This window comes from Bidens hawaiensis, unplaced genomic scaffold, assembly GCF_021521415.1.
Source record: "Bidens hawaiensis isolate Kalapana, Puna unplaced genomic scaffold, B.hawaiensis_p1.1 tig00041287_1, whole genome shotgun sequence".
Classification (NCBI taxonomy): domain Eukaryota; kingdom Viridiplantae; phylum Streptophyta; class Magnoliopsida; order Asterales; family Asteraceae; genus Bidens; species Bidens hawaiensis.
In genome coordinates this window covers 19,337-91,425 of record NW_027497316.1, presented here as the reverse complement: position 1 = coordinate 91,425, position 72,089 = coordinate 19,337, and the positions used below count along the sequence as shown (strand labels likewise).

Sequence of the window (72,089 nt, the reverse complement as noted above, 5' to 3'; positions counted from 1 at the left end):
ATGGCACTCAGATTTATATGGCTAGAGGATGACAAGAAGATCCAAGAATGGTTAGGAGCTCCAACAAAACAAGAGTCATCTAACCAGAAACAAGGATCCTCATTCAGGAACAACGACTCAAAGCCGTACTCCAAATTCAACAATCAAAATATCCGGGTAGTTGAAGAAGGAGAAGATGATGAGGACTACCCAAGTATTTCTGAGTATTGCTTCTCTGTTGATACTCATGGTTTGATTTGTGCCATAAAGGATCTTAGAGAGAAAGCAAGGTGGCCTTGAAAAAATGAGAAAACAACATCCTTCAAAGAAAAGTCCAAGTGGTGTGCATTCCATGAAGACTTTGGCGATTAGACAGAAAGTTGCATTGGTTTAAGGAGGGAAATTGGATACTTCCTAAGCAAGGGTCATTTCAAAGAGCTCTTGGGAAGAAAAAAGTCTAGGATCCAGGATCCAGAAAATGTACCACTGAAAGCAACTCCGCCCCCACCAGACTCACAAGTAATCAACTTCATCTCCAGTGGCTCAGATATATGCAGTACTTCTTTCTCATCGGTAAAAAGACACGCCAAAGAAACCAAGTTGGATACGGAGAATGACCAGTCATATCCACTACTTTGACGACAGACAAAAGAATCTTCTTTGATGAAGAAGATAAGACAAGCATCCAGGATCCTCACCACGACAGTTTGATTGTAACTTTATTTATTGCTAACCATTATGTGCGCATGATCCTAGTCGATGGTGGAATCTCGGTCAACATCATCCAACATGACGTGCTGCAGAATATGAACATCCCGGACTCGGAAAGCATCCCGAGAACATCGGTGCTAGTGGGTTTAAGTGGTGAAACCAAGAAAACATTGGGGGACATCAAACTCCCAATATACATCGAAGGGTTAAACTCTTACCAAAAGTTTTGTGTTATTGACAATCTTTATTAGTTGCAACGTTATTCTTGGCAGGCCTTGGATACATGGAATAAAGACTGTAGCCTCTACTTACCATCAGTGCATCAAACTACCAAATCCTTGGGGAGTAGTAAGGATAGATGGTAACCAAGTGGAAGCCAATAATTATTATTCTTCATCCATGAAGCCGACAGCTAAACAAACGATAGCATAGCAATTACAGCAACATCCTAGGGACGTGCCGGAAGCTCGGGAACAAGACATAAAAGAAGTATCTTTAGATCCTAAAGATCCAAACATGAAGGTGTTCCTAGGATCCTGTATCCCTGATGAGATCGAGGAGGATATAATATCCTTCCTAAAGCGAAGAAAATCCACGTTTGTCTTCAGACATGACAGGTATTTCTAAGGAGGTAATTACTCATAAGTTGGGCCTTGATAATTCTATTAAACCTGTCCATCAAAATCGAAGGAAATTCGCTCCTGAGAGGAACGCGATCATACAAGAAGAAGTTGAAAAACTTCTTAAGGTAGGTATGATCAGAGAGGTTAAGTATCCTCGATGGTTGACTAATGTGGTTGTTGTTTCAACAACGAATGGAAAGTGGAGGGTGTGTGTCGATTTCACCGATTTAAACAAGGCATGCACCAAGGATCCTTTCCCTTTACCGCATATAGACTCCATGGTGGATGCAACGACAGGACATGAGATGCTTACCTTTATGGATGCTTCCTCTGGATTTCAACAAATTCAGATGGAACCATCTGATCAAGAGGATACAACATTCATGACTCCTACCAGCATATATTGTTATATTGCTATGCCGTTCGGACTAAGAAATGCAGGGGCAACATATCAAAGATTGGTCAATATGATGTTCAAGGATCAGTTAGGCAAAACCATGGAAGTCTACATAGATGACATGGTAGTGAAGTCGAAGAGGGCTGAGGATCACCTTAGAGATATTGAAGAAGCATTCAATATACTGGATCAGTACAATATGAAGCTGAACCCGTCAAAATGCCATTTTGGTGTTAAAGCTGGGAAGTTTCTAGGATACGTGGTGACCAAAAGGGGAATAGAAGCGAGCCCCGAGCAGATAGAAGCCATCATTAATTTAAAGTCTCCTGTGAATGCTATAGATGTCCAAAGACTGACGGGAAGAATAGCTGCTCTCAACAGATTCATTTTCAGATCCTCAGAGAAGTGCAAATACTTCTATGATATCTCGAGGAAAAATAAAAAGTTTGAATGGACTCAAAGGCATGAAGATGCAATAAAGAGTCTTAAGGATTATCTATCCTCAGCGCCTGTTAGGCCATGATTTTTATACTGAGGATCCTTTATCCTTAACTATCTTATGGATAGTTTATCCTTGAAATATATATCAGGATATAAAGGATCGACGATCCTCGGTATTACTTGTTTACTAATGATTGCGTTTAGTATGGTGATGTGCTAGATAGGTGTAGCAACTTTAAGACGAACTTGCATCAATTATCCTCACAGAACTTCCTCTAGCTGGAACATGGATCCAGAATCCTACTTCAATGTAGCTGTTATTGGACGAATTCATGTGAAGATGAACGTTCAAATATCAACAACGGCTATGAGACTCATTCTTCCGCTTATCTCGCTACTGGATGGCTATTGGCACGTGGTCAAAGGTCGTGGAGCGGCTAGGTGGAAGACTTCCGGATAGATAGGAGATATAGTTAGTGATATTATCTTATTTCAACGAGTGATGATCGAATAGGTAAACACATGTACTTATACACACACTAGAGCAGAAGCAAGCATTCTCTCTACACACTAGCTAACTTTGTAATCTCGATCATATACTCCGCCGCACTTGTAACCACCTTTTATTTATCAATATAATTGACGGTGATAGTTTTCACCGTCTGGGGGTTTTTTGTGTTGGAGACCACGATAATCACATACTCATCGACCAAAGGTTACCTTGTTGATCATTGACTAAAGTAATTCGACCAAAGATTATCTTATTAATCCTTGACTGAGGTTATTTTACCAAAGATTACCTTGATAAGTTTTGACCTAAGTAAGACTATCTTGGTTAAGGGCTTTTTCCCTCGTGATCAAACCTTTGTGTTCACCAATATTACACTTATACACTTGTTGTTATCGAGTTAGCACCTTACCTCACATAACAGATTTGGATACTTGATCCTTAGCAGATTTTTGTCCAAAACAATTTGGCGTCCACCGTGGGGCAATTGGTGCTATAATCCGTATTATTCTCATCAATTCTCATTTTTTTCATACCCTATACCCTTGAAATGGCCTCTCAATCCACCTCTGCATCGTCAACTATGCCGTCTTCGGTTTCTCTCTCCTCAAGGGCCTTGCCGCCGATGTCTTCGCCAATCACGGGAGCACCAAAGGCTGCTACTTCTGGGAGCAAGACACAAATACCAGTCTTCCAGAGCTCGAGAACAACCACTGCTACTTCGGTGGTAAACTCTAACAATGACGTTTCTCTGTGTTTTTGCAGGTGAAAGCATATATGGAACAACAGAACAAGACCAACCAAAGGATCATGCGTGAGATCGAAGACATCCGAAAATCCAAGAGGCCAACAGAGGATCTCACCCCCCTGATGCCTAGGATGCTGGATTTCACCAGTCTAGGATCCCTGGCTCAACTTCCGCAAGGATCATCCATCCTTCAACAAGGATCCATGGGTCCTCAGACTCAAGGATCCTCTACCTTTCAGCAAGGATCATCCATCCTTCAACAAGGATCCATGGGTCCTCAGACTCAAGGATCCTCAGCCTTTCAGCAAGGATCATCCATCCTTCAACAAGGATCCATCGGTCATCAGATCCAAGGATACTCGGATTTTCAGCAAGGACCATCTAGCTTCAGCCATGTGTTGATGGGTCAACCAATTCAAAGTTCCTCGATGTTCCAAAGGGGATCAGGGATGTTTCCGCCAGGATCCTCCGGGATCCCTTATCAAGGATCCTTCTTTCAGGATCAAGGATCCTTTGGATCCCATCATCAACTGTCTTCTGAACTCCATGATGGGGACATAATCCCCATGCAGACCATAGCATCTGGAGGACCCACTCCGATTGCTGACTCCTCTTATCCCAGACACTCTTCTAGAATACCAAACTCCACCCAGCAGAGAGGTAACTGGTACGATCCTATATCCTTAGATAGTAACCATGTTCCCATGCAGGATTCAGGTATCAACCAGGCCATGGCCAAGGAGTTACAGAAGCTAAAGGATATGATATCCAGTGTCCTGGGAGTGATACGTCCAATTCCTGAGATACCGGAGGGGAGTCACAAGTTATCCAGATTCGCTCCACTAATCTGTGATGCAGAAATCCCGAAGCGGTTCCAAACTCCCAACATGAAGACTTATGACGGGAGCACTGATCCTGAGGAATACGTTGCCCAATATAGGGAAAGGATGGAAATTAATCATGTTCCTGAAAGACTCAAGGAGGCTTGCCTTTGCAAAGGATTTGGAGCCACACTAACGGGAGCTGCACTGAAATGGCTGCTAAGTCTCCCCCTTTTCCGGTTACATCTTTCTCTTATTTAGTTAATTTGTTTAACACTCAATTTTCCTATAGTCGTAAATTTGAGAGGTTAACCAGTGATTTATATCGTGTTATACAACCTAGTGATGAATCCCTTAGGGATTTCGTTACCAGGTTCGGTAAGGAAGCTCTAGAAATCTCAAACCTTGATATGACTACCGCTGCTGAAGCATTCAAGATGGGAATTCAAAAGAGCTCCCCTTTTATGATGATTTAGCGATGACTCCGTGCAGGACATAAGATGAAGTCAGAAACAGGGCATTAAGATACATCCGCTTAGAAGAAGATAAAAAGATCCAGGATCGTCTTGGGAGACAAATGAAACAAGAAACTCCCGAAAAGAATAAAGGATCCTGGAATAGGAACAACAATTCGAAGCCGTACGCCAAGTTCAACAATCAGAACGTACGGGCAGTTGAAGAAGGAGATGACGATGAAGACTATCATTGCATCTCCGACTATTGTTTCTCTGTAGATACTCATGGCTTGATTTGTGCCATGAAGGATCTGGGAGAAAAAGCAAGGTCGCCCCGAAAGAATGAGAAGGTTGTCGGCTTCAAAGACAAGTCTAAGTGGTGCGCCTTCCATGAAGATTTTGGCCACGCGACAGATGAGTGCATCGGCTTAAGGAAAGAAATTGGATACCTCTTGAGCAAGGGTCACTTTAAAGAACTCTTGGGAAGGAAGAAATCCAAGATCCAGGATCCTGAAGATCTTCCACAGAAAGCAACACCACCGCCGCCGGATGCCCATGTGATCAACTTTGTCTCCAGAGACTACGAATTGTTTAGAGATTCTTGTGCCATAGAAGAAAGTCCCGTAGAAGAATTCGAGCTGGATAATGAGAGAAAACCACTCATCCCCACTACTCGAGTGACTGATCAGAGAATCTTTTTCAATTCAAGGATCCAGGACCCTCAACAGGACAAGCTGGATGTGCGGGCAGTCAGTTTCATCTCTGGAGGTTCAGACATATGTGGAACTTCTTTCTCTGCAGCAAAAATATTCGCCAAGGAAATCAAGATGGATAATGGGGATCATCCAATAGTGTCAACCACATTAACAACAGACAAGAGAATCTTCTTCGATAAGGAAGACAAGCTGAACATTCAGGATCCTCATCATGACGGTTTGATTATTACTTTATTTATCTCTAACCATTATGTACGCAGGATCCTAGTGGACGGTGGCAGCTCAGTCAACATTATCCAACATGATGTATTCATGAAGATGAACATCCCGGATTCAGAAATCATTCCTAGAACATCGGTGCTAGTCGGTTCCAGTGGTGAAACCAAGAAGACATTGGGGGACATCAACCTCCCAATTTACATCGAAGGGTTAAATTCAACCAAAAATTTTATGTTATAGATAACCTTTCCTGTTGCAATGTTATTTTAGATAGGCCTTGGCTCCATGGAATGAAGGTGTAGCTTCAACTTATCACCAATGCATGAAGCTACCTACTCCTTGGGGAGTTGTGAAGATAGTGGGTGACCAAGCGGAGGCTAGGAACTACTACTCTTTATCAATGAAGCCAACAGCCAAGCAAACTATAGCATAGCAACTACAATAACATCCTAGGGACGTGCTGGAAGCTCAGGAGAAAGACCTCAAAGAAGTATCATTGGACCCCGAAGATCCGGAAGTAAAAGTGTTCCTAGGATCCAGTATCCCCAGTAAGATTGAGGAGGATATAATATCCTTCTTAGGGAGAAGAAGATCTACCTTTGCCTTCAAGCACTCGGACATGACAGGTATTTCAAAAGAGGTAATCACCCATAAACTCGGCCTGGACTTAACTGTTAAACCCATCCATCAGAAGCGAAGAAAATTCGCTCATGAGAGGAACAAGATCATACAAGAAGAAGTTGAAAAACTTCTTAAGGCTGGTATGATCAGAGAGGTTCAATATCCTCGATGGCTAGCTAATGTGGTCATTGTTTCAAAAAAGAATGGAAAGTGGAGGGTGTGTGTCGATTTCATGGATTTAAACAAGGCATGACCCAAGGATCCTTTCCCATTACCACATATAGATGCCATGGTGGACGCGACGGCTGGACATGAAATGCTTACCTTTATGGATGCTTCCACTGGATTCCAACAAATTCAGATGGAACCATCTGATCAAGAGGATACAACATTCATGACTCCAACCGGCATATATTGTTATACTACTATGCCGTTTGGACTAAGAAATGCAGGAGCAACATACCAAAAACTAGTCAACATGATGTTCAAGGACCAGTTGGGCAAGACTATGGAGGTATACATAGATGATATAATGGTAAAGTCGAAGAAAGCATAGAATCACCTCAAGGACCTTGAGGAAGCATTCAATATCCTGGACCATTATAACATGAAACTGAATCCATCCAAATGCCATTTTGGTGTTAAGTCTGGAAAGTTTCAGGGATATATGGTCACAAAGAGAGGAATTGAAGCAAGCCCGGAACAGATCGAAGCCATTATCAATCTCAAGTCTCCTACAAATGCCGAAGATGTCCAGAGACTCACCCGGAGAATAGCGGCTTTGAATAGATTCATTTCAAGATCCTCCGAGAAGTGCAAAGACTTCTATGATATCCTTAGAAAGAACAAGAAATTTGAGTGGACTGAGAAGCATGAAGCTGCGCTTACAGCCTTAAAGGATTACTTATCCTCAGCTCCAGCTCTGATGAAGCCTATAGATGGAGAATCCTTGTATTTATATCTTTCCGTCTCAGGAAATGCAGTGAGTGCCGACTTAGTAAAGGATCATGAAGGTGAACAACATCCTGTCTACTATGTAAGTAAAAGTCTTCTAGATGCGGAGTCCAGGTATTCTCATTTAGAAAAGCTGATTCTTGCACTTATTATGGCATCTACTAAACTGAGACATTATTTTGAAACTCATCCTATTATTTTAAGAACTAACTATCCTGTAAAGAATGTTCTTATAAAACCAGAGTTATCAGGTGGAATGGCTAAGTGGGCCGTAAAGTTAAGTGCATATGATATCCAATATGAACCGAGAACAGCAATCAAGTCTCAAGCACTAGCGGACTTTGTGGCTGATTTCACTAGTGATCTACAAAAAGAAGCTGACTTGGAAGTCCAACAACTGGAATAGACCAAGGACCCTTGGATACTCTTCACAGATGGAGCATCCAACGTGAGAGGAACAGGATTAGGGATCCTACTGAAATCGCCACAGAGGGACATATTACCCCAGTCCATAGCTTGTGATTTCCAAGCAACAAATAATGAAGCAGAGTACGAGGCTTTAATCACAGTTTGCAATTAGCCATAAGTATGAGGATCAGGTATCTTCAAGTTTATGTAGATTCTTTATTGATAACTAACCACTTTAATGGCTCGTATGCTGTTAAAGGTGAGAAACTAATGAAATATTTAGATGTTGTGAAGGAGTTATCGAAATCCTTCGAAATATTTAGTATTACACAGGTACCGAGGGAAGAAAACGCTGGGGCAGACGCCTTAGCAAACTTAGCCTCATCTCTGAAGATTCCTGAGGATTTGAAAATCCCAATAATCCACATTCTCTCGCTAGCAATAGAAGATCAGGAAGTTAGAGAGATAACAAATGACAAAGAAATCATGCTCTGGGATCTTTTATCCTCATAAAACATAGGATCATGGATCCATCCTATCAAGAACTATATTCAGACTGGAGAAATTCCAACCACAGAAAATCCCAAGTCCTTCAAACTCAAGGTATCCCAATATATCTTGTTAAATGATATGGTATATAGAAAATCTCTTGCAGGACCATATTTGAGATGCATTGAGGATCCCTAGATCCAAGAAGTACTCAAGGTTTTCATGAAGGAGATTGCGGCAATCACACAGGCGGAAGAGCGTTATTTTCCAGGATACTCAGAACTGGATACTTCTGGCCAACAATGAAGAAGGATGCAGTAGAGTATTCAAGGAAATGTGATGCTTGCCAAAGACACGCGAACATCTTTCACCAGCCAGCAGAGCCTCTGTATCCTATATCCTCTTCATGGCCCTTCATGAAATGGGGTATGGATATTGTGGGCAAGCTACCAAAAGAACCTGGTGGAAAGGTCTTTATGCTTGCTATGACTGACTACTTCTCCAAATGGATTGAGGCAGAAGCATTTGTACAAGTCCGAGAAAGGGAAGTAATATCTTTCATTAAACGAAATATTATAACTAGATTTGGTATTCCTGCTGAAATTGTAAGTGATAATGGTTCCCAGTTTGTCGGGAATAGAACCACTAACTTTTGTGACAGTTGGGGCATCAAAATGATTACTTCCACTCCGGTTCATCCTCAAGCTAATGGTCAAGCAGAGTCCAGCAACAAGATCATCATCAACAATCTAAAGAAGAAGCTAGGATCCAAGAAGGGAAAATGGGCTGAAGAACTTTCTTATGTTCTCTGGGCAGACAGGACTACACCCAAAAATGCAACAGGCCAGACACCCTTCTCTTTGGTGTTTGGATCAGAAGCTGTGATCCCTACAGAAATGGTGGTTCCTACTGTGAGAACGAGCATCCGTGATCCTGAAGCCAATGAAGAAATCCTTCTTGAAGACTTGGATACTATAGAAGAACTCAGAGACCTAGCAAAGATCAGAATGGCAGCTTATCAACAAAGGGTAGCTGGGGCATACAACAAAAATATCATAATCAGAAGATTTCGAGAAGGAGATCTAGTGTTGAGAAAAGCCTTCCAAAACACAACAAATCCGGTTGATGGGAAGCTAGCGCCCAAATGGGAAGGACCTTATCAAATTGAGTCGGAAGCAGGAAAGGGGGTATATCATTTGCTCACAATGGAAGGCAACAGGTTACCTAGAGCATGGAATGCCATCCACCTCAAGAAATATTTTTTCTGATCAGGATCCAATATCCTGAGAGGATATATTATTCAATAAATGATCTAGGATCCTTAAATCGGTAACATCTTTCTGATCAATTATTCCATTTGAATTGTTGTTAATTTAAGGATAATATATTCTTAACATTTTATTTTTTCCAAGTTTTTAAGTAACAATGCAGATTTCGAAAAGAGGTTCAATGTTCAAGAGGTTGGCCACCTCTCCTTTACATTCGAGGTAATATCCTATTTCTCTTGGCCTAGCCCACGTTTGGATATGACCCCTGATGGTCATATCCCCTACGGTTTAAAGGTTTTCACCTTTCTCACGATCGCCAGTTGCGCACGCTATCCGACGTATAGTTCATGGCAGTGGGACCAGTACACGCTTAGTGGCTGACAATTTCGTTGTCTCCGGCTATATGGAGGATCCTACGATTTATGGTAGACATACCATACCACCGGTTTATAATGTTTTCACGTTATCTCACGTTTGGGCTAAATCCCGGTTCGGGCGAGTCCCCAGTTAACATCCGTATTTTTGGGCCAGTCCCCAGTTTGGGCTTGTCCCAAGTTTATTGGGCTTGTCCCCAGATTATTTTATGGGCTTCTCCCTAGTTTGCTGGGCTTGTCCCCAGTTGCACGGGCTTATCCCCAGATTACACGGGCTTGTCCCCAGAATATTTGTTGGGCTTATCCCTAGTTTAATGGGTTTGATCCCAGTTAATAATATGAATTATTTGCAGCGTAAATTCTAAGTTTTTCCTAAAGATCAAGAAACTAAGGATCCCGGGTCCTAAAGCTACTCTTGTAAGGAACTTTAAGAGTTCAATACTTCTAGTAACTTAGGTCTATCTAGACCTTCTGGTATGATCTTTATTGATTAACTTATGTATGATATTTGTTGCAATAAATTTGGATATTCCAGTTGGAGAGGCTATTCGCTTAAAGTTATTTGATTACTAAAATCTTTAGCTATTTTCGGGATACTTTATCCTAAAATTTACCCTTTGTGGGAAATTTCTTATATAAATTTTATCAACTGATTAAGATATTTTAGCGTAATATTTATCATTTAAGGATACCTTATCCTGAATTATTTTCTTAAGGATCTTCTATCCTAAAAAATCTTTTACTCAAAATTATTTGTCAAACTATTAACAATGCTAAAGTTATATCTAACAAGTTTTTGAAAATAAATAACAAATCAATAGTCAAAAGATTAATATATTAATTAAAATAAGCCCCAAGGACTTATCCAAAATTCTTAACCCGGACTTCACCATACGAAAAGATGGACCATCCATCCGGGTTAAGTAAGAGTTACTAATAGTTCATAAGTGCAAAGAAATTAAAAACATGGGCAACAAAGGCTTCATCCCCACAAACAGAGGATCCCTCTACCTTTGTCACCCCCGCCAATTGTCTTAAGGATCATGGATCCTTTATCCTAAATACTATTGTTTATTACAGACCATAGAAATTGTTCATAAAAACATCAACACTAAACAAAAAAATGGGCTCAGGCATTGTCTTTGATATCATTCATTGCCTACTTAAGCTGCATCTTCAACCGCATCATCACCTTCCCCTTTCCCAGCTTCAACCGCCTCTTTAACGCCACTGGTCCCAGCCTCGGTGTTCTCAACCATCTCCTCATCATCCTCACCACCAAGGTTGTCAAGAGCAGCGTTCCATTTCTCCACGTCCCAGGCCGACTTATCAAAAGAAGGATCACCGGCCTCCATCGCCATCTTGATCCGCGCCTGGAATATCGACCTGGCAACCCACACCTTGGCTTCATCAGTCGCCTGCTCCACTGCCTCTTGACGTTGGGCTTTGGCTGAGGATAGTTGATCCTCTAATTGTTTCTTGAGTTGGATCATAGCTTTGTCCTTAGCAACCACAGCTTTCCCCAAACCTGACATTTTCTCGCTCATCTGGAGGATAGTCTTTCCGTAGTGATCCCTCATAGCGATCACAGCCTATCAATAAATTTCGTATCAGAACTGGGACAGTATTGGATCCTAAAATACTAAAGGACAGAATACGGTATATTTACAGAGTTGATAATGTCATAGTGGGTCTCGGGATCAGAGGATCTTTTCCTCTTGGAAGCTGCGGACTTGGCCCTGGTCGTGGCAGTCTTAGGCTCGGAGCTAGTACCTGCCTTTGAAGCCTCCTTCTTGATAGTAGGAGAAGTCACCATACAGTCGATGTCGTCTAGGGAGGACTTGAGGGCGGACTTTCCATATTTCTTGGTGCCTGTATAAGAGAAATCGACATATAGGTATTCTATTTTATTTTATTTACCTTAAAATTGTTAACTTACTTGACATGTTTGAACTTGAGGAGATATCGCAAAAACCTTCAACAAACCGAGCTTGAAAGGTCCTAACTTCAGTATCCAGTGCTAGGAACCGTTTTGCTTTCTCTTCTGTTCCAGGTAGCTTACTCAATGAATCGAAGTTCTCAACTGCAGACAATAAAAAAGAATAAGGATTGAAATTGAAGAATAAAGGATCCTGCTATTCCTTAAGGATCCAGGATCCTACCCTTAGTGACCCACATTGAAGGAAGATCAGTCCCCCCTGGTATTGAGTCGCGTTTTACGAAGAAAAACTGATTCCTCCACACAGAATCATTTAGCGTGGCTTTTGAGATCGGGTGGGGCTGTCGGGGCTTGGATTTGAAGATGAAACGAGCAGGACCATGGGTAGTAAGGGTATACAAGTATGACAGCTCGGGAAGACCGAAATCGATTTTTTCTTCTTCAATGATTTTCTCGATAGTGCTGAGAACCCTCCAAATCATCGGCATGGACTGTATGTAAGAGATGCCGGTGGAATCGAAAAAACTTTGGGTAAAGGATGGAAAATGGTACTTGTAGCCGATAAAAAAGGGAGTCGCCAGAAAACAGATCCACACCTTGGAGTACACATCACACCTGACACTGGATTCATAGGGTCGAAATAGGGTTCTCGGAGGAAATAACGAGTGGAAACTATTAACCTCGGGATATGTAAACTTGCAAATCTCGGTCGACGGATTGGCAATGAGACATTGAGGTTCCATTTCCGACAACTCACAGTCATCGGAAATCTGTTCGGAAGGGTTAGAAAGAGCAGGAGAAGAAGAAGACGAAGCATCAGACATAATGTAAAAAAATAAGAGAGAAAGGTAGAAAGGATACCTGATGAGATGGAAGAAAGCGCGTATATGATCAAAGATATAGGGCGGCATATATAGACGGTTATAATTAACCTCGGGGGTTAAAAGGTAAATACTCTGTCAAAACCGTCCCATCTATCAGTTTTGCAGCAACTTTGAATTTCAAAATGACAGCTGTATTCCACTGTCACCCGCCATTTTTGGGGCAATTGTTAGGCCATGATATTTATACTGAGGATCCTTTATCCTTAACTATCTTATGGATAGTTTATCCTTGAAATATATATCAGGATATAAAGGATCGACGATCCTCGGTATTACTTGTTTACTAATGATTGCGTTTAGTATGGTAATGTGCTAGACAGGTGTAGCAACTTTAAGACGAACTTGCATCAATTATCCTCACAGAACGTCCTCTAGCTGGTACGTGGATCCAGGATCCTACTTCAATGTAGCTGTTAATGGACGAATTCATGTGAAGATGAACGTGCAAATATCAACAACGACTATGAGACTCATTCTTCCGCTTATCTCGCTACTGGATGGCTATTGGCACGTGGTCAAAGGTCGTGGAGCGGCTAGGTGGAAGACTTCCGGATAGATAGGAGATATAGTTAGTGATATTATCTTATTTAAACGAGTGATGATCGAATAGGTAAACACATGTACTTATACACACACTAGAGCAGAAGCAAGCATTCTCTCTACACACTAGCTAACTTTGTAATCTCGATCATATACTCCGCCGCACTTGTAACCACCTTTTATTTATCAATATAATTGACGGTGATAGTTTTCACCGTCCAGGGATTTTTTGTGCCGGAGACCACGATAATTACATACTCATCGACCAAAGGTTACCTTGTTGATCATTGACTAAAGTAATTCGACCAAAGATTATCTTGTTAATCCTTGACTGAGGTTATTTTACCAAAGATTACCTTGATAAGTTTTGACCGAAGTAAGACTATGTTGGTTAAGGGCTTTTTCCCTCGTGATCAAACCTTTGTGTTCACCAATATTACACTTATACACTTTTCGTTATCGAGTTAGCACCTGACCTCACATAACAGATTTAGATACTTGATCCTTAGTAGATTTTTGTCCAAAACAGCGCCTGCTTTGATGAAGCCAGTAGATGGTGAAACGTTGTCCCTGTACTTAGTTGTGTCAGGTAATGCAATCAGTGCTGTTTTGGCCAAGGATCATGAAGGACAACAACACCCGGTATATTATGTTAGTAAAAGCATGTTAGATGCAGAGGTCAGATATTCTCAATTTGAAAAATTAATTCTTGCTTTGATTATGGCCTCAACCAAGTTGAGACACTATTTTGAAACGCATACTATTATTTTAAGAACTAATTATCCTGTTAAGAATGTGATTAGAAAACCAATTTTTGTCAGGAAGGATGGCCAAATGGGCTGTGAAATTGGGTGCATATGATATTCAGTTAGAGCCCAGAACAGCCATTAAATCACAAGCGCTTGCAGACTTTGTGGCTGATTTCAGTAGTGACATGCAAGAGGAAGCTGATTTGGAGGTTCAACAACTGGAAGAAACCAAGGATCCTTGGATCCTATTTACTGATGGAGCATCCAACGAAAGAGGAATAGGATTGGGTGTCCTACTTAAATCGCCACAGGGGGACATAATACCCCAGTCCATTGCGTGTGCATTCCAAGCCACCAATAATGAAGCGGAATACGAAGCTCTGATCGCAGGTTTGCAATTAGCTAAATATATGAGGATCGGGTATCTTCAAGTATATGTAGATTCGTTATTGATAGCTAACCACTTTAATGGCTCATATGCTGTTAAAGGTGAAAAACTAATCAAATATCTAGATGTTGTGAAAGAACTATCAAAGTTCTTCGATTCTTTTAGTATTATACAAGTACCAAGAGAAGAGAATGCTGGGGCAGATGCCTTAGAAAATTTAGCTTCATCATTGAAGATTCCAGAAGATACGAAGATCTCAATCATCCATATACTCTCACCAGCAATAGGAGAACAAGAAGTTGGGGAGGTAACAACTGACAAAGAGATTGTGCCTTGGGATTCATTATCCTCAAGTAATAAAGGATCTTGGATCCTCCCGATCAAGAAGTTCATTCAAAATGGAGAGATTCCAGCCACAGAGAATCTTAAGTTCTTCAAACTTAAGGTATCACAATACATTTTATAAAATAATATTCTGTATAGGAAATCTCTTGCAGGTCTATACTTGAGATGTATCGAAGATCCTGAAATTCAAGAGGTGCTCAAAGACTTTCACGAAGAAGATTGCGGTAATCACACTGGAGTTCGAGCCCTATTCTCTAGGATTCTGAGAACAAGATACTTATGGCCTACCATGAAGAGAGACGCCATGGAGTACTCAAAGAAGTGTGACTCATGTCAAAGACATGGCAATATTCTGCATCAGCCAGCAGAGCCTATGTATCCTATATCCTCATCATGGCCTTTCATGAAGTGGGGCATGGATATCGTGGGTAAGCTACCTAAAGAGACATGAGGAAAAGTGTTCATGCTTGCAACGACTGATTACTTTTCAAAGTGGATGGAAGCAGAAGCTTTTGTTCAAGTCCGCGAAAAAGAAGTGATATCCTTCATTAAAATATTATTACTAGAGTTGGTATCCCTTCAAAAATTATTTGTGACAATGGTTCCCAGTTTATCGGGAAAAGAACCACTAACTTTTGTGACAGTTGGGGCATTCAGATGATTACATCCACACCAATTCATCCTCAAGCTAATGGTCAAGCAGAATCAAGTAACAAGATTATCATCAACAACTTGAAGAAGAAACTAGGATCCAAGAAAGGCAAGTGGGCCGAAGAGCTACCATATGTTCTTTGGGCTGACAGGACAACACCAAAGAATGCAACAGGTCAAACACCTTTCTCATTGGTGTTTGGCTCAGAAGCTGTAATCCCTACGGGGATGGTGGTTCCTACTGCTAGAACAATCATCCGTGATCCTCAAGCCAACAATGAAATCCTTCTCCAAGATCTGGATATTGTTGATGAGCTCAGAGACCTAGATAAGATCAGAATGGCAGCATATCAACAAAAGGTAGCTGGGGCATACAACAAGAATATCAGGATTCGAAGATTTCAAGAAGGAGATCTAGTTTTGTGAAAAGCCTTCCAAAACACAACTAATCCAGCAGATGGAAAGCTAGCACCTAAGTGGGAAGGCCCCTACTTGATCGAGTCAGAAGCTGGAAAGGGGGCATATCACCTGCTGACTATGGAAGGCAACAGGTTACCAAGAGCATGGAATTCTATTCATCTCAAGAAATACTTTTTCTAATCAGGATCAAGTATCCTCATAAAGATCAAAGATCCTGAAATTGGTAATATCTATCCTATCACTTATTCATTTCAGATTCTTATTAATTTAAGGATAATATATTTTTAACTTTTGTCTTTTTCCAAGTTTTAATTAACAATGCAGATTTCAATAAGAGGTTCAATGTCTAAGAGGTTGGCCACATCTCCCTCACACTTAAGGTACTTTACTATTTCTCTTGGCCTAGCCCATGATTAATGACCCCCAATGGTCATATCTTCCAAGGTTTAAAGGTTTTAGCATTTCTTACAAATTAGAGTTTCTACACTCTCACCTGGAGCACACGCTATCCAACATATAGTTCGGGCCAGCGGGACCGGTACACACTTAGTGGCTGACAATTTCGTTGTCTTCGGCTATATGGAGGATCCTACGATTTATGGTAGACGTACCATACCTAAGGTTTTGTCGTTTTCACGTCACTCACGTTTGGGCTAAATCCCGATTTGGGCGAGTCCCCAGTTAACATCTGTATCTTTGGGCCAATCCCCAGTTTGGGCTTGTCCCCAGTTTGGGCTTGTCCCCAGTTCACGGGCTTGTCCCCAGTTTATTTTATGGGCTTGTCCCCAGTTTGTTGGGTTTAATCTCAGTTAATATCATAAGTTATTTGCATCAGGTATCCTAAGTTCAATTACAATGATCACAGAAGGATCAACACTTATGGTAACTTAGGTCTAATTATATCTTGTGGGAGAATAAGAGATGTTGGATATACAGTCGGAAGGGAAGTTCCCAATGAAACTCCATAGATATATGACAATTATATCCAGCTTGTCAAATCTCATATGTTTTTGCAGGAAGTTTGAATTCAAAGGCAAAATGGCAGCCGTGATCTTATCACAACCGCCATTTTGGGGGAAATTTTTAGTGCACGGAAATTTGACATTGTGGATATGTTATCCTGGCATATAATCTGGATCAATTATCCTTAGAATATGTTGCAGATCCTGTCAGGATCAATGATCCTCAGTACTTATTATGTATTAACGATTTTCCTTTGTTATGTTGATATTTTTGGTAGGTAAAACGACTAATGACCAAGTCCAACCTATAAACTCTCAGTCAAATCAATAAACCGCGTGATTAATGAAGGAAACAACTACAATGAAGGAAATGTTTGATTAAAGGCTAAAAATTAGGAGAATTAGTTATTCTATTTCATGTATATATAGAAGGTGGATCAGCTAGGTTTAGACACAAGATAACACAGCAGCATACACGACTTTTCTTTGTTATTCTAGCAACACACACACTTAGATTCATTGTATTCGCTGATCATAGCTTCCAATCCTTGTAACACCATTTTTTTTATTAATAAATCGGTGATAGATGATTTATCATCACCCGAGGTTTTTATGCCGGCGATCCTCTAAAGATCAAGGGCTTTTCCTCGTATAAATCTCTGTGTTCATCAATACATTACATATACAATCACAAGCACCAAGTCCCATAATTACTAATTTGGTTACATTATCCTTTGTCGATTTTTGACCAAAACAAGCACCATATTGCTATAAAAATGGTAGTAGTTTTTATGCATTATGTTATTGGTTGATCATTGTGTTTTTATATTGAGTTTCTTATACATTATGTTATAAGGTTTTGGTCATTGTGTTTTTCAATTGATATCCATATTAAATATAAAATTTAAAATAAAAACTACATCATTGTGTCTTTTGTTCGTTTAATACGTCTTTATGCCCATCATTTTGTCACTTATCTGGCATTGTGTCTTTTTATTCATTATTGTGTTTTAGTCATTGTGTATTACTTTCCTTATGTATTATGTTTACTTCTTTGTGTATTATGTATTTACCATACCATTTTACGTTTCAAGTCATTGTGTAATATGCATTCACCCTTGTGTTTTATGTTTCAGATTGTTGTGTAGTTTATATTCATCATTGTATTTTATGCATTAGTTAAATTTTTGTTAATTTATCATTATATTTACAAATTATGATTACACAACGATGTTACAATTACCGTTTTCATATTCATCAGTTTTGAAAGAAGAACAATACACATATAATGTAAGCATAAAAACACAATAATAAATATAGACATAATGACAAACAAAACCCTACACGATGATGGTTTTTTTTAACTATAAAACAAAGTCTTACCCATATAAAAGATAAAGAATATACTTGTTATTATGGTGATTTTTTTTAATGTCGTATAAAAAAGCTGTAGACGTTTTAAAAAAATGGAGGAGTTAACATGTGTCTTGCATGTTAAGAGAGAAAATGTGTGTTTTTCTCTTTATGCCCTTCCCCATTTGGTCTCCACTTAACACAAGAGAAATTATGGCTTCTCATATTTCTTATTTTGTAACCGTTTGTAGAATAACTTAACTTATATTCTAATACTAACATTTAGAATTAGGTTAATAATATTTTTTTATTGAAGGTTCATGTTAGACTTTTTTTTTTAATTTTTAAATTTTTTTGTTATTTTATTATTATAATAATTAATTGTGAATTTATTTATTTTTCTCTAACTTTTAAAACAAAACTTTTATAAAACCTTGATTAGGTGTGTTCTTCGGGTTAGTTTTTCAGGTTTCGGGTTTTTCGGGTCGGGTTCTTCGGGTTTCAAAGTTTTGAATCCATACCCGAAACCCAACCCAAATCTCTCACGGTTACTTCGGGTTCGAATTTTTACGGGTTGATTTAATCGAGTTTCGAGTATCCTAGGAAGAAAAAAACTACATTGCTAAAATTAAAAGTAAGTGTTAGTGCTTGATGCTAGTAGTTCATTTATCTCATGTCTATTGTGTCTGTAACCGTTACATTGATCTTATGTTTTGTTGAATGTGTTGGTTTGGTTTATGGCTTTGGTGAACTTGTCTAGTAGCGAAGTTAGGGACAACTTCGCCTAGGGTGTTAGGCGAAGTTGTCGCTTAATATAAACCTAACTTCGGCCATGTTATAACTAGACTTGACAGTTTTGTTTTGTAACGTGTCGTGATACTTGTTTGGTGTGTTTGGTTCTCTACGTCGTAATATAACAAGTGTTTATTTGTGTTTACGTGTTCTTGTGTTATTTAAGTATTACTCGTGTAAACCTCGTATCGTATACATAGGGGATTCCGCACCCTCGTGTTAAGAGATACTCCTGTGTAGATCCGGCTGGGAACCTACAATTGGTAACAGAGCATTTGCTCGTAATTGTGTGGTTCGAGATTATCACACGAGTGTTATAGTTATTCCGTTAGACGCTTCGCGGAATCGTTTCACGTAAAAGTACCGTTCTTTTGTTCGTTTCTCAACAATACACTCTAAATAGCATATCCATGTTACTCTCACAACCTTCGAAATCAAAGAAACAGACTTACAAATCATAGCCGATCACCCAGCGAAGTTGCCGTCTTTTGGAACTAGGGTTTCGGCGAAGATATAACATCAGGCGAAGTTAATAACTAGCGAAGTTGTTCTAGAAGTGATTAAGTCAGCGAAGTTAGCAAAGTCAGCGAACTTATCCTAACTTCGCCTTCTACTGTTCACAGAACACATTTTGGTTAATTTTAGACCTCGTTTTAGTTAAGTATGTCTTCAATAAACATCACAGAACTGGTAAAGATGGAAGTTGAAGCTGGATCAGCGACTAAAGCTCCAAAGCTACTTAAAGGAACTGATTTTGTTGCATGGAAGGATAGGTTTGAGTAGTACGTGAAGTATCAAGATGCAAAAATGTGGGTCTGCATTCAAGATGGGTACATTTCACCAACAACTGAGTTCGAAGGTCGTGAAAAACTTAAGAAGTATAATAAGATGGATGATAATGAGAAGAAAATGTACGAAGCAGAAAGTAAAGCACTAGCTGCCATAACCATGGCACTACCTCAAGAGATTCTACATACTTTCAGAAAGTACAAGCCTCCTAGAGAATTATGGGAAGCATTAGAGAACCGCTATGAAGGTAATGTCGGGATTCGTAACTCCAAGACAAAGCTGCTGAAAACTCAATTCTCTGTATTCAAGTATCTTAAAAATGAATCGCTTGATGACATCATCACACGATATTACCACTTAATGACTGAGTTGGATAATTACTCCATAGAGTACACGGAGAATGAGATTGTGGAAAAACTTCTTGATGCTCTCCCACCAAAATGGGAGATGTACACAGTTCTGATGAGAGAAGATAAAGATTTGATAGTTTTGACTTGGAGAAGGTGGTTAACAAGTTACTTAATTATGAGCTTAATATGATACGAAAGGAGACGCCTACTGATCAGGTTCAGGATCCGGGAATGTATGGTGCTAAAGGCTCTCCGAACTCAAGTCATAAAACAGAATCAACTGCCTATTACTCTGGCAGGGAATCAAATTCTACTCAAGCTAGTCATGTGGTAATAAATATGGATGGAGACATATGTTTTGTAGCGGGTGGAAGTAGCTCTTCAAAACCTCAGTTCACAGTTAATAACTTCTCCACCACTTCTTCCAGTATGAATTACTCAAAGATGCCTATGAGCGTGAAATCTGCTGAACAACAATTTATTCTTTATGCCTCTTTCATTGCTTCTTATGAGAATTACATCAAAGGAAAGATAGTCGACCCTGCAACCTTGGATGAGGACTATGATCATATAGATGTTGATGACATGGAAGAAATGGATCTGCAGTGGCAAATGGCAATGATAGTAAGAAGGGTGAAGAGGTTTATGAATAAGACCGGAAGAAAGTTCGTTGGAGAGAGACCGGGATTTGATAAGTCTAAGGTTCGTGGCTATAACTATCAACAAAATGGGAACTTTGCAAGAGAGTGTACAAATGAAAGAGTTGAACATAGTCAGAACAGGCCTACTCAACAGAATGGAAGTGGTAATGAAATAAAGGCCATGGTGTCTCAGCAGAACGGTGGGTATAATTGGAATATACAAGTTGAGGAGGTGATTGAACAAGTGAATCTAGTAAATATCGAGACTGTAAGATGTGATAAAGAACCAGTGCTGGATCAAGCGTACATGGCAGAAGTGAATAATCAGCTCTCAGAGGTATGTTCTGAACCTCATTGTGAACAATGTGAAAAACTGTCTGATCAATTAAAAGCATTAACCGAACAGTATATTAGTTTGGATAAAGAATTAAAAACGCTAAAAGAGGAACATCATTATACCAAAAATAAAGAAAATAGTTATTCAGTAAAAATAAAAGCTAGTGAAAAATACATAAGAAGACTTACGGCCACCCTAGCGGAAAAAATACAAGTCATTGATCTTAGCTATAAAGTTGTAGAAGAAAAGACCAAACTAATAGTTGAAAATGATAAATAGATAGCTGATTACCAAGTAAAAGTGGTGGAATTGAACAGGAAAATTGAACAATTTAGAAAATTCTTCTGTGGGTACTTGATCACATACTAAGTGTTCAACGTTCCCCAAGCAACAAACGGGGAATCAGATACACTTAAGTTCCACCACCTTTCAATAATAATTATACTTATAATCCTAGTAATCAGCCATCCGTTTGTGTTGAAAATGATCAGACAGTACCAATTAAGGTCCATGCTAAGAATATCAATGTTAATCTAAATGAAGGAGTTTAATCTGTTCACACAAATTCTCATGTCACCAGTCCAGTGTCAACCTGTTCAAACTCTGACAAAGTCTTTGACTCTGTTAAGATGAACGATGAAGTTGTGTTACTCAAACGGGGGAGAATTACACGTTTAATGAAAATAAATCTTCCTTAAACCCATTTGTTCCACCATATGTGAGACAAACTGACAGTATCACAGCCTTATCATCTACAACAACTTTCGATACAAACGTTCAAAGGAACACTAATAGTTCGAACAAGAGTTGTTTTAGATGCAACAGGTTAGGACATGTTTTCAATGACTGTCCTATGAAAAGGAGGAAATCTAGAAATATTAGGTCAACTAAAAATGAGAATAAAACGAACTTTAAAACCGATGCTGGTAAGAATACTAATGCATCCAACTTTAATCGTTGGACAAATTCAAGATTTCAAAGAAACCAACCTCAATTTTTCCCAAGTAATCATAGAATGGGTAATTTTGAATCCATTAATGCTAGAAAATCAAGGATGTTTGGATGGCCTCATAACCAGTTTTCTAGAAATCTTCCATTCAGATCAAATGGGAACTTTCCTCAAAAGAACTTTAGGCGACCAATGAGTTGGATGCCGGTTAACACGTTTGACCAACCCAAGACCAGAAGGTCTTGGATCCCTCGCTTCTAATTCATTTCCTTAATTGTGCAGGAACAGTCAAACAGGAATGTGAACAACATGTGGGTTGTCGACAGTGGTTGTTCCTGGCACATGACTGGTAACAAGAAATTGTTACGTGATTGGAAAACTGTTCAAGGAGGAAGGGTTAGTTTTGCAGGAGAGAGTGGAGGGAGAATTACTGGAATTGGTACTGTTACTAATGGGAGAATCAAGTTGGAGAAGGTTAATTTCGTGGAAGAGTTAAAGCACAATCTTTTGAGTGTCTCTCAGATATGTGACAAAGAGTACACTGTGCGCTTTACAAAGGATGAGGCACTCATGCTTTATCCTAGTTTCAAGATCCTTGAAACCTGGATTGTGATGAAAGCTCCAAGAGAGAAGAACACATATGTAATGGAAATGCGGTCAACCGAGATGGCAACGGAAGAATCATGTCTATTGTCAAAAGCAACAGAGTCTGAGTCGGAACTGTGGCACCGAAGAATGGATCATATCCATCTTCGAAAGATGAACTATATTGTCAAGAATGGGCTGGTACTTGGGGTTCCTTTAAAGAACTTCAACTTTGAAGATCAATGTTTGTCATGCAAGAAAGGAAAGCAACACAAGAAACCACATCAGTCCAAAAGGGTTAACTCAATTGTCACTCCTTTGGATTTGCTTCATATGGATCTTTTTGGTCCCATAAATGTTAAAAGCCTGGGTGGAATGTCATATTGCTTGGTTGTGACTGATGATTACTCGCGTTACTCATGGGTTTATTTTCTTAAGGCAAAAGATGAAACAGTTCAGTTGGTAATTAACTTGATTACCAAAGTGGAAAATATTGTTTGAGGAAAGGTCAAATTCATCAGAAGTGATAATGGCACAGAGTTCAAGAACTATCAAATAAAGATGTTTTGTTTGCAGAAAGGGATTGAACATCAGTTTAGCGCACCATATACTCCGCAACAAAATGGGGGTAGCTGAAAGGAAGAACAGAACTCTAATCGAAGGCGCCAGGACTATGCTGGCAGACGCAAACTTCCCGTGGTGTTCTGGGCTGAGGCTGTTGCCACGGCCTGTTATATCCTTAATCGTGTTTTAACTGTTAAAAGATTAAATAAAACGTGTTATGAATTAATGCATAGTAGAAAGCCTAATCTAAAAGGTCTTGAACCTTTTGGGTCCCCGTGTTCGATTTTAAAGACTAACTCAAAATTTGGTGAGAAAGCTGACGAAGGTATTCTCGTGGGCTACGTAGTTGGGTCACCCAACAGAAGAGTCTTTAATTTATCGAACAACAAGGTTGAGGTGGTCTGTAACACTGACATTACAAGTTACAAATCACCAAAGCCTAGCATGGGACCAGCAGAGGCCTTCGACTATGATAAATTATTTAAATCTTTTAATTTGCCTTACTTGGATTTTGCAGACACAGATGAAAGAATGGCCACTTAGAGGCTATTCGATGAAGAAGAGGCCATTATGCATCGTCCACAGTGTAGTGAAAAACAATCTACCACTCCTAGTGCTGTTGAAACTTCAGCTGTCTCAAGTGATGATGATTTTTTCAATCCGTTTCACACTCAACAAAACTCAGAAATTGGTTATTCAGATGAAGTTTCTTCAAATCTTGAAGAAGACTTAGAAGTTGGTCCGGTTCAAACTACTAGAATCCACAAGAATCATCCATTGGAGAACGTGATCGGCAATCCTTCTGATGGTGTGCGAACCAGATGAAGTTTGGAGGAAAACGCATGTGTGTATGCAAGCATTAAAGACACTGGTATTATGAATGAATGCTTGTATGCCTGTTTCATCAATCAAATTAAACCAAAGAACTATCAGATGGCATTGAAGGATAGCTCGTGGGTAGAAGCCATGCAAGAAAAACTGGCTCGATTTGACAAAATGGAAGTATGGCGTTTGGTTGAAAAGCCACGAGATGTGAATGCAAACGGTACGAAGTGGGTATTCAAATGCAAGAGAGATGAGAAAGGGGTAATCATTCGTAACAAGGCAAGATTAGTTGTCAAAGGGTTTAACCAACAAGAAGGGATTGACTACAATGAAGTCTTTGCTCCTGTGGCAAGATTGGAGGCCATTCGACTTTTTTGGCCTTTGTTGCACACAAAGAGATGAAAGTGTTTCAGTTGGATGTTAAAAGTGTGTTTATAAATGAAAAAGTCGATGAAGTGGTGGTATATGTCGAGCAACCTCCGGGTTTTCCTGACCCAGACTTTCCTGATCATGTGTACAAGCTTAGTAAAGTGTTATATGGCCTACATCATGCACCACGAGCTTGGTACGCAACTTTCTCAGATTATTTGCTGGAAAATGGGTTTGAGAGAGGAAAGATCGACAGTACATTGTTTGTAAAGAGGAATGGGAATGATTTTCTTCTCATCCAGGTCTATATGGACGATATCATCTTCGCTGCCTCAAAAATTTCTATGTTTCAGGAGTTTGAAGTGGTCATGAAGAAAAGGTTTGAGATGAGCGCCATGGGTGAATTAACTTTCTTTTTGGGTTTACAGGTAGATCAGAAGAAGGATGGCATGTTCATTCATCAAACTAAATATGTTCATGATGTGCTTAAGCGTTTTAAGATGGACGATAGCACCCTGTTTGACACTCCAATCTGTGTCAACCACAAACTAAGAGTTGATTTCGAAAGTGATGAAGATGTGGATCCCACTCAGTATCGCGCTATTATAGGTTTTTTGATGTATTTAACTGCCTCTAGACCTGACATTATGTTTGCAGCTTGTCTTTGTGCTCGTTTTCAGGCCAACCCAAAGGAATCGCACATGAAGGGAGTGAAGAGGATTTTGCGGTGTCTTAAAGGAAAGCCTAAGTAGGGTCTCTGGTATCCAAAAGGAGGAGAACTGGAACTGGTAGCATACACTGACTCTGACTATGGAGGATGCAATCAGAACAGAAAGTCAACAACCGGTGGCTGTCAGTTTCATGGAGGAAGATTGGTGTCTTGCAGTGCAAGAAGCAGACCTCTGTAGCCATATGCACCTGCGAAGCAGAATACATGGCAGCATCGAACTGCTGCTCCCAGGTTTTATGGATACAACAACAAATGCGCGATTATGGTCTAAATTTCACTCAAACTCCTATTTGCATTGATAACACTGCTGCTATCTCGGTAACTAACAATCCCGTTAAACATAGTAAAACAAAACATATTGACATTTGTCATCATTTCATACGGGATTGTGCTGAGAAGAAATTAATCTTGCTTGAAAAGGTTGATTCCCTGGATAACTTTGCCAATCTTTTTACAAAAGCTTTTGACCGGTCCCGTTTTCAAAACCTTATTAAGCTTAATGGGATGATCAATCCCGAGTAACCGTGTTCTATTTACGTTAAAAAAAACATAACTATCGCTGAGAATTATGTCGATAGCTTAAGTTTGAAGGACATATTCTTGAATATGTTTGGTCCTTGCATCTACTTGTAGACTCAAAGGATTGCCATTAACCTGATAACTGAAAGCAACCGGGGCGGTATATGATGAGTTTTTATTCCTTCGCTGAAAATTATGTCGATTATACTTTGTCGGAGGGACACATATTCATATGTGGTTGGTCCTACTATTCCACTGGATTTTTATGATAGCCATTTACCTGAAGACTTAGAAATGATCGGGGCGTCTGAATTTTAAATTTTTTTTAGGGAAATGATATATATTTTTTTCAGTCTATGGCTTCTCACGAAGTTTCAAAATTGGTGTTATATTGAAAGTTGATCCAACCTTTGGAAAGTGATAGATAAACTGATTTTGTGTGCCTAACGGGTGAAGTAATTAGGCTTAAAAGACTTTAAAGCAGTCATTGTTTGGTACGGTAGCTTTCTATGGTGCGTAAAAGTAGAAGTGATACAAATTAAACTTACTCGATTTATTGTGGAGAGTCATTTTGAAATGTGCATGTCTCCACATATATCTCTCCGAATGATAAGCAGAAAAGTGATTACCCAGTCATACACGAGCCCGTGAGTGTCTTGATCCCCGCAAAGATTGTGTTCCTTTTCTGCAATGATCCAGATTCGGGACTTGTAGGTGTTTGTTGTGGTTATACTTAAAAAAATGATGATGATTACTATTATGTCTTACTGCCTTTGAAATTCATCAAGTCACAAATATCAAGGATGAGGCACCAACTGAGTCAAGTGAAAGCTAAGTGGAAGGATTGTAAAGACGACTGATGTATAATCTTTGATCAGACGCTACGGGTCGAAGTCAAATCGGTGTGATCTGGGGAAAGCCAAATACGCCTTGAGAATAGATATGAGGCATCACAATTACTTAAGTGATGTCCATCTAAATTTTGAGCCTAATTGAACATAATCTGTATCACAGAAGCAATGAAAACCATGCTAAGTTTTATACCTTCCTGCAACCTGTTTCTCAATGTCATAATAATGCTGAAAAACATGAATCCTTGTGACAGCCTCTTAATCAGTATGATTCCTGTTCGGATCTTTTCTTAAACATGTAGGGTACTCTGAGAGACTGAAATTTGATCCCGTCTTTTATTATTATTATTAGTACTACTTCTATTTATATTGCTTTATATGTTTCTCTTAATTGTGTTTTACATAACAATTTGGTTGCTCGTTTTTGATCTTTTTTATAAACTTAACTTCGTTGTGGCAAAATTATCATCCAGGCGAAGTTATCATAGCTCCGCCCCTGGGTTTTTCTAAACAGTATAAAAGGCAAACACAGGTCAAACTTGGCAAACCATTGTTTCTTAAACCCTCGGCGAACATACCCTTTGAATCAACTTCTTCGTAATCCGTTTCTCGTCTACTATTAAGGTTCTACGGCCTCTTTTGAATCATAATTTATACCTTTCGATTGTTAATCAGTTCCACAATGTCTGATTTTAATCATTTTTCTTGAAAAACCCTTAAAACACTAATTATCATCGGTTTGAGATTGTTTTGGTGATCTCTGGTAGTTCGTAACCTTAATCGCACCTTCCTTCCTATTCCTATTGTCGACCTCTGATTGTGTATGTTTTCAATTGACAGGGTTTTAGAATTGCACCGTTTATACGGCGAAGTTCGGTCTTGGCGAAGTTAACCTAACTTCGCTCACATGAGAACTTCGCTGCATAAACACTTTTGTCCACTAACTCCAACTTCGCTTGTGTATAATAAACTATGTTACAAACTGAGTTAAACTTTTACATACCAAGTGAAGTTACATACCAAGCAAAGTTACAAACTTCGCTAAAGCTACAACTTCACTACTATCATATCAGCGAAGTTATAAACTGTATTCCACACTTGTCTAATTTAGCTCGTTTGTTTTTGTAGATATGGCTGTTGTGGCTGGTGCTGGTGGTACAGGTGGTGATGAAGGAGATGGTGATAAGAGACAGTTCTTTCCGGGTCACAACATGTATGTTACTTTGGATCCGGATAGTCGTGGAGCTGAGGATTTACTGAGATCATCTCGTTTCTCATTCGTTCACGTATTTTTCATTCTATTACCACTACTCTGCCGATATCTCTTCCAAACATTGAAGACTTTTGGAGCGGTGGAATATGAATATCGTGTTGAACCTCCAGTTATGCGTGCTACGGTGAACAATAAGGTGGTGCAGGTCTCAGCTAATCAGATCAGGGAAGCTCTACAGTTCGGGGTTGAAACCACTCAGGATCCTACTGAGTTTTCAGCTACTTTCAAAAACGGAGCTTTTCTTCGTATGGGGTATTCGGGTCCGCTGGAAGATTCACAACGTCGAAAGGGATTTCTGTTGGACCAGTGCCGTTCCTTAATGCATGTGTTGATTGTGTGCATGTCTGGTCGCAAGGTTGGATCTGATGGTACGGGTGCGACGATGCAATCTGCAATGACCGCGTTGACTTACAACAAGCCGTATAGTTTCAGTCAGATGGTATTTAATGAGATTGATCGTCAGCTGTGAGCCCGTGGCACGGGAACGGGTCTTAATGTATCCCAGATTCTTACAGATGATTCTTAATCATGTTGCCCCCAATCTGCCACAACGCCGCCCCATCTCTTATGTGGAAAGTATAAACAAGAAGATTTTTGCACAATGTAAGTCATCCAGTGCACGAAGCAAGCCTGAACTTCGACCAAGGCACACTGCTTTATTTGGGTATCTAGTGAACCCTGCTTATGTTGCTCCACCAGTGGATGAGTTTAATGATCCAGCTCTACAACAGGTTGATATTCCTCAACCACCTCCTGTGGTTCAACCACCACAGGTGGTTCAAGAAATTCCTATTGTTGACCTAGTTGCAGCTCCTGCCGAACAGGTTGATCTTGAGGTTGCCTTTGGAGGGCAAGGTTTCTTTGACATGGATAGGGTTGATCCTGCTGAAATTCATGCCTCAGCAGTTGATGTTTCAAGTGTGCATGCTTCTATGGTTGGTACATCTGCGGGTCCATCTATTGCCTCAGTGGATGATTCTGAGGAAACATTATCTGATTCTTCCACTGATGAAGTTGTTGAAGCTCAGAGAGTTCTGGCTGCACAAGAAAGGAGCCAAGGAAAAAGAAAGAAGGATTCAGATGACAATGAGTCAGATTATGAGGAGGAGTTATATACCTTAGTTTGGAGATCAAAGAAGGCTAGAGCGGGTGAAAGTTAGAGTGTTGTTCATTTTGCTCCACCACTGTTATCTGGTATGTCAATGCTACCTTCAACTTCACCTGATCAGTTACCAGTAACCTCTAGTGTACCAACGTTGGTGTTTTCAGCACCATCCATTGCTCACTCTACGGTACAGATGTCAACACCAGAGATTGTTTCCTTACCACCTCCCTCTATTACTCCATCGGAGGTGGTTGCTAGGTTTGTTGAGTCCACCCTGGTAGCAACTGTCGGGTTATCTGTCTCTATTTCACCCACAGTTACTATACAGTATACGCCTAATATTCCAGTAAGCTTGGGAATTCCACCACCTTATGCTCAGGATATTTCTCACATGAACTTTGATTTTGATACTACCTTGTTGGATTCTGAGCGGATTGTTGCTCTTGAAAGAGTTGTTGCTGAGCAGACACGGATAAATCTCATTCAGGCACAAGCTATTCAACGGCTCGTGGCTGAGAACCAAATTCAGTCATCACTTCTTATCGAACATGGTAAACTCTTTGATGCTTTGAAACAGTTCTTGGCATCTCATGGGGGGACTAGATGCAAAGGTGATGAGTTGAGAACGAAGAAAAGACAGGACATAGATGCTGATGATCCCAATGCATCGAAAGATGCAGGTGGTGAGCTGCCAAGAACTAAGCAAACTCTTGGGGCTTCCACATCTTAGGGGGAGTTTACTGCTCCATCGGGTAGTGCAGGTGGTGAGACCATGGTTGTAGATGATGAGGATGATATGGGTGATGATGTGCTGACTATTAGTGAGATTGAGAAAATTGGTGAACATATAGAGATCGATAGTGGGTTAGAGGAATGTGAGATACTTGATGACAGTGTTGAACATGGCATTCCTAATGTTGGTCAAGAGAGTTTGGTTCAAGGTGATAATGTGTCGGGTGATCCTGAGTGGGAGGAACAACCAAGGTGGAAAGAAGGATGTGCTCAGTGGTTCTTCAAAACAAAGAAGCCAGTGGTACCTGCGATGTTCAAGAAAGGTTATAATATCAAGGGTTATGCTGAATCGAAGAAAGGGATTAATTGTTAGTTGTATGATGATCAGTTAAAGTTGTTTGTCGTGAAAAGATATGATGGGATTCAGTACTTTACTAAGAGGTTGAAATCGCTCAATACGTTGCCTGAGTGTGAAGTGAAGGATTTAGCTCGGTTAAGGTTGATTAATAGAAGTGATGATGATTTTGCGAGATGGGTTGGAAAGATTGTGTGGAAGGAAAGTTTTAAGGAGAAAAGTTTTGAGTTATTGAAGCCTCAAAAGGGGAAGTTGACTGAAGATAAGTAACGGGGAATGCGGGCTGATGGCAAGCCCAGGATGGTGATGAAGTACAAGCCGATTCGTTGTTTGAAAGAGGTTCCAATGAAGATTATGCCTCAGAATGTGTTGAAGGATCTTAAGTGGTGGTATGTTGACTGCCAGACTACCGAAGCCGTGATGGAAGACCAAGATGAACAAGAGATCTTGAGAGTGTATGGTCCAATGCACTTGGTTAACTTGTCTCAAGCTGATTTGCATATACTAAATGATAAGAAGACCTTTTATATACCTGCTTGGAAAGACGAAGCAAAGAAATACCAATGGGTGGTCTCAGTTTGTGTGAGACAGGGCGTTCATGCTTGAAGACGGAGGGTACGTGCTTTTTGGATTACAAGACATGGCAAAGGTGTTAGAGATATGAAGCTACTGCCAAGGGGGAATCTGTTGCTGCTTGATGGCAGTAGTTCATTTATCTCGTGTCTATTGTGTCTGTAATCGTTACATTGATCTTATGTTTTGTTGAACGTGTTGGTTTGGTTTATGGCTTTGGCGAACTTGTCTAGTAGCGAAGTTAGGGACAACTTCGCCTAGGGTGTTAGGCGAAGTTGTCGCTTAATATAAGCCTAACTTCGGCCATGTTATAACTAGACTTGACAGTTTTGTTTTGTAACGTATCGTGATACTTGTTTGGTGTGTTTGGTTCTCTACATCGTAATATAACAAGTGTTCATTTGTGTTTACGTGTTCTTGTGTTATTTACGTATTACTCGTGTAAACACTCGTATCATATACGTAGGGGATTCCGCACCCTCGTGTTACGAGATACTCCTGTGTAGATCCGGCTGGGAACCTACAGTAATATATCCCTCTTTACTCGTAATATAAATAAACCAATAACAAAACACCGATAAAATATCCTAAAAAGAGTAAAACTTAATAAAATTCAACCATAATAAACAAGACCGGCAAAATCGTCTCCAGTATGTATAGAAACATTAGTAAATAATAGATTCATAATCGGTGGAACGAGAACAATCAATTTGAACAATTTTTTGATAACGTCAGCATCTAAGGCTTAGCCTATAATACCTAAAAAATTTGTATGTTTTTAAAACTATAAGTATATTCGGGTTTTTCGGATTGACCCGAAATCTAGAATTCGGACCCAAGAACCAACCTGAATTACTTCAGTTCGGGTTAGCCTTTTCTCGGGTTTGGGTTTCTTGGGTCGGGTTCATTCGGGTTCGAGTACGGGTTTTCTCGGGTTGGGTTTCGGGTAAAGTGACAGCCTTAACTTCGAGTATACCACTGAGATGTGTTTATTTTTATCTAAGTTTCGATGTAATTTTAGTCATAATGGAGTTGCGCTAGATAATCGTCTAGGCATAGACGAACAAGTTAGTAAAAGTTTCTTTAGTTTTTCTTTTATTTCTTCTTTCATTGTTACAGCAAGGTTATTCTTTTCTACGATAGTGTTTTACGATTTGATCCAAATTTTGTTATTTCATGTTTCTAGAGTTGTGACTATATTTTTGGATTCCTCTTGTCTTTACCATAGAGAACAACGCGTGGGAGGATTTATCTTGCTAGTTAATAACAATAAACATTGGGTGAATAGTAATATAGCCCAACAAAACTTCTTAATCTATTTAATACTACTTCATTTATCATTTAATTTGATATTTTTTTCGATACCAATATTTGGATGCTTCATGATAGGTATGGATGTACGGTATAGTACGAATATTGTATCGAACTTTTGGCTTACCGATTGTATAACACCCTATGCCAATCCCACATCGACAGTGCACATGAGAGATTCTTGGTTTATAAGGAATGTCATGCGTCTTAAATCACCAATGTGTTTTGGGCTTAATGTTAATGAACGAGAGGAGAGCTCCACAATGTGCCAGACAGGAGCAGTCCAGGATGACTGATCTCGTATGTAGGTAGCTTTTTAGAGGGGGGATGACACATGAGCGTCCTCGAGCTCCTTCTGGGACCTTCTAATGGGCTCGATATTTGAGAAGGGTGGTAGGTGGGACACTTCAGATTGGGTTAATACAGAAGTGTGCGATACTCGCAACCCATGGGCCATAGGGGCAGTCCATCCACAAAAATGGGTAGTTACATATAGTCGGGTTAGAGGCAGACACGCCCACAGAGTGGACTACACATATATCGCTTTTTCGATTTTTATTTTATTTTAAGAACTATTTAAATTTATCCTTTCTTAACTTAAAATCAATTCTATCTACGTATAAGAAAAGGTATGTTGTTTCCAGCTTAAATTCAATTCTATGTGCCTATAATTAAGAAAGGATCTAGAGTTTAAGTTCTGTAAGGTTTTTTATGTTTGAATACTTTTCCTTTAAGAAGTATATTGAAAAAAAAATATTTTTCTTCCTTATTTCTCTCTTGTGATTCAATAACTCAATGATCTGCTCCTTTGACTTTCCTCATTATTAGCCATGCTTTTGGTTTTTTTCCTTTTACGTTTTTTCCATTCTTGTATTGATATTCTTCTTGTAAAAATTGGCAAGTAATAGAAGATATCAATAAAATACTACCTCTGGTGTTAACCCTTTTTAGATGGTATCAAAGCAAGCACACACGATGCTCTACCAAGAAAAAACTTTGGAAAACAGCTTACCCTCTCAGTTGTTACAACCATGCCACCATAAAAATCCAAACAAAACCAGCCCTAACAATTCCAGTCCTGATGATTGGGTGATAGACTTGGGTTTGACCGAGCATATCACTTACAACCCGAGATACTCCAAAACATAACCAAAAACAAGATTTAAATTCCAGTTGTCATTCCTAACGGGAATTCTATACCCGTTGAAGGAAGAGTGGAATGTTTTTTACCAGGAGGAACGGAAATAGAAGATGTCTTACACATTCCCAAATTCACTTGTAACCTATTATCGGTTAGTCGTTTAAGCAAAGATCTGCAAACTGCAATAACCTTTTTTCCCGATTTTTGCGTTATGCGGAAACTTCACACTAGGAGCTTGATTGGTGCGAGCGAATGCAAAAATGGTTTATATCGGATGCGGATGACTAGGAAAGAAAGAAAAGCCATGATGACAACCATTGACACTTGGCACAAAAAGGTTAGGACACGCTTCCAGTGACAAGCTTTCACAAATTGATTTTCTTAGCAATCTTCGTTTCAATAAGATGTGTGACTCTTGTTCAAGAGAAAAACACACTAAACAACCCTTTCCTATTGGTGGCATTAAGACTAAAATTTATTTTAAACTTATACATTGTGACATTTGGGAAAAATATTGGTTTCCTTCCTACTCAGGGGCAAGGTAATTTTTAACTATCATTGACGACTTTAGTAGGTCCGTTTGGGTGTTTTTACTAAAATTTAAACATCAAGCGAGAGAGTTGCTAATAAATTTTCACAAAATGGTGCACACCCAATTTGGAAAATTGGTAAAAAAAATTAGGTGTGACAATGGTGGAGAGTTTACATTAAATGACATGTTAAAATTTTATAGTGAACAAGGAATTCTCCTTGAAACTACTTGTCCACACAACACACCCCCCACAACAACATGGGGTTGTGGAACGAAAATATAGACACATTATTGAAATTGCTCGGGCACTAAGATTTGAAGCAAAGTTGCCTAAATTTTTTGGGGTAAGTGTGTCTTGACCGCCACCTACATCATTACCGATTACCTTTCATGGCAATTGGTAAAGATACCCCTTATGAAATTCTTTTCAAACGGAAACTGGATTACAACTCCATGAAAACTTTCGGTTGTTTAACTTATTATAGTAGCAACGAAACCATAGGTGACAAGTTTGTAAAAGGCAATGGATCAGTAGAAAGTTTATGTGTTTCTCTTATATCTTACATATGAGAAATTACAAAGACAAATATAAAGCAAAGCAAGAGATAAAAATAGGAGGTGATAAACTTAAGGCTAAAGACAAGGAGCAATCCACGTGAAGCATTAAGGAAAGAGTTTGAATGAAAATATATATTCCAATACTCCCTCTCAAGTTGGAGCATGTAAGTTTATAGTGCCCAACTTGTCGAGTAGGAAACTAAGTTGTTGAGCTCCTATTCCTTTAGTTAAGATATCAGCAATTTCCATCTTGGTATCAACTCGAACCGGCTTAACTTCTTGAGAATCTACCCTTTCCCAGACAAAGTAACAATTCATCTCCACATGCTTCATTCGTTCGGGGAATACTGGATTGTTGGCGATATGTCGGGCTGCCTGATTGTCACAAAATAGGGTGGTCGGTCCAATCAAGGGAACATCCAAGTCTTTTAGGAGCCACCTGACCCATAAAACTTCACTTACGGTGGCAGCCATGGACCGATACTCTGCTTAGGCAGACGAGCGGGAAACGACTGACTGCTTTTTCGTTTCCAAGATATAGGTGCTCCGCCGAGAAGGAGTAGGTAACTTGTTCGAGATCTTCTTGTAATCGGGCATCCAAGCCAATCTGAGTCACAATATGCTGTAAGATGGCATCCACCTTCTCATGGTAAGAGAATACCTTGCCCTAGTGAAGCCTTAAGATACCGTAATATTCTGTAAACGGCATCCATGTGGGACTGTCTAGGGTCAGCAACGAATTGGCTGAGTACACTCACTGAATATGCCATGTCAGGACGAGTTGCTTGTAAGTAGAGAAGTCTTCCTATTACGAGACGGTACCTTCTTGCATCAACTTTTGGTTCATCCTCTCTTTTATCCAATTTGTGATTTTGTTCAATAGGGAACGAGCTTGGTCGACAACCTTGTAATCTTCGAGGATGTCTAAGGTATATTTTCGTTGGCTTAGTACCAACCCTTTAGTTGTGCGAGCCACTTCAATGCCAAGAAAATACTTCAAGTTACCAAGGTCTTTGATGCTAAACTGTTTATCAAGATCGTTCTTTACGTTTTGAATTTTAGTAGAGTTATTGCCTACTAAAATTACATCATCAACATATATAAGAGCAGCTACAAAAAAATTTTCTTGATGTTGAATAAAAAGTGAGTGATCAGCCTTGGATTGCGTGAAACCGTGGTTAAGCAAGGCGTTGGAAAATTTTTTGGTACCAATTTCTTGAGGCCTGTTTTAAACCCTAAATAGATTTCCTTAGCCGGCATACTTTTGTTTCCCCTTCTTTAGTAAAACCTTGAGGTATCTTCATGTATACCTCCTCATTGAGGCCTCCGTGTAGGAATGCATTGTTTACATCAAGTTGGTATACGATCCAGTTTCTTTTAACAGCTACCGCCAGAAGAGTTCTAATGGTAACTAACTTTGCCACGGGAGAAAAAGTGTCATGACAGTCTACTCCTTCCATTTGGGTAAAACCCTTTGCAACAAGGCGTGCCTTGTATCGTTCAACCTCTCCGTTTGGTTTGTATTTCACCTTGTGAACCCATTTAAAGTCAATAGCACGTTTTCCATTGGGTAGCTTTTCAAGGATCCATGTACCGTTCTCTTCAAGAGCACGTATTTCCTTCTGCATTGCTTCTCTCCACTTATCATTCTTGACTGCTTGATGAAAATATTTTGGCTCATTATTTGAATCAATGACCGCCAAGAAAGCTTTGTGAGATATTGAAAACTTTTCATAAGAAACAAAATTAGCCAAAGGATATAGCTTTGAGTACTCTTGTGTTGGCGGAGTTTGTGCATGGTCGACCGATGGGGGTAATTTGACTTCATAGTCATCGAGGTGTCTTGGTCATGTTCTGTTCCGTTTTTCTCTAATAGGTTCATTGACCGGTTCTTGCAATGTTTCATGTTCGATGTTCTAATTTTGTGAGGAATCATGGGTTGATTGAATCTCATGTGTTTCGATATTATCTGGAAGTGGGCTGATGTTCTCTTGACCTTCCTCATTTGGGCTTTCGGCGGGAGGAGTCTGGCCCAACTCCTCTGTGGCATTTTGGGTTTGGACTTCATCAACTTGGTGCTCATAATCAACTACTTTTGGGCCCTTTTCTTCATCCGAAGGGAGTTTCAAGAAAATTTGTTTCTTCCAAATTAATGGTCATGTTTCTAAATGAAAAATTATTTTCATGGAATTTGACGTCTCTCGAAGTGATGATCTTTTTATTTTGAATATCATAAACCTTATATCCCTTTGTACCTTGAGGGAACCCCAAAAAAACTCCGGGTCTCCCTCTTTCTTCAAACTTGTCTCCTTTAGTTTCAGTGCTTCTATAGTAGGCAAGACAACCAAAAACTTTTATGAAATTATAATCCGGTTTTTATCCGAAAATTGTCTCATATGGGGTCTTATTTTCGATCACGGTGGAAGGTAACCGATTGATTAAGTATGCTGCAGTTAACACACATTCTCCCCAAAACCGTTTAGGAAGATTGGCTTCAAATCTAAGAGCTCGGGCGGTGTCAAGTAAGTGTCTATGTTTTCGCTCCACAACCCCATTTTGTTGTGGGGTGTGGGGGCAAGTTGTTTCTAGCATGATTCCTTCTTCATTGTAAAATTTTAACATATCATTTGATGTAAATTCACCACCGTTATCACACCGAATTCGTTTAACCAATTTCCCGAATTGTGTTCTTATTATTTTATGAAAGAACTTTAAACACCGGCTTGCTTCATGTTTGAATCTTAGTAAAAACACCCAAACGGCTCTACTAAAATCATCAATGATGGTTAAAAAATAACTTGCCCCTGTAAATGAGGGGGTGCGATATCTTCCCTAAATATCACAATGTAACAACTCAAAACTGTCATTCGTTTTTGTCTCACTATTAGAAAACGAAAGTCGAGTGTGTTTTGCCTTCGAACAAGAATCACACAAATTATTGAAAGAAAATTTACCAAGGAAATCAATTTGATCAAGCTTTTCAGCGGAAGCATGCCCCAACCTCTTATGCCATATATCTCTGGATGTCATCATCACCTTTCTCTTATTTTCAAACAACCTCATTCGGTATAGACCTCTTCTACACTGACCCACACCAATTAAGTTTCTCATCTGAAGTTTTTGCATGATACAAAAATCAGGAAAGAATGTTATGGCTGACTTTAAATCCTTGCTCAATCGACTGACAGATAATAGGTTATAGGTGAATTAAGGAACATGTAGAACATCCTTAATTCTTGTTCCCCCCGATAAGGTGTATTCACCTCTCCCTTCGACAGGTATGGAATCCTCGTTAGGGATTACAACATGAGTCTCGAATCAATTCCTTGTCCTGTTTTCAAGAATCTCAATGTTGTGGGTAATGTGTTCGATGGATCCCGAGTCCACTACCCAATCATCATCGTTGTTGGTTTCTTCTCTTCCAGCCATGTTGATTTTTTTTTTAATCCTGCTCTGATGCCATGTAAAAGTCAATGGATCAGTAGAAAGTTTATGTATTTCTCTTATATCTTACATATGAAAAATTACAAAGACAAATATAAAGAAAAGCAAGAGATAAAAATGGGAGGTGATAAACTTAAGGCTAAAGACAAGGAGCAATCCACGTGAAGCATTAAGGAACGATTTTGAATGCAAATATATTCCAATAAAGTTTGAAGAAAGGGTAAGACCTGGAGTTTTCTTAGGGTACCCAGTGGGAACAAAAGGGTATAAAATATATGTGATGTGTTGCAAAACACATAGCGTTTATGTGTTGTTTTGTGCGTAAACCGTTAACGAATATAACTTGTTATTGCATGAAATTAAATTTTTGTGTATATGATAGGTCCCATTTTGAAGAGAGCGAAAAAACAAGTTTAATGAAGAAAGAATCGGCTCAAACGGGATTCAGATGAAGCCGATATGCGCGTTTGAAGATAAACGAGTCAGAAAACGAAGAAACGAGCACCCAGGACCTGGCTGGGCTACGCGACCGGGTCAGGCATCCATGCCCATGCTACACGGCATCCGGCATGTCCCCAAGGCTGCCAAGAATGTTCAAGAATCAGCTACCCCGTCTATTTTGTCTTCTAGTGGGCCTTGTGGGCTTGTTTTGACCTATTTTATATTAAGAATGAGGTGTTTAAATATATATATAAACCCAAAAACCCTATGAACGATTTTTATTCAAGTTTCCAGCCATCTCACACCTTCTCTAAGGGAGAAACCAAGGAGGACAAGCTTACGGTTCTATCTTTTATCCTTCAGTTGTCGGTTTTGATTGTTTTAACGATTTTAAGTTCGTTTTTGAGTTTTAATCATTCAAACCTTTTGTAATCAGATTTATATGAACATGTTCATCACTTTTACATATATTTTCTACCATTCATTGATTATGATTGGCTAGATTGGTTAGAATCACCTAGGTTTGATGTTTAACGGTTGATTTATCACTTTTCGGGTGCTGATTTCGTGTTTGATTGTTTAGTTATTGTAAAGTTCATAATTTGTGATATTATTCCATGAACCTTGCTTCCATTAGATGTATTTTAGGTTGCATGAGCCCCAAGTAGTCGTTAATTGCTAGTTCGGTTAATACTGAGTGTGTTGATTGATTATGGTAGACGCGTGCCATTAGGGTTTATGTTTCTTGAATCATTTAGGTCAGTAGAATCATCTTCTTTGAGTTGGACCCAAACCTTAGGGGTTAGCTTATCTCTCTGCTTTAGTTGATTTAGTTACCCGTTGCGAGACCACGTGCGGTTTTCTAGCTATCGACTAGGTTAGTTTGTAAGTTGAGTTATATTATCCTTATTATTGAATTACCCCTCTATTCCTAGGTTTGTAATTAGATCAAGCCTTAGTGAGGATTGTGATTTTGATACGGACCAAGTAATAAATCATTAGGGTACGTAAATAAATAGCCGTGAATTAAAAGCTAAGTAGACGTTGTTGGGGTTTTCTGGTAAAACTGACCGTGGGGACCCAGTTGCTTTGATTGCATCTATCTTAGTTCATCTTTAGAAGCCGGTTTCAAACACTTGTTAGCACCTTATCCATCCTATACTCGTTAAGTCATCTTACCTAGGTGGTTCGTTTTCTTATTATCGTAGTTCCGCTAAGTTTCACCGTTAGTTAATTTAAGATAGTTATGTTAGTTTTAAATAAATAAGATAAAGAAATATATTATTCAGGCAGGACTTAGATTAGGTTGATTATCTGAGCCGTTCTCACGTGTCTTTGTGTTCGACATCCGGACTTCCATTAGACTGTGCTGCTACGCGATCGGTACACTTGCCGTTTGTGGAAAGTTTAGTTAGGATAATCCGTTTCAATTGAAAGCTTAGTTGTGAGTAGTAGTTTTCATTGATACATTTTCGCACGTCAATATGATATTCAACACATGAAAATTATAATTTCTAGGCATGTTAAATTTCATGAAACTCACTTCCTGTTGACATGACAAAGTCAACAAATAAGAAGGCTTGAGGGCCTATTGATCCCGATCCTTCTGAACAAAATAATATTACACTTCTGAACAAAATAATATTACACTTGGGCATGATAACAACCCAGGTCTTAAACACCTTAGCCAAATGAATGAAAGGGGTCATGAGCAGTTCGATCTACCTCCTCAAAAAGAAATAATTGGGCCTGAACATAACCCAAACTTTGAGCAGGCCCAATTATTTCTTTATATTCTTCTTGTAGTCATTGGCAAAGTAGAAGAAGATATCAATAAAATACTAGCTCTGGTGTTAACCCTTTTTAGAAAGTATAGATCAAAGCTCGGTTACTCAAAGTTTTTGTTTAAACTTTAAAACTACTGTGTTCAACTGTGTGTTTGATTACCGTCAATTGTACTTTCGTTTGCATTGTCATATAACAAAGTCAATAACACGTAAATATAAAATGTTCTCTCCACTAGATGCCTAGTTAGGTAAGTCAAAATATCAATCATGTTAGAGGTGCACAAACCGGTTTAAAATTTAAAATCGGTTCGGGTTGTAATCAGTTCGGGTTGGTCAATAAAAGTCAAAACCGATTTATGATCGGTTTCAATTCGGGTTGAAACCGGTTTCATGAACAATGACGATCGGTTTCGGTTGGGGTTTTGGCCAGTTTTTGCCCGGTTTGACCGGTTTCGGTTCGGTTAACCGGTTTGGAACCGGTTTTGGTGAAGAATATTACAAACCGGTTCAAAACCTACGGTTTCAATCGGTTCCAAACCGGTTTCTACATAATCGGTTTCCAACTGGTTCGGTTTCGGTTCGATTTTTAGGTCGGTTCAATTAAGCGGCTTATTTGCCCACCTCTAAATCATGTTATACCTATAATAGGGAACATATAGCATTGAATGTACGATAATTAATTTCCATCATTTACGTAACATACTAAAAGTCCAATAAGGTAGTAATACAATATATACAAATTAGGGGTTGCCAACGCGCCGGTCACACAGTTCAAACCCACACAAAATATAATACATTATAATAACTTTACCACATATCACCTTACTTTTCCATTGCTTGATTTAGTATAAAATCTATAAATAAAAAAGTCTATTTCTATTAAAAAAAACATAAATAACCGAAAAAAAACAGCTAAAAGCATGTTCGAACTCGCAACCTGCAAGTTGCAACAACTAAGCAATACCACCACAACTTACATTTTTGCAACTTTTGTTACTTAATTTCTAATATAAATACCAAAACAGATTTCGAGATATTTAAAAAAAAAACTTAGTCACTAACACATAACAATCACTGACTGGACCAACACTAAAGTCACTGCAACACTAGTTTTCTCTTCATATATAATATAATGTGACATAGTAAGACATAATAATCATAAATCAGACAATGGATGAGAGACTCACATAGATCGAACAACATTTAACGTAAATTAAACATGCAAGCATATCATATAATCAAGAACACTTCATGGTTTCAACACTACCCGTTAAAAAGAAGATGAAATATATGTACCCGATCGGCGTATATGCCTAATCCTACGTTAATAATTACTAATTACCCAAGTCTACAAAAATCATTATCAGCTTTATCAAGTTCTTTAAATTTAGAATGTACTAAAGTTCTAAACTTGTAAAATCTTTATGTGTCTAGACAGTAAACATGAGTCATAAATGTTAGCACATTTATGAATTTTAACTATAAATAAGTATAAACAAGACCTGAAATATTAAAAAATAATGAGTTGTGTAGGGGCTCAGATTGAAGCCCATTGAGTTGGCATATGGCAGTAGGGGTGTGCATGTGTCGGTTTGGGGCGAATTTGAGCCAAACCCATAACCATAACCGACACGTTATGGCGGTTTTGGTTAATCGGTTTTGAAGGTTATAGTGGGTCGGTTATGGGTCGGTTAACCATAACCAAAACAATGTAATTGGGTCTAAAAGTTTGGCACAAATTATTACAAAAAACATGATATGACATAATACAACAAAGTATATAATCCATAATACTAATACCAAATTATCAAACAAAGAAATTGACATTATATAATCCAACAATGAAATTCATCTTAATTTTATTACAAACGTAGAACCAAAATCATTAAAATGATATAATGCAATAATATGTTGTGGAAGTTAATCCCAAACATATTGTTGGTTAAATAAATTGGTCGGTTCGGTTATGGCGGTTTTGAAATTTTCCTTAACCAAAACCGACCCGTATTTGGCGGTTTTTAAAAACTTATTAAACCGACCCATCGGTTATGACGGTTATTGGTTAAAATTGGTTCGGTTATGTCGGTTATGGTTCGGTTAACGGTTATGGCGGTTAAGTTGCACACCCCTATATGACAGTCAGTCGCCGAACAGAAGAAACGAGAAAAAAGGGACCTCATCTGCGTATTTTAGAGACTTCTTAAATGTAAAGACTAAATAAATATATGTCATCTTCTTTACATTTGTTATAACCAGCCGTATGGCAATTTATTTTTTCCGTTTAGTTAGGTAAAAGTTTCGGGTCAAAACGACAAAACACATTGTGTCAAAAATGAGTTTGATTCAAAGCATGGTATAACCAAAACGGGTTTGCTTGAAATGTATCGTTTTAGAAAGAATAAAAGCGCATCAAAATGTGTTCACCTGCTATATTTTTCTTAAGTTGGCTCGTAGTGTTTTAATTGAAGTGGTGGTCATGGGGGACCCCGCAATTTTTTTATATGATATGCAATATTTGTTAATCGACCCCTTAGATTTTTTAACTTACTTAGAAAAGATTAATCTATACATGTTGCATTTGAAAAAAGAAATATGAAAAGCGAAAAAAAATGAATATGAATTCAATTAAGTACCTAATATATATATTTTTATAAATAAATATTGGACGATGCATAACCTTTCGTGGTTATGATTACCAAAAAATACTCAATTTTAACTCTAGTTTTTTTGATTACATAGACAAATCACTTAAAATATGATCCCGATGAACAAAGTTCTTAAGTCCGCTCCTGGTGGTGGTTGTAGTGATGACGACAAAAGTGATGGATGTGTAAACGACACCGGTGGATAAGATAGTGGCGATTGAGCTGGCAGTAGGGGTGAGGGGCTACAATAATTGCTAGTAGGTAACACACAATGAAACAGTTTCAAGTAGTAATTGGTGTCAAATTCAATATATTTATGTTGGTTATAATAAAAGATATATACCGTAAACATTATTTGAGTATGAGATATACAAGGTCAAATGTTATAAGTTAAAAAGGATATTTTCTGTAAAAACCTAAATTTACTCGAAATTGTTTTGATCACTTAACTGGGTCGCTAGTTCAACCACCTCTCATTAAAAAAACAACTGATCCAACTAGTGTCGGTTCATCTCATGCCAATTGCCCAACCGAACCAGCTAGGGGTTCGGTTCCTCGTCCGATTAACCTGCTCGTTTAAGTTTTAACAACAAAATAAAGGCAATAATCTTTGATAAACTAAAGTAGATATCATAAAATACGTATGAATGTGACTGGTTAGACTTGCCAATTGCAATCACATATTGTTAAAATAAGGATGTCCCCTTTAAAATGTTCATGAAAATGGATAGGACACTCAACATGCCAATTGGTCAAACCAGTTCTGCTGTCAACAAATTGAGTATAAATTGAAGGGTAATTTGTAACTTCACAAGACCGTGTGGGCCACAGAGTGTTCAGGACGGCTACTGCGTTTTGGCAGGAACCAAGGTTAAACTATTATTCGTTGTTTTCCTAATTCCCATGGATTATTATTTTCTAATGTTTCAAAGTAGCAATCATGCCTAGACATTGTTCACTCATATGCATCCTTTTTTTAATGCATTTAGCGTAATCAGTTACCCGGGGAATTTAAAAGGTTTATCACCAACATACAACACATCATATTCGAGTTCAAATCTTGAAACAATGGTGTTCTCCTCTATTAGTAACATATACTTGTTAGAATCGGGCAGACACTCTCAAGAGGTTCCTACAAAAATCTTGCCACGTGTATGTTTCGAACCCTTACGGTTACCGCCTTGCCTCACACTTAACCCAACTAGTATTTACCAACTGAGCCAAGAATCATTGACACTCAAGTACATTCTTTGTGATAATTACTCATATCATGGTTTGTGATTTATTGCATATATTTCAATATGGATATTTGAATTTGGAAATTATGAAATGAATTCAAACCGAACATAAATGTACACAAAGGAGTATGTAAACGAATATAAACAGATAGACAAATACAAACCTTAACAAATGAACACAAACAAACATAAAAAAAGTACATACGTAAGTAAATGAACAGTATATGAACCAAGTTAACGATTGCCGAAATGGGTTCATTTACAAATTACAAGTATTTCAAATCACTAAACGCCCTTGCTTATGAGGTTTTTATTAATTTGATTCATTTAAAACCATTTATCTTTTTCACTTTTTAAAACTAGTATATGTAACTAGCAAAGAAGCTAGAACACAAAATGGAACAAACTAGAAACGTCATTTATGCAATTTGATTTTGATAATACAAAAAACAATTTATCAATGAGTTCTGACTTATGAAGTCAAAGGTAGATAAAGTCTTGTGATTGGTAAATGAGTGACAGGTGGAGTACCAATATATGAATGTATAGGTCGCCCAACCTTTTAATTTTAGAAGGAAGTTGACGGAGTCCAGCCAAAAAGTCAAAAAAGACGTGCAAGGCTTCACGCGATTGACGCCTTCTTTATCTTTACAAATTCATATTATCTTATTTTTAATCCCCTAAATTTTTTATAACAAATCGTTACCAAAGGATAACATACAAAACTTATTTAGTCATAATAATAATAACTAGGTTTGACAGAAAAACAGTTTCAGATTGGATATGTATAATTTACTAGAACCATATATCCAAAAAGTTAATTTTAACTTTCCCTTAATTATTATTGTTTGGTAATGCTTCCTTCTACTTGTTTTATTACGAGGAAAATAACTTTTTCACTTGGTTTATGTACATAAGTTATCATATTTTATTTGTTGTAGTTGTTAAAATTATAAATCTAAATCTACATAAAAATAGGATGATAAGAAAAAAGAAACGTAATCTGGAAATCATAAAATAGGAATCTTTAACAATTAACTGATATATCCCGTTAATAATTACTCAATAAATATTTGACATATGTATCGTGAGTATTTAAGATTCCTTATTTTTGTCTTCTTATATCTTATAACTTATTAAAAGTTAAAAAAATGTTTGTGATTACTTTACATGTAAGTAAAAAAATTTCATTAGTTACAATATCATAACTTATAAATAAGTTATACGAAGGTATAAATAAGAAATTCCAAACACACCTTAAATTATTTATTTCATGGTCTCTTTTTATTTTTATTTCAAAATTAAAATTGAATACATTACCAAAAATAACTATTTTTATAATTGTCTGATATATAATCCATTCAACAGTCCTCTCCACAATTCAATCGATCCATTAAACGTGGACACCCTCAACAACCAATTCCAAACTCCCATGAAACATTAACATCTCCGACCAATTTTCCGACATGAACTCCGACAACCAACCACAACCAACCAAACTCGACGACGAACAACTAACCGAACTCCGTGAAATATTCCGATCATTCGACCGGAACAACGACGGCAGCCTAACCCAACTCGAACTAGGCTCGTTATTACGATCCTTAGGCCTTACACCGAGCCCAGACCAGCTGGACGCGTTGATACAGAAAGCCGATACGAATAGTAACGGGTTTATTGAGTTTTCTGAGTTTGTGGCGTTGGTGGCGCCGGAGCTGTTGCCGGCGAACTCACCGTACACGGATGAGCAGTTGAAGCAGCTGTTTAAGATGTTTGATAGGGATGGGAATGGGTTTATTACGGCGGCTGAGCTGGCTCACTCCATGGCTAAGCTGGGACATGCGTTGACGGCTGAGGAGTTGACTGGGATGATTAAGGAGGCCGATACAGATGGGGATGGACGGATTAGTTTTCAAGAGTTTTCCAGGGCGATTACTTCAGCTGCGTTCGATAATTGTTTTTCGTGAAATGATATTATTATTCTCGCGGACGTTTGAATTTATCTTTTTTATAGGTATGAATATGAATTAAGTTGTTGACCGTTTGCTTTCTGTTTTGATGTAAAAAAAATGATTTTGTAGATGATGTTTATAGGCGGTTGAAAAACGAGCTTGCATCTCCCCACGCCTATCTTGTGTTGTGGAACTTGAAGGTTGGTTGTTGCGGTGGAGATGAGATATGGTGAAAGTTGAAAATGTGTTGTGAAATGCGAATAAACACGCTTTTGGACCGATTTTTTTTTTTGGGTTTCCTGGTTGTTTTGAGATAGAAAACTGGTGTTGCTATCATTTTCATTTTGTAGTTATTTTAAGGGTTTCCTTGAAGGTGTTTAGATGCTTTCATGTTTATAACAAGTGATCATATGTCATTGGTTTTGTCATGTCATAAGTGCATAGGGGTGTGCAGGGTACCACTCGGCTACTCAATCAGTTTTATCGGCTTGTTGGTAACACCGGCGCAATTAGCTCGGTTTGTGGATTCGACATTCAATTTCGGCTTCAATTCCCCGAGTGTGAAGCTGAAGATGAATTGTTAAGTGTCATTCGGGTATGTTGGGTACTTTGGCATACACACCGGGTACCTTAAACTTCACTTCCTGTTTAAAACAGCTTTATTAATTTTCTATTGTCTGTTTACAACAAAACTTTGCATCGAGCTGCATATTATGGAATATGGATACCTAACCTGGCTACCACACGTCTATAATTTTAGACTTTTATGGGGGACACGTCCTGCTTTCTTTAAACTATAGCTATCTAACGCATCCATAAGCTTAAAATAATCATATATGATGATCAAAACTTGTTACATCCAATTGTTTTTGTTTCTTTATGTTAACCATGAAATTGGTTATGTGAAGTCTTGACGTTTTTTTACCAAATTTAGTCATTGTATAATCCTTTTAGAAATTGATTTATACCACAATCCAAGTTTTACAGCAAAAACTGTCATTTTCTGTGCATAGAAGGATTTTGTTACTCCAAAAGATGGTTTCATATAAGCATTTACATTTCCATTTGATGTGGGTTTAAAATTATATGGGAGGTGCTCCAAAATTTGGTAAATTTTGAGGATATCATCTTGGAGCCGGTTAAAATTAAGTCAATATATGGCTAAAATCTTCCTTTGGGTAATTATGTAATAATATAACGGATGCCCAAAACTGAATTAGATCATTTAGAGTTTAGTTGGTCATTAAAATTTATAAAATTGGTCAATAGACAACCGGGTTAGGTTGACTTTATAGTCGAGTATATTTGGATAAAAACTTATGGTGTAAGTAGTCAAGGAGAGTGCATATCACTCCTAAAGCAATGCAAACTATATATTTAAAGGCGTTGCGATCTAATGTACGCAACCTTACACTACACCTTTTGTGCCAGAGGTTGAACCAGTGACCTCCAAGTTACAAATCAACAACCGCCAAAGTAATATTAGCACAATCTAAATTGTAGTTACCATGTAACCAACCAATTTGACCGTTTAACTTGAAAGTATAGACCACATGCATGTAATAGCCAAATTGATACGAATAATATGTTCACATCCAAACTGATAGGTTGATTGTGATGTGGTGATCGATGTAAAAGCCAAATAAGATATGTAGTTTGAACCAGTGATAAAAGGTGTGTTGCTATTGAAATGTTCAACTCATCTTTGTGGATAAAACTGGAAGAAAACTTAATGCTGGGAAACAATAGGCATCTCACATGTATTTAACACAGATGTTTCTAGTCTATGCTGCCTTTGCTATAGACTTTCTATGTTCAAAGCCACCATAACATTATGATGCATACACTGATGTTTAGAGCCACCAATCAGTTTAATGCACAAACAAAGGCACTGATGGTTTCTTCCACAATCGCTTCATCACGACAGGATTCTTCTAAATTTTGCTCTAATAGCTAATATAAAACACTTTCATAATAAGGTTGGGCCCAATGAAACATAAACTCATGATACATACATATAAGTTTGGATATCATATGCAAAGTACAATGGTCAAACATGCTGTTAACTCATTCAGAATTCAAATGTGTTTTAAGTAACAAAAACAGAGATGCTAACAGTGAACATTATGTCGTATAACACTATTTGAAACCACTGTGTTAAACAGAAAGAGATATCCTAAGTACCTCAAAATCCAGTGAAAATCTTGTATTAAGCTTTCTTCTTCTTGGATTTACGCATCACATATCCAATAAAGACCGATAAGAAACAAATCAAAGCGACACCAGCATAAACAGGTAGCAGGATCGCATATTCTTGAGGCAAAAAGTAACTATGTACAAAGTGATCCTTATCAACAAAGGGCTGAAAGAACCAATAGAAAACTTAGTTAATCACAACCTTAGAAATTTGAAAATAAAAACGAAGTAAACAAGAAAATGAAGTTAAGAAATAAACACCACTAACCAATATAATCACCCAAAAGGTGTAATACGTGAAAACGGTCACACTAATGCTTGCTAAAATGAACCCAACCGCCCTGTCTGCCAATTCCATTGTACGTACACTTCTAGGTCAACTGAAAGCTATATTCAAAAATGTTAGCAAGGTATTGCTCAGGCCCGTGAATTTTCTAGTGAGATGTTCTCACAGTTACAAGAGAATATAAGAATGTTAACAAGACGTGGGCATTTCATATTTGGATTACGCAGTTATGCATACATATAATATTCATAACTCATCTCTATCATTTTTAAAAACTTAATACAAACTCCGGATTATAAAGGGAGAATAAATGTTCAAAATGCCAAACAGAACGGTCCAGCTGATCCAACTAGCCCGGTGTGTTCGGTTTGCCATTTTTGTCAAAACCAGCCTAACCCGAACCGTTAACATTTAACAACCCTAGTGTTGTTTGTAGAGAATACTTTAACTAATCAAAAGTATACTTTACTAAAAACTAAAATTGTAATAATTTTCATGCGTAAAGTAAATTACCCCAATTATTATAATCTCTATTGACATGAAACTGTAACAAAATGAAGCCCAATATCATATTAATCAATTGTGATGCCTGAAACTTAAATTACAAAACCCTAATTATATATCAATTTACAAAATATAATGGAGCATATATTAACGAATGGAATAATAGAAACTTACTTGATTGCCGATTAGGGTTTTTGTAGAATGTTCAGATCTGTGTTCATGTAGTTGTCAACAATGAAGACAAACACGCCAAGAATTCATATCAAGAAAAGTTTACTTTGGGGATTAATTTTGACCCGGACCATTGTATTGACGAGTCATAAATTTTGACCCGGTCCATATGCGTTAGCAGATCGTGATGCATCCCAAACCATGGTGACAATTCATTTTATTCATGTCCTTTGGTTTACAAAATTTTCAAACAAAAAAGATAATTTATAGGGATCAGCTCGGCACCGTACCGATACCGAAAATCTTGATCCCGAAAATTACACATTTTTTTATACCAGTACCGAAATATTTGGTTCGGTACCGGTATTGAAGGTAAAAAATTCGAGAACTATCGGTACCGGTACCTATCCCGAAACTCGAAACTTTGGTATTGATTTGATACCGACGGTACCAAATCTGTTCCGATTTCGGTATCAATACCGAATTTGCTCATCTCTAATAATTTCTAATAATTTCCAGTAGCAAATTAATAATGCATAATGTTTATTCACAAAACCTGAAGGTTTCATAGTGTGAATTATTTATATGTATGATTATGGATTTTTCCTAGATCGGTCTTCTTTAAAAAGGCAAGAGCTTTTACCAGTTATCACCCTCTTAAGACAGAATGACGTAAAATTATCGTCTACTATTGTATATCAAGTATAGTTTTCAGGAATCCACAGCTCATGGAGTAATTATACGAGAGCGAGATTCTATATATTATATTATTTATTACGTAGTTGTATGTTATATTATATAAAAATATCTATATTGATATTATTAATAGCGTTGTTTAGTCTCACAAATCTAATCAAAATGAGTTTGAATTCGCTTACTGAATAAGCTATAATTTAGAGTTGGGTTGATTCAGATTCAAACTTCTAACAAAGGTGCAAGAGGACGCTTTCATTTCGCTTCTTTTTTTCTAAGGCTATGAAACTTTTTTTATTAACGAAGCTAGCGTGAAGATAAAAATATTACATTCACACCATGATAAGATTACATTTTTCAGTTAAGAGAATCCAAACTGAAATCACACCAATATTTCTCGTCAATTCACATTCAATGGTCTGTAAAAAGTTTACCAAGTCCTTGCGAAAGACACGGGCATTAAAAAGATTAAAGATGCATTGCCATTTACTATATTTTTGGTAAGTTGCGTGATTGACTTCTATTTTTTAAGAATTAATACAGATTTGCGCAAATTTTTATGACGAGATCATCTTTTAACTTGTTCAAACTTCCTTTTACTTCTTTTTATATTTTAACTTATTATATATGCATTAGATATACTTATAAAACGCTTATTTTAATATTTTCTCCCTTTTTTAATAATTTCTTTTGAATAGAAATAAAGTCCTATATGATGTTATGAATATGTCACAACTGAAATGAATACAGAATCTATTCACACATAAATATGAGTATATGACGAGTAGGAGAAAAGCAAGTAGAAAATGTGATTAAGAATATCAATAAAATACAAAAGGATGACATATTTTAAGTCCATAATTTGAATTTAAATTGAAAATTATTTGACATCTGTTTGTGTAGTAGATAAAAGATATTTCTAGATCCACCTCGTTCAGTTTATAATATCAGATGAACCTTTATCGTAATAGAGGGTTGGTACATATACATTATCAAACCTTTTTTCACGAAAAAGGATTGCCAAAGCCTAACCCTCGTGACAAACTCGAAAGTCCAACTACGATGACAAATCAAACTTGAATAAAATATGTATGTTAAATCATTGGTTTTAAATTTTTAATATTTGCATTTGCGGTTATTGCCATTAACCAAACCAAATCGAACTGTGCACACCCCTATTTGCAGTGTTCGAAAACAAACATGAAAAGTTTAAACAAGTAACATGAAATGTTCTTTTTTTTAATAAAAAATGTGACATTTGTTTTAAAGCACCTAAAGTTGTAACATTAAATTTATCTAATAAACTAATTATTAATTAGTCACGTCTTAACTGCATAAAATGTTAGTCCAAATTAAGAAAATCACATGAATATGTTTGGTTCACCTTAGTAGTGCAGCCCATGAACCACATGAATCATGAACTAATAACATGAAGATCATGTTCCATAAACACCAACTAATAACCCAATAAAAAATATGGAACAAATAGTTTCACATAGGCCAAATTCATGAAGAAAGATAAATTCTGTCTTGCAACAGTCTAACAAATATAAAGTTCTATAATCACCACTTGATCACGGGCGTACCAAATCCAATTCCCCAAATAAAAATATGTAAACCGAACCATAACCACCCCTACAGAACCAAACCTGTCACAGGTGCAGGCTTGGAAGAGTGATGTTGCTCATCAGGAGCGGTAGGAGACTCGGTCAAATGAACCTCGGCATAATCATCAACCATTTTCCTCCTTTTTTCATCTTCAGCATTTTCGACCTTCTCTTTAGTCTGTTGACCAACTTCCCCAGCTGCTTTTGCCACTTTGTTAAACGCACCCGTCACCCACGAAGCACTCGTGAACACATAACGGTTTTTCATAATAGCAGACCCCGCATTGGCAACCGTATTCTCAGCAGCAGTTAGAGCCGACTTGGCCTTTTCAGAAACTTGAAGTTTCTGGTCAACTTCTTTGACTTTATCACTCACGATTGACGTACCCACGTTGACTTTTTCGGTAAACCCGATTTTCTTGTCAAAGGAAGCGACTTTAGCAGATGCTGTGGAAGTTAAACGATGTTTTTCATCAAAAGTTTTTGCTTTACCAATCGCGTCTTTACCTAACACGAAACCCTTTGCAAACATGCTGGTTACAACGTCCTCTGCCTTACGTAAGGCAGAGTCGTTTCCAGCTGGCGCATTGCTTCCGATTGGCTGCAAAGACATTATTATATTATTAGTTGGCTTTTAACATTACAAGGTTCATAGAAACTGAGCTTACGTGAGAAGCAGCTGTTGCAGCTGGTGGAAGCTGGTATTCAGGGCCTAGAGTTACAGTCACAGTGGTATCAACTATTGTTGCACCCTAAAGAAAAAAAATATATATGACAATACAAATATGTGAAACATACGTAAAGTGAGGATAAACTGCTGACTAGATCAAACGGAAAGAGCAAATTACCGAGAGAAGAACAGCAGTCTCAGCTCCTTGACTATCTGTAAACGTGACGTACGCGATTTGGGAACGCTCATTATGACTGCAACAAAATAATCACTACAGTGTTAACTGTAACTATAATAACAATAACAATAAAAGCTAGGAAGATAAAGACTATTTTTATATACTAACCTTTGTGTCTCAACATAAACAATATCTCCAGAAAACGAAAAGAATTCCCTTACATCTCGTTCAGAAGCTCCTAGTGAAAGATTGCTCACTTTAACAGTTTTAATCTGCAACAATAACTCCATGTATTAATTTCGCGCTGCATAACGAAAGCTTAGGTACATTTACTTTATTCTCTAAATATACAAAAACAATTAAAACATACATAAACTAACTAAAAAATAATAAACGAACCAAGCTCGGCTTGTTTACACCCCTAAATTTCCACCTATTAATTATGTTTAACAGATCCCATTCTCACAACTTTAATCCACGGCATCAAGTTTTACACATCAAACTTGTGTTAATTAAAGTTATTCAACCGCAACATGTAATATAAGCCAAATAATAAACATTTACATTTAAATTAGATCCTGAAGATAATTAAATCAACCGTGATTTTGAATACTCTACATATCAGATCAATAATAACATCATCGAAGATTCAATTCGTTACGAATCTGGATCAATCAAATAAACTAACCAGATCTACACTGTTTCAGAATGATGTAATAAATCAAGCTCTGATAAGTCGGTGACGTCAGCGATGATAACAAATAAACTAACATTTGTTGAAGAGATTAATACTTACCGACATTGTGATTGCTTGATTGGAATAATAAAGATAAGACGGACGAGTTTGCCAGACGGACGGACAAAGATGAGGGGTTTTGGAAAGTTGGAAGAAGGGTTTCACGCGTTGACGGAGTTGTGAATTGTGATTTGATTTTTATTGAGTGGGAGAATTTATATTAACGGAAGGTATAAGTTTTGATGCCAAGGGTACAAGTGGTGAAGCGTGGTACGCTTTGACGTATTTGTACGTAGGAAGAAGACGTGGAGGCAAGTTCTGACGTGTTATTGCAACGCGACGTGATATACGGTGGATCTAATTGGACAAGAATCGGAATACTATCACTTTTTTTTTCTAAAACTAATTAATATTTATAATATAATAGATATAAATAATAAATTGTACAAAATAAAGGTTTTAAGACAAAACGATTATAATAAAGTGGCAGACAAACGGCAACAATCTGTGCTGCAATCCTCTTTTGAATAGGAAAGTCAATCGTACTAAAAACAAAGTTTGAGACCTAGGAGCCGAAGAGGTTCCGTGTACGACACGTTGGACCCTACTCAAAAAAGTCACAGCCTCTGGGGCTAGAAAACCAAATGTATCAAAAGCAAATGGTAGAAAGACATGTTGATTATCTAAACAAGCTTTCTCGTGTTTAACAGCTTTGTTCGATTCAGCGTTCAACGTAGCATGACCCACAACAAACTCATGGTTCCTGAGCCCAACAAGAGGAGACACTCTTGTAAAATCCACACAGACGTGTTTTTCCCCATGCCTACCCGAACACAAGAATATCAGCTGGTCATAAAGTAGACCTCCCTTCAAGAGGATCTGTGCGAAAGTTAGCAGAGGCCTCCTTTTTAACATAAATCTCTGCCGTTTAAGAACATCACACAAAACATCTATAACCAAATCATGTTTGTATTTAAAGCCAGAAAATTCCTTGCAATACACCGCTTAATCTCCAAAGAATCCAAATAGACCTTGCGACAAATTGGGCAAGGCTCATCAGTCGGGAACATATGGATCATTAACCGATACTTAAGGATAGCCCGATACTCCAAACCCGACATATGTTGGCCCAATCCTTCAATGGGGATGGCCGTTAGAAATTCCTGAGCCCGAAGAGCCAGAAGGCAATCAAACACCGCCTTTTGGCGATGGGATAGATCGAACTTAACTTCCAAACTCTGGACGATTTCACTAAATAAGGCACTTGCCACAACATGTTGGGCTTTAGGGGGCTGTGTCCTTATTAGAGAACCCGCTAAAATCAAAATCTATAAGCGAAGTACGTAAATGATCCATCGCACACCTATAATCAGAGTCTAACCCATAAATATCACAACCCCGGAGAATATGGTCTTGCAAACACCACGATTGTGCTCTCGAAGCCACAAAAGCATAAGTAGATACATCCTCGGCCGAACATAGACCCAACCCCCCAAAATGGGTCAGAAGTGATGCCAACCTCTATTGGAGATGTAACATTTCGGGTTTTCATTTAAATATCCTTGTAATCATACCCGACCCGTTTAAGGGTTCAGGTCACTCATTTAATAAAACTGACGCATTTATTGAGTATTTTTATTGTTTTAGTTTTATTATTTAATAGTTAAATACTTAAACTTACAAGAACTTGCAACTTTCACCCAAACTCATGTAACAACTAGGAATTTCCAAAATTTATTATTTATATTAAACCCGACTCGTTTCGATGTTCGGGTTATTCTATAAAAAAATTTTCGTTCATCGAGTTGATCCATTATTATCATATTATTTTTAATTCCTTATTATAATTTTAAACAATGTATATATATTTTATGACTTTCAATATATGGAAAAAATCAGCCAAACTCAAACTTTTACCTTTATTGTTTCCACCTTCATACCCCAAGGTCTAAAATGCAAATTTATATTCTAACCCATCAAACAAATCTGGATACCCATTATCCAACCCAAACCCGTGATCCATTTTATTGAACCCGTTTTCCCAATTGTTTAACTTGGACCAAAATTCTCGTCTCAATCTTTGGAATCGAATCAAGCATATTCTTATTATTACTATAACGAGCTGAACCGACATTCTAATTACGGGAATTAGATCAAAAATTGATTCGTATCTCGTTTATAACCCGCCGACCCTAACCCTAACTTATTATGCATGTAAACGATCAAATAAATTCAATTAATCTGGACAGCACAATCACTTAACCCTATTCGTCCTAAACCCTATATTCAATGGAGTTCTAATTGCTGTTTGAGCAGTCGTTCTTCACCAAACGGGCCGTCCACTGTTCTATCTCGTTAACCAATCACTGATCATCGCATGAGGTAATAAAACATATGTTTAGATTCGCGTTTGCATGTAGATCAAAATCCCCATCATTAATTTGATTATCGTGGTCGGGATCAATCGATTAAGTAATCTAGGGTTTATGCTTTTATTAGGTTATCTGGTCTGCAAGTTTTAAAGCACAGTTGGCTGGGTGCGTGTTTGTTAACTGCCTAAGCCGGCCACTGACACGGGTTCGAGTCCCGGCCATGGCAGGCTGTTTTTTTGTTATTTTTTTTATTTTTATTTAACTTAAAAAGGGTATTACTAATATAATAAATATAACATTTAATATTAAATTAAGCGTTGTTCTATTAAAACCGATATATAAACCGATCATTTTTCCGAGCTTTTGTTAAACGCCATATGCATATATATGTATATGTAATGTATTATTAAGGGTTTTGATTATTTAAAATACATGACTTGAATATATATATTAAACCTTAATGTGTTAAGTATTTTATTAAAGATATTAGTTATATAAATTATTTACTATTTATTATTATTTATTTTATGTATTTAAACGAAAGCTTTATTATTATTAAAAATGTATATAAATACCTTAAACATATTTTCTGTTTAAAATAAATATTTAAAATAAATCTCTTTATATAAACCATGAAACCTTTATAAATATGTAATTAAGTACCTCTATGTATTTTATATAATTAAAAGTATGTTATAAGATTAATAAATAAAAGTTGTATTACGAAGATTAATAACAAATAGCTTTTGTATGATTACTCGATCATTAAAATTTCCGAATCTCTACCTAGTCACTTATTTATATTCGTTTCCGTAATTATTCGTTAATAGGACATCTCGTCGGTATTCTTTGAAGCGTTTGATCTATCATTCACATTTTTATTATATTGTTTTCCTTTGTTCGTCTATTGAGGTGAGTACCACATTCCCCTATTTTACTCGTTTTCAATGTTTTGAGGACATATGCGTAAATATATTTCTCATTATATACTTACACTTAAAACTGCAACTTTGTCTTATGTGTTAACAACTTATACATTACTTGTTTATGTGCTTATTTGCTTTGTATGCTTTCGCATTCGGAGAGGTCCAACATAATCTCAGTCTAATATGATCATACGCTAGTCGTTATAGCCTTTGTGCTTCTCGACATCTCAGTTATACTTTCTCATTTGGTTAATTTGTTATTCTCATATGACTTGTTGCAACTACATATTTTTGTTATATACTATATGTACATTTAAACTGGTGTGTTGCTGACTCAACCTTGTGTTGACAAAACTATATTATTTTCAACCCATATGCAGGTTATCGTTTGATGTGAAGTACAAGATCACTTAAGGATTTATTCTAAAAGAAACTTAATGAGACTTATTGTTATTGATTGTTGATGTACTTTCGTTTTGTTTGGATGTTGTATAAATATTTGTATTTATTTGAATTTATTTAATAGATATCGAAACTTTTAATAATGCATGATAGTAACCTTGAGAGATGTGACAATCATTTCGCGCCCCCCATTTCCGCCGTAGGTTGGGGTGTGACAACTCAAACTTTAACCCATTTTCGTTTCCATCTACAAACTTCAGGGTCCTGTTATGCAAATTATGATATTATAATATATATATATATATATATATATATATATCCCAAACCACCCCCTGGTCCGACCAGTTGACCTAAACCCGACCCGGCACACCCAATGTCTCTAAAATCTTCAATTCCCGCTCGTTCTTGACCGATTATGTTAGGAAATTAGCATATTCCACCAAGTAAACGCGTAACCGACACCTAATTATAGTAGGAGCGTGTTAATTAGTCCGTAATTTGATAAACTAACCTTATTAAACCCCAAACAAACCCTAACTAGTGATCATATATAATCCTTTCGTTATGAATTAATTAGACTTACAGAAACCTCCTCCTCACTATCGCGACCGATTCCCCTAAACTCAATTCAGCTTACAATCTAAACCCGTCACCCAAATTAACCTCTTTTGGCCGCAAATAGCTTGATCAAATTCGCTATCTTACCAGCTGTTATAATTCGATTAGCAGGTATGGTTGAGATCGTGTTTCATCATAGATCAATAGCCCTAAACTTGTTTGATCGAACATGAACCAGATTATGTAATTGGATAATCTAGGGTTCATGTCCCTTTAAAGATGCGTTTATAGATTTTCGGATCTGCAAGTTTAACAACTGGCCATGTTGGCTCAGTTGGCTGGTCCACTGAATAGCATAGGCTGGGTCGCGGGTTCGAACCCGACCCAGCCGGTTTTGGTATTATTTTTTTATTAATTGTTTAAATATTATCCTTTACACAATTAAACATTTAAATATTATAAACCGACACTTTGAGCCGTTTTCCCGTCATCCTAAAACCCGGTTTTCTTTTATTTATTGTTTATAAAAAATATATATTAAGTAAAAAAATGTTATTTTTCTTAAAACCGAACCTCTAAGTCTCACGAAACCCGTTTTTATAGCTTTATATTTTTAAAACCTTTTTAATCAAATTTTTACATTTACTACATATAATACAATATTTTAATAAACCGAACTTAAATTGTTCATAATAAATCTCCTTTTAAAACTCCACGTTAATTCATATATATTACATAATATTTATCTTATGTATCAAAAATAATTAATAATAATGATGATTAAATACTAACAATAATAATAGTAATAATTAAAACGTTAATAAAATACAACAACCGTACGATGATGATAATAAGACTAATTACACATTAATAACCTCATCGAGACCCAAGATCCGTCATATTATTTTATCTTTTATATTTAACTCTTTATCATTAACAACTAGGGATATTTGTCGGTGAACCTCGAGGAGCTTGACTGTTTTCCATCCTAGCCTTTTCTTTTATTATCTCGTCCTCGTTTATCCTACTCTATAAGGTAAGTAAATTCACATCCCCCTTTTTACCGTTTCACAATTTTGGGAGCGTTATGCGTTCAAAATCAATTTATTGTTTTCACTACAATTCCGTTATATGCATAATTGTAATTGCTCGATTGGTTGTTATGTGCGAATATGACTATGTGTTTATTTTTATGTTGGTTGGTACCTCATCCTCATCCTCGTCATCATTAGTATGATCATACGCCGTGGAAGTAAACCGTTATCATTGCGATTCGGTTGAAAAGATAACTTTTATTTATTGTTTACTAGTTGTAGTAATGTACGATTATTGCATGGAATTGTCCTTTTATTATTATACATACTTAAAACTGTGGTTTACTTGCTAAACTTTATGTTGGCAAAATATATATTTTCACGCATGGCGCAGGTAGCTTTATCGGATGAATCAAGTATTGGAAGTTAGATGATACTTTAGGTTGCTTGAAGAATGAAGAACACTTTTTCTTGTTTTAAGTTATTTATTATCGATTTGTAACATTATTGTTAAGACAATGTTTTTGCTTTTGAAAATTGATATATGAATGAATAATTTAGATATTGACACGTGTATTTTACTTAGTGTCTTCTGAGCTATGATACAATCAATGTTGCGCCCCAGCATGTTCCGCCGTAGGTTGGGGTGTGACAGGAGATCCCCGAAGAACGGACCCCCTCAAACCACGATGTCCTCAATCGTCATTCGAAGGCATTGTCAAATATAGAAACATCTTCCCCCATATACATAGGTTGGCACGCTCTCAAACCGAACAAAAGCTTTGCGACTCCCATACATGAGCGAAGCAAAAGAATCTCGCATTGAGGATCCTGAAGTCTTGGGAGACAGTTCATCAGATCCACAACGCTAGATGCACTTTTCATAGCCAAACTACTGATAAACCCAGCATCCTGGCTTACAACACCACCAAGGAGTTTCACACCAAGCACCGGCCTTCCAATCCCGCAAGGGAGCAACCCCTCCTGCACCTTCACCCCATTACATGTTGGCCAAAATAACTCTGTTTTCTTAACGTTTAAATCAAGACCCAAGCGAGGCCCCTCTGTAACACCCTTGGCAAACACAACATCGTCCCACTCTTAGGCTATCCCACATCGGCCGTGGACAAGAGAGATCCTTGGTTCATAAGTAATGTCCTGCCTCTTAACGTCACCAACGCGTTTTGGGCAACCAAAAACAAATCCGTGAGCTCTTCGTGGGCAGAGCGGACAATATTGGTGGTGCGAGGGGCCGGGGTGTTACAGGTGGTATCAGATCCACTCTTGTGCCGTTCGGGATGATGGGACATGCCTCATCGAGGACGATGAGTCCAAATGGGGGTTGTTTGTAACACCCTTGGCAAACACAACATCGTCCCACTCTTAAGCTATCCCACATCGGCCGTGGACAAGAGAGATCTTTGGTTCATAAGTAATGTCCTGCCTCTTAACATCACCAACGCGTTTTGGGCAACCAAAAACAAATCCGTGAGCTCTTCGTGGGCAGAGCGGACAATATTGGTGGTGCGAGGGGCCGGGGTGTTACACCCTCGAACCTGATAATATCTAATGCTTTGGCCACATTTCTAGTGCCACCTATAATCGTACCATCATCCAAGTACGAAGCATGAAAGAGAAGCTTGCACCGAACTCTGATTTGGTGAACAAGTGGGTGCTAAACTAAGGCAAAAAGGAGAGACCCAAAAGGGTCCCAAGTATCACCCACATATAACCTAACCAACTGCCCATATAAAAAATCCACTTAAAGAGAAATAGAAGGACATCGACTCCGGACCTCATGTAGTATCCTATCGACTAAGTTGAAGGCGTTAGAGAAATCAACAGTAAGCATAGCCAACCCATCCGAATGAAATTGTTTTAGAAACCTGTTCGCGCAATGGAGCACGGCCTCTGTCCCACTGGGGAATCCCACCCCAAATTGAAAGTCACCGAGGTATTTAGCCATCTCCTTTTCGACACCCCTCATAGCCACCTTAGAGACCAACCGCCTCTAAATGGCCCCAACGGCAATAGGTCTAATCCCATTGTCCGGTTTAAGCAACAACGTAAGGGGGCAGACGCAACAAACTATGCCTACACCCTAGGATACCTCCCCCCCCCAAAAAAAAAAAAATTAACCACCACAAAAATAGCCTTGAGCAGACCATCCGCAATCAGAGACCCCTCTCCGCACAACGCATCTAACATGTTTTGGGCTCGTTGTGTTATGTCATAGAGTTCTGCACTTGTTTAAATATTATATCGTCCCACCCTGTTGTAACACCCCGACCGATGGCGGATTATACATCGGGGCGCCACGTATTGTTTCATTACTCGTGACACTATTTGGGTGTCAATATTTAATAAATACATTTTCACTGCGCACGCGCAGAACACGAATCGTAAAGTAACATAAATCATATCATAACTAAAAATATTCAAATAACATAATTTGTCTTGTTACATTTTCATCTAGGTCCAAAGAAAAGAAAACATCCTACGTGTCCTTGAGATTCCCAAAAGCAGCTACAGCAAACCTGAACATGTGTTAAAATAAAACGTCAACACTTGCGTGTCGGTGAGAAATCAAGTTTAATAGATATAAATAGATAAATACAAACTCTGCGCGCAACATGTGCTTAACTGGGGTTTAACATAGGGTGTAATCAGATTGTGATCAAGCCTAAATAGATCATAGCTCATAGTTCAATCCGTGCTCCCAATTGAGCACAAAAACAAGAAATCATACGTGCATGTGTAACAAAACAAGAAAACCGTAAACGATAGGTCTCCCGTGTTCATCTAATGGATCCATGAAAACTTCGGAATAGGCCGAACAAAGCGGTTAATGATTCACACATACAAATAAACAGCCAAGTAAACGTCCATAACACATGGGGTTTTGCGCACATAAATTTCATAAACAAGTTTAAGACTCAAGTTGTACGAACACATGAACATCCCAAAACGTAAAAATTAAAAGGGGATTAAGTACGAGATTACTCACCTGAAAAAGGTGTGTTGAAAGATAATGCAAGAACCAACTTTTAAACAAGCACAAGTTAACCTATAAATAAGAGGTTATTGGTTTAACGATTGGTTTTTGTGTCTTAAATATATGCAGTAAGTATCGATTTTTGTTAGTTAAACAAATTAAAACAAAATATATATATTTATATTTACCGAGATTCTGGGCAGAACAGAAGAGAAGACGGAGGCAAAGAGAGGAGCGGCGATCTTCGGCAGAGAGCAAAGGGAGAGAGATTTGGGGAGTGTTTAAGTGTAGTGTGTGTAGTGTTACAAGAAATTAGCTTAATTTATAGGAAGACCCAAGGGAACACAATCCCTTGAAAAGGGGAAAAGATCTTATCAAATCAAGCAAAAGATATTAAAAAGTACAAGAAACCAAAAGCAAAAGATATTAAAAGATACGCCGGCAGCTGCAGGGGATGGAGAAAAGCTGACAGGTTACATATCAAAGCATGGGAGGTGTCAGATAAAGCACTGTTCAAGACATGCAAAAGAAGATTTCAAAAGATTATGTCAGTCACTTTTTCTGTCAACCAATAGGATTGGTGCGCATACTGCGCCGAAAGTGGCTTTTCGGACAGATGTCGGAACTGACCTACAGTGCTCAAACAAAAGATAAGATATTTCAAAAGCATACAGGCTGACCTAAACTGAAGAAAAGACTTAAGGTCTAGCGCGAGAAGACTCGAGCGCGCGCGCGAGGGCGAAGGCAGACAGAGGACAATCCTTAGCGCACCGCGGGAAGAACTATAATCCTTAGCGCGCCGCGGGAAGAACTATAATCCTTAGCGCGCCGCGGGAAGAACTACAATCCTTTGCGCGTCGCGGGGACAGTTCGCCTCGCGTATCGCAGGAACAACTGGTCTTCACGCAGGCTTCCTTGTAAGGAGTCTGGCGCGTGGGGCTGCGCAGACATCCTTAGGCGGGAAGAACCAAAGGACAAGCAAGGAGTTAAGAGAAAAAGGGGTTTCAGGCTCAAGGGTTAAGCAAAGGGGCGGGACGGCGACAAGAGAGAAAAAGGGAGGCGGGACGGCGGAGAGAAGGAAGAAAGGGACGGGTCGGCGGAAAAGAAATTATTATTATTAGTAAGTAATATAAAAATATATATATAATTTATTTAATGTTAAATTTACAAAGATTAATAATCAAATTTTAAATCATAAAAAGAATCGGATTCGAAAACGGGTACCTGGGTCGGGTCGGATTGGGCAGTTGTCACAGTCTCCCCTACTTTAAGAAAATTCGTCCCGAAATTTATCTCGAAGTAGGTTGCGCAGAGAAAAGGTGCGGGTACTTGATCTTCATCTGATCTTCCCTTTCCCAAGTGAACTCGGCTCCGCGCTTGGACTGCCAACGAACTTTAACAATAGGGATGCAACTGCGCTTGGTTTGCTTTATCTCGCGATCCATAATCTCCACAGGCTTCTCAACGAAATGCATAGACTCATCAACTTGAACTTCATCAAGTGGTATGTGGAGGTTCTCGTCAGCTAAACATTTCTTGAGATTGGATACATGGAAAGTTGGATGCACATTGCTGAGCGCGGGCGGTAGGTCAAGCTTGTAGGCAACTTTTCCCACCCTCGCAAGAATCTTGAATGGACCAACATAACGAGGTGCAAGCTTACCTTTCTTCCCAAAGCGGACAACACCCTTCCAGGGCGACACTTTGAGGAGAACAAGATCACCAACTAGAAATTCGAGAGGCTTCCGCCTGCGATCTGCGTAACTCTTCTGTCGGCTTCTGGCAGTCAGCAGATGATCACGGATCTTGGCGATTTTATCGGTTGTCTCTTGAACTAGTTCGGGTCCTGTGATTTGAACTTCACCCACTTCGTTCCAACAAATCGGTGAACGGCACTTTCGACCGTAAAGTGCTTCAAATGGGGCCATACCGATGCTGGAATGATAGCTGTTATTATAAGAGAACTCGATCAGAGGTAGATGTGAATCCCAATTACCTCCAAAATCAAGAACACAAGATCGAAGCATATCCTCAAGGGTTTGGATGGTTCGCTCAGACTGTCCGTCAGTCTGAGGATGATATGCAGTACTCATGTCCAAACGAGTTCCTAACGCAGATTAGAGAGATTTCCAAAAGCGAGATATAAAACGGCCATCGCGATCGGATATGATGCTCAAGGGAATACCATGACGGCAGACAATTTCCTTGACATATAGATGCGCAAGTTGTTCAACACGGTAGGTTTCACGAATGGGCAGAAAGTGGGCAGACTTGGTCAATCGATCCACTATTACCCAAATGCTATCATGTTTGCTTGCGGTCAAGGGTAACTTGGTGATAAAGTCCATTGCTATACTTTCCCATTTCCACGTAGGAATTTCAGGTTGTTCGAGCAAACCAGATGGGCGTTGATGTTCAGCTTTTACCTTAGAACAAGTTAGGCATTTAGCTACGAACACAGCAATATCCTTTTTCATACCAGGCCACCAATAAGAAAGGCGCAAATCTTTGTACATTTTGTCAGCACCAGGATGAACGGAATAACGAGTTTTGTGCGCTTCACTCAGTATGACAGAGCGAAGATTCTCATCATTGGGGATCCAGATGCGATTGAGATAACAGAGAATTCCATGCAGGTTAGGGACTAGATGTACTTCTGCACCACACGCTAACTCGGCGCGTAGGTTGCCTTTGCTGATCGATGCGCGCTGCGCGTCGCGAATGCGCGATTCAAGATCGTTTTGGATCGGCACGAAGCGAAGCTGCGTGCGCGGCAAGATACAGTTAAGTTGACTGGGTTTTCGGCTGAGCGCATCGGCTACCACATTAGCCTTTCCAGGGTAATATCGGATCTCACAATCGTAATCGCTGATGAGTTCGTTCCATCGGCGTTGTCTCATGTTAAGTTCCTTTTGATCAAAAATGTGCTGGAGGCTTTTATGGTCGGTGAAAATGATGCACTTAGTCCCATAGAGGTAGTGTCTCCAGATTTTTAAGGCAAATATAACTGCACCAAGTTCGAGGTCGTGAGTCGTATAATTCTTTTCATGAATTTTGAGTTGCCTTGACGCGTAAGCGATAACCTTGCCCCGTTGCATAAGTACACAACCGAGACCTTGGTTGGAGGCATCGCAATAAACGACAAAGTCGTCAGTACCCTCAGGTAACGCTAGAACAGGAGCTTCGCACAACAATTGCTTGAGCGTTTGAAAAGCTTCTTCTTGCTTAGAGCGCCAAAAATACGGTTTGCCTTTGTGCGTTAACGCTGTTAAAGGCAAGGCGATTTTTGAGAAGTTCGAAATGAATCGCCGGTAGTAACCAGCTAAGCCCAAAAAGGAACGGATTTCGGTAGGAGTGGACGGTGTAATCCAGTTCTTGATTGCTTCAATTTTGGATGGATCGACATGAATACCCATCTTGTTTACAACATGACCAAGAAACTGTACTTCATCCGACCAGAACTCACACTTGGAGAGTTTGGCATAGAGTTGTTCGGTTCGAAGCTTTTGCAACACCAACTGAAGATGTTGCTCATGCTCGGCCTTGGTTTTGGAATACACCAGAACGTCATCGATAAACACGATCACGAATCGGTCCAAGAAAGATCTACACACCCGGTTCATTAGATCCATGAAAACAGCGGGTGCGTTGGTTAAACCGAAGGGCATGACCAAGAATTCAAAATGACCGTAGCGGGTTCGAAAGGCAGTCTTGGGAATATCCTCTTCGCGGATACGCAACTGGTGATAGCCAGAACGGAGATCGATTTTGGAGAAACAAGAGGCACCTTGGAGTTGGTCAAAGAGGTCGTCAATACGCGGTAAGGGATACCGGTTCTTAATGGTGAGCTTGTTCAGCTCGCGGTAATCGATACACATGCGAAACGAACCGTCTTTCTTTTTAACGAACAACACCGGAGCACCCCATGGCGAAGAGCTAGGGCGAATGAATCCTTTATCGGTCAACTCTTGATGTTGACTTGCTAATTCTTGCATTTCAGCGGGTGCAAGTCGATAAGGAGATTTGGCTACGGGGGATGCACCAGGGACAAGATCAACACGAAACTCGACTTCCCGAGCGGGAGGTAAACCAGAAAGATCATTGGGGAAGACTTCAGGAAAGTCACGCACGATGGGGATTTCAGAAAGTTTCTTCTTTCCTTCATCGGGTTTGACCACATGAGCTAAGAATGCGACACATTTCTTCCGCAAAAGTCTTCGGGCTTCAGAGCATGACATAAGTTTAAGACCGTTAGATGGTTTCTCGCCGTAGATATAAAGATTTTCACCATTTTCCCGAGGAACGCGAATCAACTTCTTGGCGCAGATTACTTCGGCGCGATTTTGCGAGAGCCAGTCCATACCAATAATAACATCAAAACTTCCAAGAGGCATGGGAATGAGGTCGATTAGAAAATCATGTTCATTAAGGTTAAGCATGCAATCTTTGATTACGGAGTTTATTAAAATAGTTTCACCATTAGCCAATTCAACTGAAAAGTTTTCGTTTAAGTTTACTCGCGGTCGCTCAAGTTTTTGTTCAAATGCGCGAGAAATAAAACTTCTATCGGCGCCAGTATCAAAAAGTATAGATACATATTGTCCGTTAAGTAAAAATGTACCATTAACCACGTCATTATTCGCTTGCGCTTGGTGCGCGGTTATATTAAAAGCTCGTCCGCGCGTCACTTGGTTTGAAATTTGGTTAACCGGATTAGCTTGCGTAATTTGTACTTGTAGTCTCGGGCACGCGTTCCGGAAATGACTGGGGTCACCGCAGTTATAGCACGACCTGGGTCGTGGATTAGGGTATGTTGGTTGTGGGTTTAGCGGGTAAGTTGGTGGTGTTCGCGCGATTGGGTTGGCGGGAAGGACTCTACAGTTCTCAGCAGTGTGACCAGTACGGCCACATCGGTTACATTGTCGACACGGGACTTGAGTTGGATGGTGAAGTCTACAGGTTGGGCAAAAGGGTTGGTTTCCTGTGTAAGGTTTCTTAGTTGACGGGGTAGGGAGTGCGGGATTGGTTAAGTCATAGTTATGGACTACAGGGGGTGTTGGGTAAGTTGACAGTGGGTTAGGAGCGTGTACTGGAGGTTGGTAGGCGGGTTGCTGGACAACGAGCGGGTTGGTAAGCGCGTAGGTTTGATGATTGGGTCTGCGCCTACGCTTGAGGTTGTTACGGTTTGAGGGTTCTGGCTTGGTTTCTATTGGTTCTGGGACAGTCTTGGTGAGTTTGGTCTTTTCGGCTCCTCGCAGGAACAGGGTTCCTGCCCTGACATGGTTGTCGCTGAGCACAGCGGCCAACTCGATGGCGTCAGAGAGGGTTGCTGGGTTCCTGGCCCATACAGAATCTTGAATTTCCATGGGGAGACCCCCAAGAAACTTCTCAATGGCTCGGCGGGAAGGGGTAACTAGGTGCGGGACAAGCAAACTTAGTTCGTGGAAGCGCGTAGCGTACTCGCGCGCTTCGCCACTGTATTGTTTTAAGTTCCAGAATTCCTCCTCAAGGCGCTTTATTTCGTTGGGAGGGCAGAATTCTCTAGTCAAAAGTTCCTTAAATTCCTCCCAGAGCATGCTAGAAGCAGCCTCTGCGCCACGCGTGTGAGCTACTCCGTTCCACCAAGTAAGCGCCCTTGATTCCAGGACACTTGAGGCGTATAAGGTTCGTCGGTCTGGAGGGCATTGGGTATGGAGGAAGGTGTTCTCAATTTTCTCGAGCCATTGGAGCATTACGGTGGCTCCTTCAAGTCCTGTGAATTTCGGAGGGTTACCCGCATTAAAGGATTTAATATTGTATCCGGAGGGGTTGATATTATTTTGGTTTAAGGCTTGAGCTATCGCGGCGGCCATTTCCTGGGAACGTTGTTGCCTACGTCTGCGCGCGGCTTCTCTCCTCTGATAACGGCGAGATAGCGGAGGCATTCTATAAAAGTTTTAATTTTTGTTAATATCTTGGTATGGGAAATCGTTTTAGCGCAAGTTATATCGTCGTAAAGCTTGTTTCGCGGAGTTAAATGCTATCAAATTTTGAAGTAAAATATGAATTTAAATGCAAACTTAATACAGGTAATGAATTCGAATTGAAAATCGACAATTCATGCATCACCATGACTTTCCGAATTCTCAATTTAAAATATCGAGTAAATGAGCATTGAAGGTTGACAATTCATGTATCACCATGACTTTTCAAATCTTCAATTTAAAATATCGAGTAAATGAATATTGGAGATTGACAATTCATGTATCACCATGACTTTTCAAATCTTCAATTTAAAACATCGAGTAAATGAATATTGGAGATTGACAATTCATGTATCATCATGACTTTTCAAATCTTCAATTTAAAACATAAAGTTAATGGGGATTGAAAATCAACTATTCATGTATCACCATGACTTTTCGGATTTTCAATGTTAAGTCCCAACAACAAACGAATATGCAAGTAAAGAAATAAATTGAAATTTAATAATAAAAATCGAAAGATCGCGAAATAAACATGAAATCATGTGCTGCGTATACGCAAGCATATTTTATAAATATCGAGTAATTAACAATTAGCGCGCAAACATGAGATATTTCTCATGCGCGAGAAGGGACTCTTAGGTATTCTAGGTCGTTACGTCTAACCACCTATCCTAAAGTCACGGAGCTCTGATACCAATCTGTAACACCCCGACCGATGGCGGATTATACATCGGGGCGCCACGTATTGTTTCATTACTCGTGACACTATTTGGGTGTCAATATTTAATAAATACATTTTCACTGCGCACGCGCAGAACACGAATCGTAAAGTAACATAAATCATATCATAACTAAAAATATTCAAATAACATAATTTGTCTTGTTACATTTTCATCTAGGTCCAAAGAAAAGAAAACATCCTACGTGTCCTTGAGATTCCCAAAAGCAGCTACAGCAAACCTGAACATGTGTTAAAATAAAACGTCAACACTTGCGTGTCGGTGAGAAATCAAGTTTAATAGATATAAATAGATAAATACAAACTCTGCGCGCAACATGTGCTTAACTGGGGTTTAACATAGGGTGTAATCAGATTGTGATCAAGCCTAAATAGATCATAGCTCATAGTTCAATCCGTGCTCCCAATTGAGAACAAAAACAAGAAATCATACGTGCATGTGTAACAAAACAAGAAAACCGTAAACGATAGGTCTCCCGTGTTCATCTAATGGATCCATGAAAACTTCGGAATAGGCCGAACAAAGCGGTTAATGATTCACACATACAAATAAACAGCCAAGTAAACGTCCATAACACATGGGGTTTTGCGCACATAAATTTCATAAACAAGTTTAAGACTCAAGTTGTACGAACACATGAACATCCCAAAACGTAAAAATTAAAAGGGGATTAAGTACGAGATTACTCACCTGAAAAAGGTGTGTTGAAAGATAATGCAAGAACCAACTTTTAAACAAGCACAAGTTAACCTATAAATAAGAGGTTATTGGTTTAACGATTGGTTTTTGTGTCTTAAATATATGCAGTAAGTATCGATTTTTGTTAGTTAAACAAATTAAAACAAAATATATATATTTATATTTACCGAGATTCTGGGCAGAACAGAAGAGAAGACGGAGGCAAAGAGAGGAGCGGCGATCTTCGGCAGAGAGCAAAGGGAGAGAGATTTGGGGAGTGTTTAAGTGTAGTGTGTGTAGTGTTACAAGAAATTAGCTTAATTTATAGGAAGACCCAAGGGAACACAATCCCTTGAAAAGGGGAAAAGATCTTATCAAATCAAGCAAAAGATATTAAAAAGTACAAGAAACCAAAAGCAAAAGATATTAAAAGATACGCCGGCAGCTGCAGGGGATGGAGAAAAGCTGACAGGTTACAGATCAAAGCATGGGAGGTGTCAGATAAAGCACTGTTCAAGACATGCAAAAGAAGATTTCAAAAGATTATGTCAGTCACTTTTTCTGTCAACCAATAGGATTGGTGCGCATGCTGCGCCGAAAGTGGCTTTTCGGACAGATGTCGGAACTGACCTACAGTGCTCAAACAAAAGATAAGATATTTCAAAAGCATACAGGCTGACCTAAATTGAAGAAAAGACTTAAGGTCTAGCGCGAGAAGACTCGAGCGCTGCGCGCGAGGGCGAAGGCAGACAGAGGACAATCCTTAGCGCGCCGCGGGAAGAACTATAATCCTTAGCGCGCCGCGGGAAGAACTATAATCCTTAGCGCGCCGCGGGAAGAACTACAATCCTTTGCGCGTCGCGAGGACAGTTCGCCTCGCGTATCGCAGGAACAACTGGTCTTCACGCAGGCTTCCTTGTAAGGAGTCTGGCGCGTGGGGCTGCGCAGACATCCTTAGGCGGGAAGAACCAAAGGACAAGCAAGGAGTTAAGAGAAAAAGGGGTTTCAGGCTCAAGGGTTAAGCAAAGGGGCGGTACGGCGACAAGAGAGAAAAAGAGGCGGGACGGCGACAAGAGAGAGGAAGAGGCGGGACGGCGACAAGAGAGAGAAAGGGGCGGGACGGCGACAAGAGAGAAAAAGGGAGGCGGGACGGCGGAGAGAAGGAAGAAAGGGACGGGTCGGCGGAAAAGAAATTATTATTATTAGTAAGTAATATAAAAATATATATATAATTTATTTAATGTTAAATTTACTTAGATTAATAATCAAATTTTAAATCATAAAAAGAATCGGATTCGAAAACGGGTACCTGGGTCGGGTCGGATTGGACAGTTGTCACACCTGTGTTATGTCATAGAGTTATGCTCTTGTGGTGACATAACAATTGTCAAGTGACAGTCGACGGTATGATTTAATGAGGAAACGTCCAAGCCAAACTCTGAAGCCAGCGTTGACCCCGTTAAGATAACATAGTCTGGCCAGAGTGGGACAATGAAACTTTCCAATTTAAGGAGTGTGATGACCTAAACACACAAACGTCGTCTTTCCAAAACAAAAGAATAGTAAATTTACTCAATTAATTTGGATTGTGATGTTATTACTCAATGGTGTCAGGTACCGACATTTTTTGCTTTCTCTATATGGGATGTTTTGAAATTGCATAAAGTATTCACGACTGCCAAAAAAGAAGCAAAGATGTTTTATGTCATTTTTCTTATGACAATTTGGTGTATTTGGAAGTTGGGAACTGCATTGACTTTTTTATTCGAAGCATGCCCTCTTGAGCCGTGTAGTTGGGGTGATCAAAGCCACTAGCTTGACGCGGACAAGGTGATGTCTTTTTAATTTGTAACTAGTATTTGTGCCCCGCGTGTTGCGGCGAAACGCGTTTTTCACATGAAATAGTAATATTCATAATAAGGTTGCCAACGGCAACAAATATCAATTCGAGAGTACTTATGTGATTCTTACAGTCATAGTAATTAGTAGCTTTATCCAAAACAAAAATAGAAAAGGATGTACAACTCGCCCTTGCCAAGTCTAAACGTATCATCAATTCTTCAAGTGTGTTTGGGTTCGTGTTAGGAAGTTTAATATATTTGCTGAAAACCCTAACGATTGTTCTTGAGTTCTTATTGAGGGTGGTGTCTAGTTAAAGACAAAATTCAACATTACATTTAAAAAGAAATTAAAATTTTACCTCTAGTGCCTTCACAAAGGGATTTAGCAACATGAAGGCCTTTCTAAGACCTCCTTAATTTACGTCTTCACTCAAAAGTCTCAACTCTACAAAAAACAGATCACCACTGTACTAGCCAACAATAATACAAACAAAAACTACTGCATATACCATACTCAAAATTGTTATTATATAATTATCAAGATTTAAATTTTTTTAAATTTAGCAAAAGAAAAACAATGTTTTTTTCGATCAGTATTGAATTATTAGAAGCTAAATTCAGTGTGTTCATAATTTTATTTTTATTTACTTATTTTAATAAACTTAAGATTGTGACTTCTAAATATGAAACAAAAGAAAAACAAAACATGTGATCTATTTGTTATATGATCCCTAAGTCTTTGTTTACTGAGGTTTCGGCAGCTGAAACTCTAGTTACGGTATGTGTACATGCTGCATTTAACATAGACAAATCGACTTAATTTTCGTAACTGCTAAACATTTAAATATCATACTAAACAATTTGTTTGCAAACACAAAATTAATTCACTAACAAACAGATCACATGGTCACCCCTTTCCGCTCACAGTCAACATGTTGTTATTCAGTTTGTTTCAATATCACACAGAAAAACGACTCAACATAAACTCATCAAGACTTACTTTCATCTGTATAATTACTCTCTCTTTCGAGTAACCATTATATTTATCTTTGTCACACCCCTATCTACGGCGGAAATGTCGGGGCGTGAGCTAATTGCTCACAGCTCTCAAGGTACTATAATGCAATAATTTAAAAAGTGACAATATCTATTAAATTTAATTCATTTTTCAAATAAATCAAATACAAGTACATAATTCATATAAACAGAATAAATCAACAACTAAATTTAACTAAGTCTTGATAATCACTTCTCTAATATAGCAAATCCTAAGTTCTTCACCAAATCTTGCAACTAGATCAAATGATAACATGCATATGCGTTAAAAATGCAAATAGATTTTGTCAACACTAGGTTGAGTGAGTAAAGCATAAGATTTTGTGAATATATAATAATAAATAAAAGTGCAAACCGTATCAAGTGAGATAAACAATTTAACCAAACAAGCAAGTATATGAGTTGTAGATACGCACGATGCCAAATTAACCGGGTGATCACTGTTGAAAGTTTTGGTAACAAACAATAATGCAAGTGCCGACGATGCAGATTATATTAACATTAAAACAGTCGAATGATGAAGATCTAACCTGAAAATATTTGGGCGGTCGATAGGAGGAAGATGAAGGGTTTGGTTAACTTGTGATGAATGATTATGACAATAGGTATGTATGAGTTTAGTATGTTGATATTATTTTAATATTATTGTGGATTCTTTTTGCTAAAAGATTTTGATTACGACATTAAATATTGTATTTATATCTTATCACTATAATGTAAGTTAAAAAATTAAATTGATATCTTTAATATAGTCTAGATTTTAAATTGATATTTTTAAATATGGTTTAAATTTTAAGTTGATATGTTTAAATACAAGTGTAATACACAAATTAGTTATGTATGGTGTATACTGTAAGTAATTGGTTGAATTTGAAAATGTGATAAGTTAATTATGTATTTATGTGGTTAATTAACCTATATAATAATTTTTGTATTTTGATATGTAAAATTAAACCTACATCAGTGTGTTTAATAATCAATATTGATGTCTATCCTTTATACAAAATAAAAAGAAACTAAATGTGATATAACGTAATTATGTATGTTTTTTATTAATAATTGGTTTACTAAATTTTGAAATACTAAATGTGATAGGTTAAGTATGTATGTTTTTTTATTAATAATAGCT

The 72,089-nt window shown here is 38.3% G+C and overlaps 3 protein-coding genes across 4 annotated transcripts; 1 reads left to right on the top strand and 2 right to left on the bottom strand.

The window, feature by feature from the left end:
- The first annotated feature begins 44,772 nt into the window (after nt 1-44,772).
- On the top strand, nt 44,773-45,573 carry LOC143592833 (putative calcium-binding protein CML11). The gene is made up of 2 exons (XM_077072649.1): nt 44,773-44,807; nt 44,845-45,573. Exon 2 carries the CDS (start codon nt 44,866-44,868, stop codon nt 45,364-45,366), a length of 501 nt encoding a protein of 166 aa, XP_076928764.1. The 5' UTR covers nt 44,773-44,807; nt 44,845-44,865; the 3' UTR covers nt 45,367-45,573.
- A 1,717-nt stretch (nt 45,574-47,290) lies between these two features.
- Nucleotides 47,291-48,604, bottom strand: LOC143592831 (dolichol-phosphate mannose synthase subunit 2-like). 2 transcript variants are annotated; one of them, XM_077072647.1, is made up of 3 exons: nt 48,512-48,604; nt 47,816-47,927; nt 47,291-47,713 (listed from the first exon to the last, which is right to left on the bottom strand). In XM_077072647.1, the coding sequence occupies exons 2-3, from the start codon at nt 47,903-47,905 to the stop codon at nt 47,561-47,563; spliced, it is 243 nt and encodes an 80-aa protein (XP_076928762.1). In that variant the 5' UTR covers nt 47,906-47,927; nt 48,512-48,604; the 3' UTR covers nt 47,291-47,560. The 2 variants fall into 2 exon arrangements, with proteins under 2 accessions (XP_076928762.1, XP_076928763.1); XM_077072648.1 differs by having other exon boundaries at nt 47,816-47,934; nt 48,512-48,588.
- A 2,074-nt stretch (nt 48,605-50,678) lies between these two features.
- Nucleotides 50,679-52,591, bottom strand: LOC143592835 (binding partner of ACD11 1-like). Its single transcript, XM_077072650.1, has 5 exons — nt 52,453-52,591; nt 51,825-51,928; nt 51,657-51,732; nt 51,477-51,560; nt 50,679-51,409 (listed from the first exon to the last, which is right to left on the bottom strand). The coding sequence occupies exons 1-5, from the start codon at nt 52,456-52,458 to the stop codon at nt 50,837-50,839; spliced, it is 843 nt and encodes a 280-aa protein (XP_076928765.1). The 5' UTR covers nt 52,459-52,591; the 3' UTR covers nt 50,679-50,836.
- Between the last annotated feature and the right edge of the window lie 19,498 nt (nt 52,592-72,089).

What these genes read in the sequence shown, in the direction of transcription:
- LOC143592831 (XM_077072647.1), bottom strand. Translation starts at nt 47,905, where the DNA reads ATGGAATTGGCAGACAGGGCGGTTGGGTTCATTTTAGCAAGCATTAGT. An exon ending in CCTTTTGGGTGATTATATTG is followed by an intron (nt 47,714 to 47,815) that starts GTTAGTGGTGTT and finishes TGGTTCTTTCAG; the next exon opens with CCCTTTGTTGATAAGGATCA.
- LOC143592833 (XM_077072649.1), top strand. Translation starts at nt 44,866, where the DNA reads ATGAACTCCGACAACCAACCACAACCAACCAAACTCGACGACGAACAA.
- LOC143592835 (XM_077072650.1), bottom strand. An exon ending in AGACTGCTGTTCTTCTCTCG is followed by an intron (nt 51,561 to 51,656) that starts GTAATTTGCTCT and finishes TTTTTTCTTTAG; the next exon opens with GGTGCAACAATAGTTGATAC. An exon ending in CTGCAACAGCTGCTTCTCAC is followed by an intron (nt 51,410 to 51,476) that starts GTAAGCTCAGTT and finishes ATGTCTTTGCAG; the next exon opens with CCAATCGGAAGCAATGCGCC.